Here is a 72,089-nt window from a genome sequence, read left to right as displayed (position 1 = left end):
AAAATGGTACAGTGTGTGTGTGGCAGTTTCTTCTGGGATCAGGGCGCAGTGCTGAGGTATGTTGTCTGCCATCTTCCAGGGATGTCCTGTCTTCATTCACTGGGGTGAGTTCCCAGTAAGAAGGCAGGAATAAGAAAGATGTGTAGTTAAATTTTCTTTCCAAACACGTCGCAGCCTAATTGGAAGAGAGAAAGCATGCAGGTCTATACTGTGAAAAGACAAAACAAATAGTCCCAACACAATTATTCCGCCAGTACTGAGTTGCCTTGAGTATCAGTGATACCAAATTAACCGACTTTGGGATTATACCAGTTGGAGAGTAAAGGGAAATTGCCCAGAGGGATGTTTACAGCACAGATAAAGTGTGCATGGAAAATTAATGGTACAGGATCAAGCATCATAAAGGGCCAAGGGCTCATGACAAATTCAAGGATTTTTCAGTGGCACTGGATGAGAGTGAAGGACCTTGAGCCCAGCATTATATTTCTGGCAAAAGCACTAAATTATAAATTGTAGAAGGCATCTTTGTCAATTTCAAGACTTCCTTTATTAATAACTATCTGAGTTAAAGCTGGTCCCTTAATAACTAATCTGTCTTCCACTCACATTATTTCTTTTAGTCTCTGCAAAGGGCATAGATAAAGATACTGACCTGACCTTCATGTTTTCCCTTTTGGACCAGCCATGGATATTTGCTTCTTGAAGATATATGGATATTCACCCATAGAGGATGGTGTATACTGTAAAATGTCTGAGAATGACCCACACCACACAGCTGAGCTCTAGTGACAGCAGTATGAAGCATTTAACAGCCAAAGTGCTTAGCTCTCAAAAATAAAGAGGAACATTGCCCAGAAATAAGTGAGTGGATCCCCCTAAAATACTCATAACAACACAATTTCACTTCCTTCCTAGAGAGAAAGGAGAGTAAATAAATGTGGCACATGGTTGTTTCATTTTATCAAGAGGAACTAAAATAATATCTGAGTATGTCAGATAAAAGAGGTCATTTAAATAGTTTAACAGAAGATTTCTTTTTTTAAAAGTCCTTCTGCTTATTAACTACTTTCCCACTTTTACATAAATCATTGCATTTAATTTCCTCAAACAAAACTCTAACATTGGTATTACATTTTATAGATGAGGGAACAAACTAGTTGAGAAAGACTGAGTATACCTCCCCAAACATTTCTCATCAGCAGCCATGTCAGATTCTGAGCCCAAATCTGATTCAGATAGCAAGCTCTTTCCATTAGGTCTTTGAGGGAATGTCATCAAAAAGATGAGACCACTAGTTGGCCTCTGAGCTCGACTTGGGCACTCAAAGGCTCCTGACTCCTCCCTTGCCCTTGGAATGTGGGCTCCACTCTCTCTTTCTCACTCCCCCAGCCTGCTTCAAGGACATATCTTTGAGACAGTGATGTGGTATTGGGAACACCTGCACAGTATATGTGACTGAGCCCAGCTTAGGCCTCTTTATAGATGGGCAGGTACAGGCATCCATTTGTCTTCTCACCACCCAAGACAAGCCTCACAGGTAAGTTTCCTTTGCCTATTACACTGGCCACCTACCAACCTGGAGTGGCCTGCCTCTCTCTCTCCTGTCTCTCTCTGCCCTCCAAGTAGAGGGGTTGGCTTCAAATTACAACTGGGAAGCTCCCAGGAGTGTTGCAAACCAACAATGTCCATTCGCCTACAAATGTTTCTTATGCAGGACCCTGAACTCGTTATTTAGAACAGCATGCCTGGAACCTTCTACTTCTCCTGTGGTGGAAAAGGCCCCAGACCAAAGGCCCCAGACCAACTCCTTCAACAGGAGACAAAAATCCCTTTCTTCACCGTGTTGTATAGATGTCAATCCCTCCCAAACTGACTGACAGATATAATGCATCATAATAAAAATCGGTAGCACTTTGATGAAAACTGATAAACCGATTCTAAAATTCATATGGAATCCCTCCCAAACTGACTGACAGATATAATGCATCATAATAAAAATCGGTAGCACTTTGATGAAAACTGATAAACCGATTCTAAAATTCATATGGAATGTAAAAGATGCAAAGCCATCTCCAAATTGGAGAAGATAGATGGAGGGGGGATAAGAGGAGAGGAACAAAACCAAAGGACTTACACAGCTACACATCCAGATATTACAAATCTTGAGTACAGAAGACATTGCGGCATTTCTGTGAGATAACCAAACAGACCCAAGGCTGACAACTGAGAGTCACATAACAAGCCCCAAACATACATCATCAATTGGTTTATGACAAACTGACAAGCTCCAGAGCAATGGGGGAAAGGAAGCTCCTTTTAGTGAAAGGTGCCATCTAGTTGGCTATCTGCATGGAATCAAAGGAATCTTGGTTCTCTGCTTCACACCATGACAATTTTGGGTGGTCATGGATATCACTGTGAACGTAAAACCATGAGTCTCCTCAAAGAAAAGATGGGCAAATATATTTGTGACCTTGGGGCGGGCATAGATTTCTTCTCTTTTTTTCCTCTCTATTTATTTATGTATTTTTGGCACAACAGGTTTATTCTCTAAAAGCTATGTAGGCAATAAAGCCAGCATTTACTCTGATCTTAGCTTCTGCCAAGTATTATCCATTCCAAAATTGTTTCGTGAAGATTTGGTCTCTAAACGTTGTAAATTCCATAATCATTATCCTCACCAGAGTCCCTCTTCTTCTGTTCAATTTAGCTCTTGTTTTTCAAGCATTTCTACAAAGTTCTGATCCCTGACCACCTTGTTGCCTATCTCTTGCCATCTGTATAAGGTGATTCTCTCTTGCTCTCCTTTTCGGGGGCTTTGCAAGTGCCAAATGGCTGGACTGGCTGGCTCAGCACTTGGTTTGCTTCTGATTCTGCTGCCTCACCAGGACTGAAAAAATGAAAAGCTGGGCTTCATGGAAATCAGTGGCATAGTTTCCACTTATTACCATGTTTTGATAAGTTTCTAAAGTCGTAATCTGATAGAATGTTTTCAAATATAAGCAGACATTAAGGAGGAGAATCTCTGTATTATGAAATCCCATTTTACGTGGTAAGGATGATCTCTGGAAAAAAAAAATATTGTTCGGTATGGGGGACACTGATAATTCCAGTGTCCCTTCCTTCCAGGCCATCCCACTCCATCCCTAACACAGGACTCTCCCTTTCTTTACAATAGAATCATTATTTGAGCATTTTATCTGTAAAATTAATGTTTAGTGTTTGGCTCCTGCCCTGGGCCTTGATGGCAACACAATTTCATTTCCTTCCCGGAGAGAAAGGAAAGTAAATAAATGCACCACATGGTTGCTTCGTTTTATCAAGAGGAACTAAAATAAAATCTGAGTTTGTGTCTATTCCCTGCTGTACTCTCAGCCCCTGGCACACAGCAGACCCTCAAAGAATGTTGATTACTGGGGTTGGAACAACTAAATTCTAGAAAATGATTTGGCTATAGCAGTAGTTCAAGCAGCCTAGAATGAGACCAAGGGGCTAAGCGTTCAGCTTTGGATAGCCTGCTTTCCTCTCTCTCTCTGCCTGCCTCTCTGCCTACTTGTGATCTCTTTCTGTCGAATAAACATTAAAAAAAAATATATATATATATATAGGGGCGCCTGGGTGGCTCAGTGGGTTAAAGCCTCTGCCTTCAGCTCAGGTCATGATCCCAGTGTCCTGGGATCGAGCCCCGCATCGGGCTCTCTGCTTGGCAGGGAGCCTGCTTCCTCCTCTCTCTCTCTCTCTGCCTGCCTCTCTCCCTACTTGTGATCTCTATCTGTCAAATAAATAAATAAACTCTTAAAAAAAATATATATATATATATAAATAAATGAAAAAATATCCAAATGGTCAACAAATTTTTGAAAAGTTATTTAACCTCAATAATCATGAGGGTAGTGCAAATTTTATTTTAATTTTTTATTTTTTTATAAACATATAATGTATTTTTACCCCCAGGGATACAGGTCTGTGAATTGACAGGTTTACACACTTCACAGCACTCACCATAGCACATACCCTCCCCAATGTCCATAACCCCACCTCCCTCTCCTGACCCCCCTCCTCGCAGAAACCCTCAGATTGTTTTGTGAGATTAAGAGTCATTTATGGTTTGTCTCCCTCCCAATCCCATCTTGTTTCATTTATTCTTCACCTACCCCCAAACCCCCCATGTTGCATCTCCACTTCCTCGTATCAGGGAGAGCATATGATAGTTGTCTTTCTCCCATTGACTTATTTCACTAAGCATGATACCCTCTAGGTCCATCCACGTCATTGCAAATGGCAAGATTTCATTTCTTTTGATGGCTGCATAGTATTCCATTGTGTATATATACCACTTCTTCTTTATCCATTCATCTGTTGATGGACATCTAGGTTCTTTCCATAGTTTGGCTATTGTAGGCATTGCTGCTATAAACATTCGGGTACACGTGCCCCTTTGGATCACTATGTTTGTATCTTTAGGGTAAATACCCAGTAGTGCAAGGCTCGGTCATAGGGTAGCTCTATTTTCAACTTTTTGAGGAACCTCCATGCTGTTTTCCAGAGTGGCTGCACCAGCTTGCATTCCCACCAACAGTGTAGGAGAGTTCCCCTTTCTCCGCATCCTTCGCCAGCATCTGTCATTTCCTAACTTGTTAATTTTAGCTATTCTGACTGGTGTGAGGTGATATCTCATTGTGGTTTTGATTTGTATTTCCCTGATGCCGAGTGACGTGGAGCACTTTTTCACGCGTCTGTTGGCCATCTGGATGTCTTCTGCCCATGTCTTGATTGGATTATTTGTTCTTTGGGTGTTGAGTTTGCTAAGTTCTTTATAGATTTTGGATACAAGCCCTTTATCTGATATGTCATTTGCAAATATCTTCTCCCATTCTGTCAGTTGTCTTTTGGTTTTGTTAACTGTTTCCTTTGCTGTGCAAAAGCTTTTGATCTTGATGAAATCCCAATAGTTCATTTTTCCCTTGCTTCGCTTACCTTTGGCGATGATCCTAGGAAGAGGTTGCTGCGGCTGAGGTCGCAGAGGTTGCTGCCTGTGTTTTCCTCAAGGATTTTGATGGATTCCTTTCTCACACTGAGGTCCTTCATCCACTTTGAGTCTATTTTCATGTGTGGTGTAAGGAAATGGTCCAATTTCATTTTTCTGCATGTGGCTGTCCAATTTTCCCAACACCATTTGTTGAAAAAACTGTCTTTTTTCCATTGGACATTCTTTCCTGCTTTGTCGAAGATTAGTTGACCATAGAGTTGAGGGTCGATTTCTGGGCTCTCTATTCTGTTCCACTGATCTATGTGTCTGTTTTTGTGCCAGTACCATGCTGTCTTGATGATGACGGCTTTATAATAGAGCTTGAAGTCCGGAATTGTGATGCCACCAACTTTGGCTTTCTTTTTCAATATTCCTTTGGCTATTCGAGGTCTTTTCTGGTTCCATATAAATTTTAGGATTATTTGTTCCATTTCTTTGAAAAAAATGGGTGGGATTTTGATAGGGATTGCATTAAATGTGTAGATTGCTTTAGGTAGCATTGACATTTTCACAATATTTGTTCTTCCAATCCAGGAGCATGGAACTTTTTTCCATTTCTTTGTGTCTTCCACAATTTCTTTCATGAGTAATTTATAATTTTCTGAATATAGATTCTTAGCCTCTTTGGCGAGGTTTGTTCCTAGGTATCTTATAGTTTTGGGTGCAATTATAAATGGGATTGACTCCTTAATTTCTCTTTCTTCTGTCTTATTCTTGGTGTAGAGAAATGCACCTGATTTCTGTGCATTGATTTTATATCCTGACACTTTACTAAATTCCTGTATAAGTTCTAGCAGTTTTAGAATGGAGTCTTTTGGGTTTTCCACATATAGTATCATATCATCTGCAAAGAGTGATAGTTTGACTTCTTCTTTGCCTATTTGGATGCGGCTAATTTCTTTTTGTTGTCTGATTGCTGAGGCTAGGACTTCTAGTACTATGTTGAATAGCAGTGGTGATAATGGACATTCTTGCCATGTTCCTGACCTTACTGGAAAAACTTTCAGTTTTTCTCCATTGCGAATGATATTTGCGGTGGGTTTTTCATAGATGGCTTTGATAATATTGAGGTATGTGCCCTCTATCCCTACACTTTGAAGAGTTTTGATCAGGAAGGGATGCTGTACTTTGTCAAATGCTTTTTCAGCATCTATTGAGAGTATCATATGGTTCTTGTTCTTTCTTTTATTAATGTGTTGTATCACATTGATTGATTTGCGGATATTGAGCCAAACTTGCAGCCCTGGAATAAATCCCACTTGGTCGTGGTGAGTAATTCTTTTAATGTACTGTTGAATCCTATTGGCTAGTATTTTGGTGAGAATTTTTGCATCTGTGTTCATCAAGTATATTGGTCGGTAATTCTCTTTTTTGATGGTATCCTTGTCTGGTTTTGGGATCAAGGTGATGCTGGCCTCATAAAATGAGTTTGGATGTTTTCCTTCCATTTCTATTTTTTGGAACAATTTCAGGAGAATAGGCATTAGTTCTTTAAATGTTTGGTAGAATTCCCCCGGGATGCCATCTGGTCTTGGGCTTTTGTTTGTTTGGAGATTTTTAATGACTGTTTCAATCTCCTTACTGGTTATGGACCTGTTCAGGTTTTCTATTTCTTCCTGTTTCAGTTTTGGTAGTTTATATGATTCTAGGAATGCATCCAGATTGTCCAATTAGTTGGCGTAGAGTTGCTCATAGTATGTTCTAATTGTCTGTATTTCTTTGTTGTTAGTTGTGATCTCTCCTCTTTTATTCATCATTTTATTTATTTTGGGTCCTTTCTCTTTTCTTTTTGATAAGTCTGGCCAGGGGTTTGTCAATCTTATTAATTCTTTCAAAGAACCAGCTCCTAGATTCCTTGATTTGTTCTATTGTTTTTTTTTTGGTTTCTATTTCATTGATTTCTACTCTGATCTTTATGATTTCTCTCTCCTGCTGGGTTTAGGGTTTCTTTCTTGTACTTTCTCCAGCTCCTTTAGGTGTAGGGTTAGGTTGTGTATTTGAGACTTTTCTTGTTTCTTGAGAAAGGCTTGTACCACTATATATTTTCTTCTCAGGACTGCCTTTGCTGTGTCCCACAGATTTTGAACCGTTGTGTTTTCATTATCACTTGTTTCCATGAATTTTTTTCAATTCTTCTTTAATTTCCTGGTTGATGAATTCATTCCTTAGAAGGATGCTGTTTAGTCTTCATGTATTTGTGTTCTTTCCAAAATTCCTCTTGTGACTGAGTTCTAGCTTCAGAGCATTGTGGCCTGAAATATGCAGGGAATGATCCCAATCTTTTGATACCAGTTGAGACCTGATTTAGGACCCAAGATGTGATCTATTCTGGAGAATGTTCCATGTGCACTAGAGAAGAATGTGTATTCTGTTGCTTTGGGATGAAATGTTCTGAATATATCTGTGATGTCCATCTGGTCCAGTGTGTCATTTAAGGCCTTTATTTCCTTGTTGATCTTTTGCTTGGATGATCTGGCCATTTCAGTGAGGGGAGTGTTCAAGTCCCCTACTATTATTGTATTATTATTGATGTGTTTCTTTGATTTTGTTATTAATTGATTTATATAGTTGGCTGCTCCCAGGTTAGGGGCATAGATATTTAAAATTGTTAGATCTTCTTGTTGGACAGACCCTTTGAGTATGATACAGTGTCCTTCCTCATCTCTTATTATAGTCTTTGGCTAAAAATCTAATTAATCTGATGTAAGGATTGCCACCCCAGCTTTCTTCTGATGTTCATTAGCATGGTAAATTGTTTTCCACCCCCTCACTTTAAATCTGGAGGTGTCTTCGGGTCTAAAATGAGTTTCTTGTAGGCAACATATAGATGGGTTTTGTTTTTTTATCCATTCTGATACCCTGTGTCTTTTGATTGGGGCATTTAGCCCATTACGTTCAGGGTAACTATTGAGAGATATGAATTTAGTGCCATTATTAGTCTGTAAGGTGACTGTTACTGTATATTGTCTCTGTACCTTTCTGATCTACTACTTTTAGGCTCCCTCTTTGCTTAGAGGACCCCTTTCAATATTTCCTGTAGAGCTGGTTTGGTGTTTGCAAATTCTTTCAGTTTTTGTTTGTCCTGGAAGCTTTTTATCTCTCCTTCTATTTTCAATGATAGCCTAGCTGGATAGAGTATTCTTGGCTGCATGTTTTTCTCGTTTAGTGCTCTGAATATATCATGCCAGCTCTTCCTGGCCTGCCAGGTCTCTGTGGATAAGTCTGCTGCCAATCTAATATTTTTACCATTGTATGTTACAGACTTCTTTTCCTGGGCTGCTTTCAGGGTTTTCTCTTTGTCACTAAGACTTGTAAATTTTACTATTAGGTGATGGGGTGTGGGCCTCTTCTTGTTGATTTTGAGGGGGGTTCTCTGCACCTCCTGGATTTTGATGCTTGTTCCCTTTGCCATGTTGGGGAAATTCTCTCCAATAATTCTCTCCAATATACCTTCCGCTCCCCTCTCTCTTTCTTCTTCTTCTGGAATACCAATTATTCTAATGTTGCTTCCTCTTATGGTGTCACTTATCTCTCAAATTCTCCCTGCATGGTCCAGTAGCTGTTTGTCCCTCTTTTGCTCAGCTTCTTTATTCTCTGTCATTTGGTCTTCTATATCACTAATTCTTTCTTCTGCCTCATTTATCCTAGCAGTAAGAGCCTCCATTTTTTTATTGCACCTCATTAAAAGCTTTTTTTATTTCAACTTTGTTAGATTTTAGTTCTTTTATTTCTCCAGAAAGGGGTTTTAATCTTTCCAGAGAGGGTTTCTCTAATATCTTCCATGCCTTTTTTGAGCCCGGCTAGAAGCTTGAGAATCATCATTCTGAACTCTAGATCTGACATATTACCAATGTCTATATTGATTAGGTCCCTAGCCTTCAGTACTGACTCCTGTTCTTTTTTTTTTTTTTTGTGGTGAGTTTTTCAGCCTTGTAATTTTGTCCAGATAAGAGTATATGAAGGAGCAAGTAAAATACTAAAAGGGTGGCAAAGACCCCAGGAAAATGCGCTTTAACCAAATCAGAAGAGACCCCAAATTGTGGGGGGAAGAAAGGGGGTAAAAAGAAGTTCAGAAAAAAAAAATTAAAAAAAGAAAAAATATAAGAAAGATAAAATTATATGTATATTAAATAAACTAGTTAAAAAACGTTAAAAAAGAAAAGGGTAAAAGTAAAAAAATTGAACAGAAGAAAAAAAATTAAATTAAAAAAAATTAAATTAACCGCAAGACTAAAGAATCATGGGAAGAAAGCCATGAGTTCCGTGCTTTGTTTTCTCCTCCTCTGGAATTCTGCTGCTCTCCTTGGTAAGTCAACTTGGTCTTGGCTGAATTTTGTTATCTTCTGGGAGAGGGGCCTGTTGTAGTGATTCTCAAGTCTTTGCCGGAGGTGGAAATGCACCGCCCTTACCAGGGGCTGGGCAAAGTAATCCGCTCGGGTTCGCTTTTGGGAGCTTTTGTTCCCTGAACTCTTTCCGTAGAGTTCCGGAGGACGAGAGTGAAAATGGCAGCCTCCTAGTCTCCCGCCCGGAGGAGCCAAGAGCTCAGGACCCCACTCCTCAGTGCGCCCTCAGAGAAAAGAGCCCAGTCACTCCCATCTCCCTGGCCTCCTGCCGCACCCCGAGCTCACCCAGCCTGCGACTGGTTCAAGGTAACCCCGAGCTGAGAGCTCACTCCTCGGCTCTTTCTCTGTAGCCAGCTTCCCCATTCTAATACCTGTGAGCTCTGTGACACTCAGACACCCCCGATCCTTCTGTGACCCTGCGGGACCTGGGGCCACGCTGACCCCACATGGGCTTCACCCCGGTTTAGCCTTTGGAGCGATGTCGCTCAGTGGAACAGACTTTTAAAAGTCTTGATTTAGTGCTCCGTTGCTCCGCCGCTTGCCGGGAGCCGGCCCCTCCCCCCGCGGTCTATCTTCCCGTCGTTTTGGATTCACTTCTCCGCCAGTCCTACCTTTCAGAAAGTGGTTGATTTTCTGTTTCTAGAATTGCTGTTCTTCTTCTCTTCGATCTCCGGTTGGTTTGATAAGCTATCTGGCTGATCTCCTGCTACCTGCTCCTTCTCTGCCATCTTGACTCCCAGCAAGGGTAGTGCAAATTAAAAGCATGATGTGAGGGGCACCTGGGTGGCTCAGTAGGCTAAGTGTCTGCCTTCAGCTCAGATCATGATCCTGAGGTCCTGGGATGGAGCCCCACATCAGGCTCCCTGCTCTGTGGGGAGTCTACATCTCCCTCTTTCTTTGCCTTTCCCCCTGTGCCAGGGTCCGGCCTCGCCAGGTCCAGGGGTCCCCAAAGGATGGATGGTGTCATGAGAGGAATGAGAGAGCCGCTCAACAGTTTGACTTTAGCAATCAGGCATCTCCCGTTTATTTGATAAGTACGCTTCTTACATAGGCAGTGTCTAGGGTTACATCAGTACAGAAGGTTTTTTACAGTGATTAATGGAATAAAAGGGAATAAACCCAGATGAGTAATGAGTAGTTATATATAGAGGAAGGGTAACGCTAATCATTGTTCTTAACCTTTAGTAGTACAATAGGAAAAATTTATATGTAAGGCACACTACATTCCGATGTGGCCATAAAACAGACAAGGACTTTGTGATCTGATTACAAGATATGAGTAGGTCCTTGGGGTCCTGAGAAGGCAGGAACACGATGTTTTTCTTTGAAGTTATCTAGTCTTTGTTGCATGGAGTCTGGAGATAACTGATGATTTTCCAGGCTTGTTCATGTGGAGTCATTGCCCTGCAGTTTTTATGCCCCCAAGTCTCTAGCCCAGGAGAGTGGGATGGGGTATCTAGTCTAAGGGAAAGATATCAGGTCAGCAGAGATGGCAGGAGCTGTGCAAACCAGGCAATAACCCTGAGAGGCTTGGCTATCTATCAGGGCCACAGCGGCCCCCAACACCCCTGCTCATGCTCTTTCTCTCTCTCAAATAAATAAATAAAATTTTAAAAAAATTATTTTAAAAAGCATGTGATACCACTGTATACCCAACAGAATTTCTCAAATAAATAAATAATAGCAAGTACTGTAAAGAACTTGCATGTTATGCACAGTTAGGATGGGAGGATATCCTCCAGCACAACCACAGTGGAAGATTGCTGAACAGACTCAAATATCCCTCTTATGATCCAGAAATTCTATTCTTAGGTTTTTGTTCATCAAACGAGATGTGCTCAGGGGTATCTGGCTGGCTCAGTCTGTAGAGCATGCAACTCTTGATCCCAGGGTTGTGAATTCAAGCCCCACATTGGATGTAGAGATTACTTAACAATAAAATCATTTAAAAAAATAGACATGCTTAGCAAAAGACATGTGCAAAAATGTTCATAGCGAGGGGCGCCTGGGTGGCTCAGTGGGTTAAAGCCTCTGCCTTCGGCTCAGGTCATGATCCCAGGGTCCTGGGATTGAGCCCCACATCAGGCTCTCTGCTCTGCAGGAAGCCTGTTTCCTCCTCTCTCTCTGCTTGCCTCTCTGCCTACTTGTGATCTCTGCCTGTCAAATAAATAAATAAAATCTTAAAAAAAAATTAAAAAAAATGTTCATAGCCAAAAACAAATAGAAAATAACACGATGTTCTTTAACAGTAGAGTGGGTGAGTGAATTGTGGTAGATTCGTACAATGGTGCAGTACTTAGAAATTGAAATGAATGAATGTCAACTGTAGACAACGTGAACAAATTGCACAAATATTATGGTTAGCAAAAAAAAAATTAAAAGACATGGAAGTAAGAATGCATAATGTATGATTCCATTTCTGTAAAGTCAAATAACTTAAAACCAATCCATGTTGTTAAAAGTGAGGATAGTGGAATTCTTCACAGTGGGGAGAGCGGTAATTTAGTAACTAACTGGGAGGGGACAGCCAAGGGCTTTTGCAAATTTGACAATGTTCTTTCCCCACGCACCACCATCTAGTTTCTAGTTACAGAAGTATGCTTACTTTAACAATTTGATGACTTTTGTGCCCTCTTTTGTAGAGAAAAGGTAGGAGGTTTTAGATATGTTGGAATGTGGAGTAAAGTCATCCAGGCAAAGATAACAGTATAAACACATTTTGAATTTCCTGACCTATGCTCTTTTGAGGTACAAAAAACAAACAAACAAACAAAAAACCAAGGAAGTTAATTGCAGGCATTCGCATACCTTTTTACATCATTTTTATTTTTGAAGCATATGAGTGCATTAATCAACATAAAAATTGAAAAGAAGAATAGTATTCTTCTGGGTTGCCTTATACTTACCCCTCTGAACACTTGAATTCTATAGTTGAACCAGGAGGAAAATCTGCCTTTCACTTCCAGTTTCCCATTGATTATGTCTCCTGGATTTCTGGATTTCTCTAGGAGGAAAATTAAAATGATGACTAGTGATTAAAATTACTTGTAAAATATAACATGAGAAGGAAAATCTGGTGGAGAGTTTGAATTACTACTTCTAGGTGAACCCAGAGATTTTTTTTCAATGCTTATTTCTGATCCTGACTTCCTCAATTTTACTATGAGGAAAAATAAGTGCAAACATTTATCCCATTTGTCTGATACATTTTAAGACGAGAGAAAAAAGAATGTGCTTAATTTCTTCGTGCAGTTAGATCGCTGTGATAATAAAGGGTGTGATACACGGACCAGTTATTCATACCAATGTAAATTCTCAAAAATGTATGCCCTTGCTCACAGGGAAACAAGAAAAGGGGAAATATATTCAATATCCTTACTGTTAGAAAAATATCTCAGTGTGAATTCCTAATTGCCTTCTTCTAAAGAGTATAGGTGATAATGATTTTGAAGACTATTTTGATCACAGATTTTCTTTGGAATTGAAGGATTCATTAAGTTCCTACGAGAACATCCCCAAATACCACAAAAGTACAAGTGAGAAAAATAAATGTTGATCCTGACACAAAAAAACAGTATGGTCCTATGAGCCTCTGGCATTACAAGTATCAACTAGAACTGATTCTACTAAAACCAGCATGGCTGACAGGGCACTTCCAGATTTGAAGTCTGTCTCATACACCTTGTTTATTGGAGAAGCAAATGGTAAATCAGGTGGAGGACCACAATCGCTTGGACACTAAAATGACAACGAGCATCAAGTTGTAGAGCTTGGGACACAATGATAGCGGTGCTTTAGTGTAAGGTTTTTAGAACAGAGACAGACCATGATTTTCCTTTTTCATCAAAACTCTTTTATTCCACTGTTCAATGAACCCAGTGAGGAATCTTGATAATGCATGTTTGTTGATTGATGACAATAACAACAACAATGATAAAAAGGCAGAACATTTTCATCTGCTCTTTCTTGTTTATGTGATAATTAGGAATCCTGGTAATCAGTGAATGGGTTATCTATAAACTTACTATACCCGCAGGCACCACACACAGTCACACAGAAGGCGTCACAGAATGGGAGCACCTGAGAAGGTATCAGTCTCCTTCTATCTGGCTTCCTCTTTCTCTCCCCTTCCTTCTGTATCTTCAATCCCCTCTGTCACAGGACACATGCAGGTAGTTGTTTAAAGAAGTTGTTGCAAGAAGTGTTAAACAGTGATGGTAAAGCAAATCAGAGTTGTAGGAAAATGTTGAACCAGTCGCGTTCAAACAAGCTAGTAATTAAAGAACTTCCGGTTCAAAGGGCCAAATAGTCTGCGTTCCTGAGAAATCTCCATCAGTTTCTCATTCTGGTGAGTATTTTCGCATTGTATTTTGCAGCCGCAAACTACGTGGCTGTGCATTTTTGAGTGTGGATTTATCACTTACAGCTCTGAATTAGGGGACTGTAAGGAAACATGTTGTATTTTGTCTTTTTTTAAAAGTCCGTCCATGAAAAAGGAGCCAGGTGTTGGTTTCCATTTGGGGGAACATTCTCATGGAGGTACCGGAAGGCTAAGTCTGTCCATTTCATTTCTTGTTCTTTACCAGGTTCTGTGGTGCCACCATCATCCTGTTCCAGTTCAGGAAGCTCATTCCGTGATATTGCAACAGCCTCATTTGGCAGCTTGTCTTCTCACTGAGCACTGTCAATCAAATCTAAGATTCTTCCCTTTCTCTGAGCCTCACTGTCCATTCTCCTGCAGCTCTGACCTTGTCATTTCCCTACTGGACCCAGCGTGGCACCCACTTCCCCCTTTAACATTATATATTTTAATAAAAGCAAATGAGGTCCTTTCTCAGAACTATATTTCTTTTCTCAACCAATAAAAATACATAGTCATCATATTTTCTATTTTTTTCCTTGACTGAAAGTAAACTCAAACAAAATTATATCTGAATCTAAGTTTTAATGTATTGGCTGCTACTCTCTGGCATTTTCCCTCCCATAGGTCTAATTCTGAGCAATCCTTGAGTGGTTCTGAGTTTGCATTTTTAGTTTAGCAACTGTAAGTTGTCACGCTGTGCCGTTATCGATACATGGCCTTCTAGCTCCAAATTCACCATTTATTACAGCTCTGAGGTAGTGGAATCAAGAGGAATGCCATTAAGCATTTCTCCTTTACAGTAAGCATGATGTTAAGCTTTCTCGACAGAGGGGGCTAGAGGGACACTGTAGGAAGAAAGAACTCTCCCTACCTCTGCCCTCTCCTGAGAGGTAGGATGGCCCAGTGACGATAAGGTTGCCCAGTGACGATAAGGTTATCCAGTGGCGCTCTGCCCCAGTCACATGCCCATAATGCATGGGCCCATGGCAGCCTTGTAGCCCTTAAGTGGTCTGGTCATCCCTTCCTGTGGTTCTCCTGACAGGGGCGCTCTTTCAGGCCTCTTACCATACCAGCACTCCATCTGCATGCCTGTACACTGTTCACCGGCTGCCACTTGCCCATATCCCAGCTCTGCCTTGCAGGATGGCTAGTGGGCTCCCTATTGCTCAGCACACCTGTGCCCCTGGCCATCATCTGCCATTTGCATCACAGACACCCAGTGCCCTGGTGCCCCTTTACCAGCTGCAGGTGTCCATGTGCTGTCAGCAGCCCCAGCAGCTCACTCCCCCTCTGTCTGAATTTCCGAGGGTTGGTTTCCGCAGACCAGCTCCACTGCACACCACTTGTGAGTTTCTCTGGCATCTCATGGGTTGCAGATAGAACACTGGGAAGGGGTACTCTTTTGAAGGTGATTCTTCCTTCAGTGCCCTCCCACAGCCCTACAGTACCACATAAAGGTTTTTTCATATATGTATATATATATACGTATATATATGTGTATATATATATATATCTCCTATAGTTAACCTCTTATCAAAGTTTAATAATTCTTTATTTTAAGAAGTCATTGTGTGGTTTCTAGCTCCTGATTGGATCCATTGATACATTTATATTTTGGTGTACCTTAAAAATAAATACAATTTAAAACTTACAACTGTAAAGCTTCTACGAGGTGTTGAGCTACATAACATCTAAAGTTTCAAGTAAAAAAATTACATTTTAGAAATAAAACTTTCAAAGGTACATAAATCCATTTAGAGTACTTAAATTTTTAAAAGATTCTTAATAAAGAGAATTCATCATATCTTTTTTAGATTTGCAAATGGGTTCATTATCAGTGTGACAGGACTGGGAAGCGTAGCTCCTGGATAAAAGGAATTTTAGCAAAAAATGCATCCCCTTTTTTAGCTCTCATTATTGCAAAATGGCAAGATGATCATTACAGTCTCTAGTTAAGTTTTTTTTGTGGTAGAGCCTCTAGCTTACGAATTTCTTTCTCCCCGTGGTTATTAAAACTAGGATAGAAATAAATCAGTTAATTTAATTTATGTTCCTGTAGTCAGAAAATATGTGGCAGCCGGGGTTTTGTAGCTGACTTTTCTGAGGGTAAATTAAATTCCAGCACCAAATTAACATTTCACATAACTTCATACAGTTTTCACTCCTGGTGGAATTATTCAGCACCTCTGTGGGCAAACCTCTGAGGAAAGACAAATCAGTCATAATGGAAGGTAAAAATTTCACCTAAAACAAGGAGACAAGTGCACATGATCTACCTTTCGGGTTTGGGTAATTATTTCAGGAAAGAATCAGTCTCTGGTGTCCCTGGGGCACAAGTAACGGGGTTGTGGAAATAGCCTATGAACAGAGGGAGAAATGAGAATTCGCAGAGAACGTAGAAGGAACAGTCTCCTCATCTGACATGGTAGAAATTCAAGTTGTAAATAAGCGAGCAGAAGACCAGAGGATCTTTCTCTAGACAAACTAGACAGCAACAAAGAGGACCCTGATTCCCACCCCATGCTTGTCAGGAGACAGGACTCCTAAAACCTTAGTGACTCCAACCAGGTAGAACTTGACTCTTCTTTCATGAAAGAAGAGGCATAAGAGCATTCAGGATGGTCAGCAGCTCTGCCCAGTACCAGGGACCAGGTCCCTTCCTGCTTATTGTTGTCTACATCCCTTGGGGCGCTGTCCTCCTCAACATGACGGAGGTTGCTCACCAGCACCCTGTCAGCATTCAACCCTGAGGAAACAAGAAGCAGAGAGCAAACAGGAAAGTGACTAGGAAGTTACACCCATCAGGAGGTCACTCCAAGGGAGGCTCTAGATGAGGAGTTATGTGCCTGCTGATATTTAAAATGGTAGAAGTGATAGAGGGGGGTTAATATAGGTAGGAAAACAATTAACAGCTGCTGTTATAACCACAGTTTAAATCCCTAACTGTACCATCACACTGCTAGTAAACCACTGTCAGCAAACTTTATTCATATATATAGAACTTTAGAGAATTTGGGCTTCGCTCCGAAAAAAAGAACAACTGACTGCGATGATCATTAACTAAGTTGCAAAAGAACACTTTGTATTACAAATAGCTCCATGGAGAAAAGAATGAATCTAGGTAGAAAGAATTGCGTACATTTTTTTTTTTTTTGGAAAAGAGAAAAAAATAAAAATCTTTCAGAAAGCATCACAAAATGGTCTTAAAAGAAATTGAAAAATTCAACAAAAGGGTTGGAATGTAAAGCCAGAGAAATTTTCCAGAAAATGTGTGTAGGGTTGAAGGTAGGAATGAAGACAAAATGCATAACAAAGATACATAATCAACAAGGAGATATGATATCAGGTTAATTTGATTTCCGTGAAGAAACATTATTAAAGAAATTACATAAGAAAATTTCTCAGAACAGAAGAACGGTGAGTTTATAGATTGAAAGGGCTCATGAAGGGGCGCCTGGGTGGCTCAGTGGGTTAAAGCCTCTGCCTTTGGCTCAGGTCATGATCCCAGCATCCTGGAATCAAGCCCTGAGTGGCGGCGGGCTCTCTGCTCCACAGGGAGCCTGCTTCTCCCCCCCCCCCCACTCCCCGCCTCCCTCTCTGCCTACTTGTGATCTCTGTCTGTCAAATAAATAAATAAAATCTTAAAAAAAAGGGGGGCTCATGAAGAACTGACAAAATAAATGAAAAAATAAAAGATAGGAAAGTGCAGTGACATATTTTAGAACACCATGGGTAACGAGTATATCCTAAAAGTTTCCAGAATAGGGGGAAAAATCAGAAGTTTGGATGACCTCTCACTTCTCAGTACTGGTACTGGAATTAATAAGACGATCTAGAAATTCTTTTAAAATGAGAGAGAAAATTATTTTTACCCAGTTTTTATACCCAGCTGAATTCTCAGTTGAGTGTGAAAATAAAGATAGTTTCAAATATGTCAGGACTCAAATTTTTACTTCTTATGTATCCTTTCTTGGGTAGCTCCTAAAGAATGGGCTTCAAACCAAGGGAGAGGAAAGCATGAACCCAAGAACCAGAGAAAGTAACAAAAGCGAGCCTGCAGAAGGCAGAACATCCCCTGTGGGATGCAGTGTGTAGCAGACACTGTCATATGTCCTGTCCATATCACTCAGACTGTAACACCTCAGCACAATCTGGACAGCTTCCAGGTTCTGCCACCCTTTGCCCAGACTTCTTCTAGAACCATTTAAAGCTACTCTGATTTTTACTTGTAAGGATAAAAGGGAGATAATCAATACCTTTCAGAAGCATATCTTAATTAACGACTGGTGGAAACTAGTGTATCAATACCCCAACTCCCGCCTTAGGGTGATTACTTTCTCTGAGTGAGATGTGAGTACAACATCTTTACCAGTTTCCCTGGGATTAGGCTCTGGTCATCCTAATTGCCTTAATCACATACCCCTTACTGTTGCCTTCCTTTCCCTACCTCACTGCTGTACTGATCTCCCGGTGTTTCCTGCCATTCCTAAACAAATCTTTTAACTTTAGTTCTTGTTTCAGGCTGTGCTTCTGGTAGAACCCAAACTAAAACCAAGTGAGAGAATGAACTTTGGGAGAATGATCCATGGGGACAAAAAAGTGAGCTGATAAGGTTCTATTGTCCCTGAACATTCAGGCAATATTGGTGGACAGAAAAATCTCTTGGAGCACTTAGGAGGAATTGGAAATAGAAACAAGATTAACTAAGCAGGCAAACAACATCACTAAAAAGAACACCATCAACAGCAGAGTAATATAAGGCAGTTATAAGGAAAAGAAACGCGCTCACAGAACACTACTTGGTCCAGTGCAGTGATCATTCCATGCAAACATTATACTACTGATTTAACTAAAGTTGGGCAATAACCATATTGGAAAAAAGAATGAAAAAAAACAGATGATTGAATCTTTGGCTATAATCAATAGATTAGTGGATAATTTATTTAAAAAGTGGAAAAATACAATTTCTAAAAACATAGTGATAAATACCAGGAAAAAAAATGTTTTAAGAAGTAATCGTGGTTCTCTGGGACTGGGGAAAAGGAACTATGTGGGTCTGGTTAGTACATGATTTCGTTAAATGTACATATATTTAAAATTCATTTTAAAAGATAAGTGGAGTTGATAGGTCAAGAAACAGTGGCACTTCTAATTTGGTTTATAATTTATAGAATTATACACAAAAATCAAGATTTTAAAGATAAAACTTAAGTATAAAATGTGACAGGAAATAGGAAAAAAATGTCTTGGAGTTATTTATGCCCACCTTTACTGTTTCAATATTTGTTCCCATATATATCCATTTATTTTAGATCATTTTAAAGGGATTTAAATAAAAGAATATATTAAAAAATAAAGAAATAATTCATATCTGTATGATAATAAGTCTCTGCCCTGCTCTGATGTGCTCAGGGAAAATGTTAAGGAAGGAACCATGAAGGATTGACATTTAAAAGCTTCCGCCACGTCTTCTGTACAGATAAAGAATGAAGCCTGAGGTAGATAATTCTTCATCTGAACACATTAGTAATATGAAAATAGAAGCATACTTAGTTAGCAATTCAATTATAATCCACTAATAACATGATGTAGAACGTGACTTTTCAGATAACACAGATACTAATTTCCCTTATGAAACTGGGAAAAACTGGGGCACCTGGCTGGCTCAGTCATTAAGCATCTGCCTTTGGCTCAGGTCATGATCCCAGAGTCCTGGGATTGAGCTCCACATTGGGCTCCCTGCTCTGCAAGAAGCCTGCTTCTGCCTCTCCCACTCCCCCTGCTTGTGCTCCTTCTCTTGCTGTCTTGCTCTGTCAAATGAATAAATAAATAAATAAATAAATAAATAAATAAATAAATAAATGTTTAAAAAAAAGAAATGGGGAGAAGTTTTTCTTTCCCAGTCCACCCCAATATCCAAACCAAGCCGTTAGTATTGGTTAAACATGATTAAACACAGATACAAAAGCATATACCAAGGATTTGAATATATATAATGCATTTAAAGCATCAACTACCTAATTATATAAGATTCAGTGGACTCAGTAGTGAGGATAATTGTATGCAGTATGCAGGGATACCCTATGGAACCAGATACAAATTCGGTTTTATTGTATGTCTGAGAAAACGTGTACTACAGTAAAGAAGTCAAGTCAAGTCATGTGATGTAAATAATAATGAACTAGAAAATGAATTCAAACAACTTTAACAGAATATAAGCAAGCAAAGTCATGTTTGTAAAATTATTACTTAATGAAGGAAAATTTTCCTGAGTCGGTTTGGTGGCAAAGGAGAGGGATGGAGGCAGAGACACATTTGCTGGTGAAGAAAGGAGAGCCCGTGTCTGAAAGAGCAATTGTCAAATATTCATCCCCATTTCACCCCAGGGAAACGGTCAGCATCACCTCGTCCAGGCCCGCTGATGTTAGAAGAACCGAAGCAGAGGCCTTGCGGCGAAACGGGGACGTGAACTCTTTGGGTTTTCTCTGCCTGCGGTTATAAAGCTCCTGGGAACACCAGACCACACTGACAGCTCAACTTCTTTGAAATGATCCATCAGCTCCTGTCTCAGAAGGCAACGCAGTTGTGTTTCCATATGTTTAGGTTTTTGGTATAAAATATCCAGGCTCCCTTCCTTCCTCTACTCAAACCCCCTAATGAGCAACAGATCGAGCAAGTTCTTCTGCCATAAAATCTTCTGATAAAGTCTTTTTCAGCCATTTCCGCCCTTGGACGTGGCTAGCAATAGCTTCCACTTTCATAGATCATATTTTTGGTACATCCTGTGGAAACAATAGTTATAATACACAGATAGTTAAATGGCACGAGCAGATCATGTGGCAATTCTATCTGCAGAGCGTCTGGGGGACCTCTGGGGCTCCTGCCACATCCTCACGCCCCAAACCAAAAGCGAGGAACCCGCGTTTGCGATAGTAGCTTGTGGACTTCTTGGTGGTTTATACCTGTTTTGTAGGCAGAGCAGGCAAATATTCGATATGTGAGAATTCAGATAAAAAGTGAAACCTCAATGGCAGATAAAGAAATGAACACCTCACGCTAAAAAAAAAAAAAAAATCTGTTTGGGAGGACAAAAGCAAATGTTATAGGGGTCTGATAAAGAGAAATGAGAGTTTTAAGTAGTGAGAGAAAAGAGAGAGAGAGATACAGGTCAGAACAGATGTCCAAAGAGAGCCACAGAGAAAAGGGAAGTGTGGCCCAGGCCAGCTGTGCTCTGCCCTATCCCTACATAGGAGGCTGCTGCGGGCCCCCGATAGTGCCGTCCTCTACCAGCCTCTCTGCATCTGACCTTGAGCCCTGCCTCCAGAGCCTGTTCAGTGGGCCCACAGGGTTGGCCGCCAAAGCTGCTGGGGCCAGTCTTCACCCATGAGAGGAGGGAATTGGTGGAAAGATGCCCCAGGTCCTCACCCCTGGAAAGACTACTTAGGATTGTGTCCTCCACATTTTCATAGCAGAGTCAGCCTCCCTGAGCCCCCGTCACCAACCACAATAATCACCGCAGTCAAGCTCCTTCCTCAGTGGTCCTCCCTTTCTCATCTGGTCATCTCACTATCCCCTCACTGAACACTGCTTTCTGGGACCATCCTCCAAGGAAACCAGTGACCCACAAATCCTCGTCGAAGAGGAAATCCCAATTAAAGTCTACAGATTTCCTAGAAGCAAGAGCAGGCAAATGGTTTTCAGGACTGTCGGCAGACACCCTCTATGTTGGGCCAGATTCTCTAAGTTTCTGTTGCCTCTAAAGTTCAGTGAAAGCCTCTGAGCCCCCACGGCCTGTGCAGAGTATATTTGGGGAAATAAGAACAAAAGAGGCCCGTGCTCCCCCACAGAGGCCTGTGAACAAAGAGAGAAGAGACAAGCAAAAGGGCTGGGACACGAATGAGAGATTTCAGAGGAGGCAACCATTGGACAACGTGGCGAGTAGAAGGAGTGGCAGTGTCCAGGGGACTCCAAGATGTACGGGTGATGGATGGGGGTTTCTCCTCATGTGTGGGACACCTGCTCAGGCCATTTCACTTTTCTTGCTAATGACAAGAGAGGACTTGGGACACACAGGTGGCCTTCATGTGGGCCTCGTGCATCAGTCTGTCAGAGTTTGTTTTCTCAAAATGGAAGAAGGAGGTCCAGACACAAACACGTATACCTTTCATGTCAGGCAGAAGTCGTAGCATTAGTGAGGCAGAGGGTGAGGGCACAGGGTTTCGTAAAGGGCAGGACCCCCTTCAAATGGGGAGAATGGCCTAGGAACTTGGGGTGTGTTGACACTGAATCTAAATACTGAGGAGCTGAGGGATTAGCGTGTGTGCAAGTGTGCAGTGAGGCAACCCGGGAAATGCTTGGCTGTGAGCCCACATCCATGTCCAGACCTTACACTCAGGAAATGTATTAACTTTCTGGAATGGGTGTGTTTAGGGGCCTCATTAAGGACAGAGTCCTAATGACCACAAAGGCAAAATCATTTCTGATACATAAATTCTTTACTTGAAACAAAGTGTGCACTTTGTGTCCAGAAAAGGAAAACCATCAGCTACAAGATCATCAATAATTCTACAGTCACAAAGCACTAAATGTGAACAAATTATCCTTTCTAGACATTTACTACCATAAATGATGGTGCAAAGGGGACAGTAGAGCTGGTAACCTGAAGGGATCTGTATTGTATTGAAGGTGGTACATTTTTCTCCCTCCTTTGGGGGAAATTACACTGGTGACTCCATAGTATATTTCTCTGCCTTGTCTCTCTGTAGTTCCAGTAGTTCAATCTCCAGAGACAACTTATACAGCTCCATGGCCATTTTCACATCCGCTGGGTTGGGGAGACACTGCATGATCTTTTTGCCTTTGCGGACATGTTCACAGTCTTTGGGGATCACCTGCAAGAGAAGTAGAAGATGGGTGTGGTTGAGCAGCTTCTCTCCAAGTCAAGAAGGAGCAGGGTTGAGGGGGGACTCTTGGCAATGACAGGACTATAGCTCAGAGCCAAGGCCAAGCCCAGAACTGCCTGGTGAGCAGGAAAACCAGGAAACATCTTGGGTCCCAACATGGTCCTTCCCAGAGGGTTAGGGATCTGTGCTGAGACAGCTTCGTAGGGGGCTTCTGTGAGGACAGAGATGTCCAGATGTCTCTGAGACCATCCAGAAATGGAACACAGTATATTATATGGTCTAGAAAAAGTCCCAGGCTCTTGAGACCCTCTTCTCCCTAAGAGGCTTGGTTTTTCCTTCTCCAGTAAGAGAGGAAAGCTTGTCACTCCTACCCAACCACAGTGTTCACAAAAGAAGAAAGTTCCTCTGAAGGACTCAGAACTGACTCCTGACTAGTCAGATCTCACCACCATTACTGACTGGGACAGTGTTTGGGGGGAGGCCCCTATTTTAGGATTGGCTCACAAGGAGATTTTCTTGAATCATGTCACTTACCCACTCACACTTGGGCAACTCAGGGTGCCAGGTTCTGCTCTCTGAGCATGTGACACTTTGGGGACCAACCAGTTCATAGCCAGAGTCACACTGGATGGTGACATTTGAAGACTGAAGATATTGATACTTCACCACAGACAGCTTTGCATGGGCTATTTCTGGTTTTGGACACAGAGCTACAATGGAAACATGGTTTTAAGCAATATGTAAATCTAAGCAAAAAGACATGACAACAGGCTAGGACTATAAGAATTAACTATCACAGGTGCTGAGAATTGTTTTATCTTTGGTTTTGGTAACAGTAATATTTGTTAGCATTTTGGTTGAGTATTGGCTGTACTGATATATCAGACTTGAGCTGAACATTTTATGTGATTCAGCTCTGTGAGGTAAGGACTGTTATCACTTCCATTTTTCTGGGAGAAAGTTGAGATACAGACAGGTCAAGAAACTTGCCGAAGGTCCTCATACTTTTCAAGAACATGATAAGATATTAAAAAAGGCATGTGACCCCGGTCCTCAGCTATCAAAGCAAGTATCCCTCATCTCTCGATCCCAGTAAGACATGAGCTATGAAATGTTCCCTCCTGCCAATTGGCCTCTGGGTGTAATGGAGACTATGGTGGCCAATCATCCCCGGAGTTGCTGATGGCAACATGCTATAACCTGTGTGCCTGTAAAAGTCAGACCTGACCTTGACTGGTCCTGTCCCCACAACATAGTAGGAGCCCGCGGGGCCTTGCACGAGGCTATGATGGAAGTCTTTGCCACGTCGTGATGTTTGCAATTAGCCCATGAGAGCCCACATTCATGCTAGAGTAAGCGTGCATGAAAATATTGCCACAGGCTGTAGATGAAATGAGCCATGTACAGAATTTTTCTGGAAATAGACAGGAAAGTGGGCATAGGGGCTGAATTTTGTGACTGGGAGAAAGAGGAAGGGAGGTTGATGTTTATGTGTTCCCTTTGTACTCTTTGTGTCCTGAACACAGTCATGATTTCAAATAAATCAAATCAGATCAAATCAAATGCTTCCATGCTTTTGTGACCCTTCCACCCACCTGACTGAAAAGGGAGATGGAGTTACCTTTACACTGAGGGGCTTCAGGGGTCCAGTGTGAAGAACTGCAAGAGAGTTTTTCCTCTCCAACCAGAGTGTATCCTTTGTTACATCTATATATCACTTCATTGTCTATGAATACATGCAATCCTCTCGTTTTTTCGTAATATCCGTGGGCAACCTCAGGAGGGAAATCACAGTCTTGACAGTGAGAGATAAAAGTGAGAGAGCATGAGCTTGTCGAATGTAAAACATAACTCATCCCAGAATCTGTATGTTTTGTAGTAGGCTCCATTCTGTCCTGTCATCTTCTCTGCCCAGGGGACCACTTAGCCCAACCCAAGACCTGGGCTGCCCTCCTGTAAGCCTCAGGCTGACGAACCATCCTGGCCACTTGGTGGTCATCTCTAATATCTTCAAAAGGATAATGGGAGTGGTTAAAATTAATACTTTGTTCAACCCCTTCGTTGAGTTCTTGGCCTTTGCGGTAAAACTTGTCATATCCAAGTAGTCAAGTAGAAGCTATTGGTCTTGCTCATCTCCATCCCCCTTCCAGCGAAGGCAGCATATTAAAAAACATATCCTATACCAAGATGGCAGAGAAAATGGGGGAATTGATGCCACTCTTAAAGAACTGAAGCTGCCTCCCCATTCTATTGCCATTTCTTCCCCAGTCTATCTACAAGAGATGTTGTGATTCTGGGGAATTATAGTTGACTACTGAAAACTCAACAACATTCTCATTCTCATTTCAGATGTTTTATCTTTGCTAGAGTAGATTTTTGTATCTTCAGGGAAATGAGGACCACTGGTTTAGCAGATGCCTTCTTTTCATCCCTATCCAAAAAGAGGGTCAGAGACAGTTTGCATACACACAGAAGCATCAAATCATGTATTTGTAGTTTCAACCGTGAGGTATAATAACTCCCTTGCCTAGAGTCTGATGATACTATATTATCTGAACATCTACATTGATCCAGGATATCAATGGCATTATGTTAATTATACTGAATGAGCAAGAAGAAACTAGCATGTTGAGATAGATAGATAGATAGATAGATAGATAGATAGATAGATAGATAGATAATCCATCTGGTTCCTGGTGCAGACCTCCTAAACCCTTGTAAATTCCTAAATGCCTAGAACCCTAAGAACATCTTTTGTTCTATTGAGGCAGTTGCAGTGTAATTGTCCTGTTGTTTAACTTAAGATGCAGCAGAGCCTCGTACATTGAAAGTGGTTATAGTCAGAAAGCATGCAAATATCAATGGGACTATCATAGCATATACCCTTGAGATCCTGAAGCAAGGCCATGAAATGTGCTGTTTGAGATATAACTCTTGACATAGTGTTTGGTCCCAATACAAGCTGTGCCTGATATTTGGTCATGAAGTGAGCATGTGCCAAAATCATGATCTTGGTCAATCAGAACCAAGTTATAAGGCCAAGCAGACTACAAACAATTCATTATAAAATGGAAGTTGTCTTCTGCGATTGAGCATTTGCAAGGACCAGATGGCACAAGCAGCCCACCCAGATAGGAAGTCTACATCCTCCTTATGCCCATCCACTGTTGCACAAGTGCCTCTTGAGCTCACGCTCATGGCTATGTGGAGTGTCCATTATAACCAACTGACAGAAGAGAGAGAAGCCAAGCCTTACTCACAGATGTGTATTTTGAGTATGTATAAGCTAAATGGATGGAAGCTGCTTTAGAGGCTGATCGGGGAAAGACAGTAGTAAGGAAAAATCTTAGATGATCTGCTCATTCACATTGTTGGAAAAAGAAGTGGACTAAAGATAGATGAAATGAGCCTGGAATGGCCCAGAATGAATGGCTTGTTTGGCAGTGCCCTTAAGGGCAAAGATTGGAAGATTAGGCCCAGGGAGATCTGGGGTAGGTAGAAGTAGGTGACCTGATATATGGGAATGACAGGAAGTGCAAAGTTTTTATTTTGCATGTTGTGTAGGCATTAAACAATTAAACAATGTCTCAGCAAGTTAAAGTCAGCCATTTTCTGTCATTGGCCTTTCCAGTGCTGTCACAAGAGGAAGAGGAGCAAAGGGGTGGTATGGATGAAGAACAAGCATGGGCACAACAACATGGACTGCCACTTACCAAGGCTGTCACTGAATCTTCAACCTGCCAACCACAACGTTACGTCTTTAATATGATACCACCCCTTGAGATAACTACAAAGCCACTTGGTAGCAAGTTGACTATATTGCATCCCTTCTACCTAGAAGGGACAAGTATGTCTTTTGACAGAAATACATAAGTGTTCCAGGTATGAGTTTGCCTTTTCTGTTTGTGAGACTTCAGTCAACACTTTTATATGAAAGTTATATTGTTTAAATAATTAGAAATGGATTATACTATGTGCAACTAGAAAACCCATTCACAGCAAAAGAGGTGTGGTACTGAGACCGTGGCCATAGAATGTACTAGTCATATTACAGACTGCATCATCCCGAACCTGTAAATCTGTTTGGACACTGGAATGGCCTGATAAAGGCACAATTGAAGTGCCAGTTGAGAGATAATGTTTTATAGTGATGAGACTTCACAATATTACTTTATAAGATCTTCTGGAACACAGCAATCTGAACCACTTTAGGGCTCCTTCTCATACATAAGGCAGGAAGAAACATCACCATCCAGCAGGGATAATTGTTCTTGACATCAACAGGTAGGGTCATGGAAAAAACAATGGGAGATGTAGGATTTTGTTTAGCACCTAAATGCTCTTGGTGAGGGAGAGGTAGACATTTCACACTGGGGGAGAGTCTGAAGGAGAACTTAGAGACAGCAGAAGGAAGGAAGTAAGTTTGTGGAGGAAAGGAAGCAAGTTTAGAAAGATGGATTCAAACAGATTTGGGTGGTTCTTGAACTGCAGATTAAGGCATATGAACAGACAGAAGAGAAGAAAAGACAATAAACACCAAGAAACAGAAGGCAATAATTGAAAAGTTCAGCTGATCTATTAGATGTGGCCTATTTTTACTGATTCAGAAAAGAAAAGCAGGAAGGTCAAGAGAATAGGAATAAACAATGAGGAGGAAAAAGAAAGTTGGATTGGGAGGTGGGCAATGATTTTTAACAAATGTATCCACTCCAAAAATCATGCAGGGTATACAAATTCTTCCTAATTTGAAACCTTCCCTTAATAATCTCCATCACTTTGGTATGCAGAAACATGGAACAAACTGAGGGTTCCTGGAGGGGAGTGGTTTAGGGGGATGAGGTAATTGGGTGATGGGCACTGAGGAGGGCACTTGATATAACCAGGACTGGATGTTATATGCAAGTGATGAATCACTAAATTCTACCCCCAAACTAATAATACACTATGTGTAAACCAACCTGACAGAAGAATGAATGTAAATTTAAAAAAGGAAAAGAAAAAATAACATAAAATTCCATAAGCTCTTACGCTCATCACATGTTGGTGTTTTGGGGTACCACGTGCCATCTTCTTGGCATCTAGCTTCAAACCGCTGTTTCTTATAGCACTTATAATAAACTGCATCTCTATAGAAATAAGTACAGCTATTCACAGAACTAATGCGTTGTGAAATGATTTCGCCATTCTCCAGCTCTGGTATTGGGCAACACACCTCTAAAAAATAAAAAGTGAGACAAATGGTTAGTAAAATCACTGCAATGAGACTCCCATAGATAATAAATTCATTTCTGCTTTTCAAGATTTCACCACTGAAGAGAGATTGGGGGAACAGAAAAGGGTACCTGAGGGCCTCTGGGTCTGCTCTCCCTGTCCCTGATTGCTAAAGTACTCCAACCTAGCAATTTCCCTTAATTAAAAAATTTCATTAGGAGCCTCCAAAATGAGACACTGGATGAAACCTGCACATAAATGCAAATTTTCAGAACTATTCAAAAGCAATGACAAGTAACATTCATTGCTTATGATTTCATTAGGGTTACATCTTATTAACTTCTCTAATACCTTACAGTTCCTCAGTCACAGGAGGAAAAATGTCCTTAAAAGTTTATATCCACCTGACAGTTAATGCACAGAAATAAATTTAAATTACTGCATATGGTCAGGATTTTTCTTTTTTGATGCCAAATTTAAGAGAAATAGCTACTCAAATTCTTCCATTTTTAATGCAATAAGAGCTAATAAAGGTATATATTTTTTAATTCATTAGTAGGAATGCTTTCAGATAGAACTTGATATTGCTTGATGTAAGAGAAAATATCAGAGCAGGTTAAAATGCCCTATTCTTCACATCAGGAGCTTGACTAGCACTACAATGGTCTTTTGGGTATACTCAAACGCTCTCACCACTCATTTATTTATGAATTACAATAAAAATACCCAACATTCATGTCTTCTAAATTATAATATTACTATTTATGTAGTACCATAGAAAATACTTTTAAATATTTAAGTCATAAGTCCAAACCCACACTGAATCAGATTTTCTGAAAAGTAGGATAAATATCATTTCACTTCTGCTTTTTAAATGGTAAAATATATCCCTTATTAAGTAATTAAATAAAAAAAACTATAGTGAGTAACATAAATATAATTTAAAGTAAAATTTTAAATTCCCAACAAACAAAATCCAGGGACAAATGGTTTCACTATTCACAGGTGAATTCTACCAAACATTTAAAGAAGAGTTAATACCTCTTCCTCTCAAACTGTTCCAAAAGTAGAAGAGGAAAGAAAACCTCCAAATTCATTCCTCAAAGTCAGTACTACCTTGATACCAAAACCAGACAAAGACACCACACAAAAGAAAACTGTGGGCAATATTCTTCATGAACAAAGATGCAAAAATCCTCAACCAAATATTAGCTAATCGAACACAACAATACATTAAAAGGACTATTCAAAAAATAAATAAATAAATAAATAAATAAATAAATTAAATAAAAGGACCATTCAATATGGTCAAGTGGGATACATACTAGGGTTGGAAGTATGGTTCAATATTTGCAAAGCAGATTAATAAGAGGAAAAATTTTTAAAAACATATGATCATTTCAAATGCAGAAAAAGCACTCGACAAAATACGACACTCATTCATGACAAAATGTCTCAACAAAGTGGGTGTAGAGGAAATATATCTTAACATGATAAAGGTCACATATGAAAAACCCATAGCTAACATCATACTCCATGGTGAAAAACTGAAATATCTTCCTCTAAGATCAGAAACAAGACAAAGATGTCCACTCTTGCCATTTTTATTCAACATAGTACTATAATTCCTAGCTGTAGCAATCAGACAAGAAAAAGAAATAAAAAGGATTCAAACTGGTAAGAAACAAGATGGGATTGGGAGGGAGACAAACCATAAGTGACTCTTAATCTCACAAAACAAACTGGCGGTTGCTGGGGGGAGGTGGGGTTGGGAGAGGGGGAGGGGGTTATGGACATTGGGGAGGGTATGTGCTATCGTGAGTGCTGTGAAGTGTGTAAACCTGGTGATTCACAGACCTGTACTCCTGGGGATAAAAATACATTATATGTTTATAAAAGAAAAAAAAAAAGAAAGAAAAAAAAAGAAAGGATGAATACCCAACTTTTGTAGCAACATGGACGGGACTGGAAGTGATTATGCTGAGTGAAATAAGTCAAGCAGAGAGAGTCAATATCATATGGTTTCACTTATTTGTGGAGCATAACAAATGACATGGAGGACATTGGGAGATGGAGAGGAGAAGGAAGTTGAGGGAAATTGGAAGGGGAGGAGAACCATGAGAGACTATGGACTCTGAAAAACAACCTGAGGGTTTTGAAGGGGCGGGGGTGGGAGGTTGGAGGAACCAGGTGGTGGGTAATAGGGAGGGCATATATTGCATGGAGCACTGGGTGTTGTGCAAAAACAATGAATACTGTTACACTGAAAAAATAAATCAATTAATTAAAAAAAAAGAAGTAAAACTGTCACTATTTGCAGATGACATGATACTATATATAGAAAACCCTAAAGACTCTACCAAAAAATCATTAGGACTAATAAATTCAGAACTGCTGCAAGGTATAAAATTAACATATAGAAATCTATTGTGTTTTTATATACTAACAATGAGGTAGCAGAAAAAGAAATTAAGAAAAGAACCCAATTTACAATTGTATCAAGAAGAATAAAATACCTAGGAATAAATTTAACCAAGGAAGTGAAAGACCTCTACTTTGAAAACTATAAGATATTGATGAAAGAAATTGAAGATCACACACACACACACACACACACACACACACACAAGGAAAGACATACAATGCTAATAGATTGGAAGGATTACCATTATTAAAATGTCTGTAGTACCCAAAATAATCTACACATTTAATGCAATCCCTAACAAAATACCAAAAGCATTTTTTCACAGAACTAGAATAAATAATCCTAAAATTTATATGGAACCACAAAGACCTCTCAACGCAAAAAAAAAAAAAAAAAAAAAAAAAAAAAAATCCTTAGAAAGAACAAAGCTGAAAGTATCAAAGCCCTGGATTTTAAGAAGTACTACAAAGCTATAGTAATTAAAACAGTATGGTACTAGCACAAAAATAGATACATAGATCAATAGAACAGAACAGTGAGCCCAAAAATAAAGCCATGCTCATATAGTCAAGTAATCTATGACAAAGGAAGCAAGACTATGCAATGGGGAAAACACAGTCTTTTCAATAAATGGTGTTGGGAAAACTAGATGGCTATGTGCAAAAGAATGAAACTGGACCGCTTTTTTACACCATACACAAAAAGAAACTCAAAATGGACTAAAAACCTAAATGTGAGACCCGAAACCATACAAATCCTAAAAGAAAACATAGGCAGTAATCTCCTGGACATTAAAATCAGCAACATTTTTATGGATCTGTTTCCTCAGGCAAGGGAAGCAAAAGCAAAAATAAACTATTAGGATTACACCAAACTAAAATACTTTTGCACAGTGAAGAAAACCATCAACAAAACAAAAAGGCAACCTACTGAATGGGAGGAGATATCTGTAAGGAGTGAATATCCAAAATATATAAAGAACTTATCACACTCAACACTGAAAAATTGAATAATTTAATAATCTGATTAAAGAACAGGCAGAGTACTTGAATAGACTTTTTTCTAAAGAAAACATACAGGTAGCCAACAGACACAGGAAAGGAGAATCCTCAAAGGTGCTTATTTATTTATTTATTTTTATGCATGTTTGTTTTTTTATTACATGAAAATCAAGTTTCCTTTTTTTATATTTTTAAATTTTTATATTATGTTAGTCACCATATTAATGTTATGTTAGTCACTAATGGTGACTAATGAACTAATGAACACTAATGTTCATCATTAGTTTTTGACATAGTGTTCCATGATTCATTGTTTGCGTAATCCATGCCCTCCTTAATACCCATCACCAGGCTCAGCCAACCTCCCATCACTCTCCATTCTAAAACCCTCAGTTTGTTTCTCAGAGTCCACTATCTCTCATGGTTCCTCTCCCACTCTGATTTCCTCCCCTTCATTTTTCCCTTCCTTCTCCTGAAGTCCTTCAAGCTGTTTCTTATATTCCACAAATACGTGAAACTATATCATAATTGACTTTCTCTGCTTGACTTATTTCGCTTAGCGTAATCTCCTCCAGTCCCATCCATGTTGATGCAAAAGTTGGGTATTCACCCTTTCTGATGGCTGATTAATATTCCACTGTGTATATGGACCACATCTTATTTATCCATTCGTCTGTTGAAGGGCATCTTGGCTCTTTCCACAGTTTGGTTATTGTGGACATTGCTGCTATGAACTTTGGGGTGCAGATGGCCCTTCTTTTCACTACGTCCATATCTTTGGGGTAAATACGCAGTAATGCAATTGCTGAGTCATAGGGTAGCTCTATTTTTAATTTTTGGAAGAATCTCTACACTGTTTTCCAAAGTGGCTGCACCAACTTGAATTCCCACCAACAGTGTAAGAGGGTTCCCCTTTCTCCACAACTTCTTCGACACGTTTTGTTTCTTGCCTTGTCAATTTTGCCATTCTAACTGGTGTAAGGTGGTATCTCAATGTAGTTTTGATTTGAGTTTCCTTGATGGCTAATGATGATGAACATTTTTTCATGTATCTGTTAGCCATTTGTATGTCTTCTTTGGAGAAGTGTCTGTTCATGTCTTCTGCCCATTTTTTGACTTGATTATTTGTTTTCTGGGTGTTGAGTTTGAGTTATTCACAGATCTTGGGTATCAGCCCTTTGTCTGTAGTTATCACTTGCAAATATCTTCTCCCAATATGTGGGTTGCCTCTTTGTTTTGTTCACTGTTTCCTTTGCTGTGCAGAAGCTTTTTATCTTGATGAAGTCCTCCAAATTTCATTTTTGCTTTTATTTCCCTTGCTTCTGGAGACGTGTCTTGAAAGAAGTTGCTGTGGCTGATGTTGAAGAGGTTAGTGCCTATGTTCTCCTCTAGGATTTTGATGTATTTCTGTCTCACATTGATATCTTTCATTTGTTTTGAGTTTATCTTTGTGTGTGGTGTAAGAGAATGGTCAAGTTTCATTCTTCTGTATATAGCTGTCCAATTTTCCTAGCACCATTTATTGAAGAGACTGTCTTTTTTCTGCTGGATATTTTTTCCTGCTTTTGGGGGCATTAGTTGACCATAGAGTTGAGGGTCCATATCTGGGGTCTCTATTCTCTTCCATTGATCTATGTGTCTGATTTTATTAAAATCTTGTATTTATTAATACTTTGTTACTAAGTGGTGGCAATCATTGTTAAATATATTTTAATTCAGTAATTTTGTTAAAACTTTTCATTTTATTTTTGCCCCCAAATGAGACTAAATAAGTAAAATTAAACTTAAAATCCTAATGTGAAATGATCTTTAGTGAGTTGATCTAAACTATCATTTTTCATTACTTGTTCATTTTACACATTTTTCAAATTCCAACCTGTAGAATAAAATTCCCTATATCCTGGGCCTCTGTGTTTTCACCTCTAAATTGGCAAGATTCTGATGTACAGAAGGAAGCATTGTGTCCCTCTGTTGTCAATGCCATTGAAATCCATAAAATTGCATCCACCTATCTTTCAGCTCCTCATGTTCTCTCAAAGAGGAAAGACATCTTGAGATGGCAAAAAGTTCTTTTTTTCCCCTCTGAGGGGCCAGAATACTGGGTCAGGGGTCAGGGGTCAGGATCTGTCTTCTAGGGGCAGGTCACAAGACCCAGCTCCTGCAGCCCACAGCCCCTCGGCTCAAAGACATAGAGACACAAGCCACTTTGCAGCTGGCTGACTTAATGACTGTCTCACAGACTTTCCTTCTACTAAGCACCCCAAAGTTGACACTGGGGAGGAAAGGGCTGTGATGAAGGTCTGACTCTGGTCAATGTTGAGCCCTATTCTCCATGCTACTTCACCAGTGGTGAAGCTAATGCTCAGTCTGCTCAATGCTTCACTTCCGCTTCCCCTCTGTGTCCATGTCTCATTTGATTTTGAAAAGGGGTAAGGAAAGTTATAGTTACAGTTTCTCAGCCCCTCCAAGACTTTCATGATCCCTTCTGACAATAATACTTCACTCTTCTGTTGAATTATTATAATCCTAAATGCATCTTGAAAGATAAAATTGCATTCATTTTAAGAAAAAAAAAGAAAGCCTAGCACATGGTGGGCATCTAACCTACAAAAAGACTTAAAAAGCAGAGACTCACCCTTACATCCTATGTGTGGGGTCCAAGTCAAATTTCTCTGACAAGTCACAGTTGTAGGCCCATCCAAAGCAGGTTTGTAGCCGGCAGAGCACGTGTACCTCAACACAGTTCCAATATTATACATTTGCTCTTTTGTTGGCACGTGGTTGTTATATCTTTCCCAGGAGGCATTTTGGATGTCTGGTAAGTCAGTACAACTATCTGTTTATAAAAGAAGAACAAGCAGGGAAAGTCATTGCTACTAGAGATGTAATGGTGATCATCAACAATCCTGTCCTATCAGAGGATCCCACGCGTTCATTCAGCCAGGGACTGTCTTGCCATGGCTGAGGCATCAGCCACGTCAGAAAACAAACTAGCACCAAGTTATCATTACTACTATTAGCAGAAGTTTTCATGATCCATGTGAGTTTATAGTTTCAGAGTGTCAGAATCATGGTTAGTTTATATAATTTTTTTGTGGAAATTGGAAAAAGGCATTTCTGACCCTCCCAACCCCCCAGGACACTTTACTATGAATCTTTCAATCAATTATCATAATGTAATGATTTTGTTAGAACAAAACAAGTTTCCTACTGTGAGAAAATTGTTGAAATAAATACACTAATCCACAATGTCTACAATGTTAATGTTTCCGCTTAGGGTTGAAGTATCCACAACCTGCACATATGTATATGGCAACCCTTTGTGATTATATAAGACCTTACCAGCATACTGTAATCTTTCTTTTTTCCAACAATTAGAAAAAATAAAGATAATTATTGATCTAAATTTAAATGTTTACTCTGGTTCTAGTAGGTTTAGGCATACAAATATACCTCCACCAACATTTCTGGGTAATTTAGATGCCAAACATTGAACTTCCTGCATGATCCATACTTACTGAGCTCACAGATGGGAGGAGGAGGATCCCAGTCACCATTTTCCCCACAATGGATTAAACTGCTTCCTTTGAGAATAAAACCTCTCTCACAGTCAAATACCATAGAGTTTTTATAAGAATAGGTGGTTCTAAATCCAGAGATCAGTATTCCATTTTTAACAGTTGGCTTAAAACAGACGATTTCTAAAGAATCACAAGAAAAGACAAGTGAGTCACAAAAGAGAAATGGCAACCAGGATATCACTATTGCTAATGCAGATTCAACTATGACACAAAAGCCTAATACAGTATATGTCCAGTAGATACAAGGAAAACACTTTATAAAGTGAATACAATTGTAACTTTTACAAGCCTCAGTAAAATGAGGTCTCATCCTATCAGTTCTGTTATGATATGATTGTGAATAACCCCAGCTTACTCAAGGAAAACCAGCCATCTATAACCCAAAAGAAACACATCCCTAAAGACTTCATAATCCTTCCCTTACAGTGACCTACTTTTCTGCATGATTTCAAGTGTGGGTCAGTGGCCAGTGGTGATGATATGGCGGCCATGAGGAAGAGGCAGTCAGGCATCAGAGATCTGTGTTCTCACAAACACAGAACAAACTGCCCTGGGCACCCCATCCCCACAGCAGTCAGTCGTCTTGCCCCCATGTCAGTCCTGCTACATTGATGACTCATGGCTATGGCTGAAGCTACCTTCACCACATGGCTGGATGGTTACAACAGGTGCCTATAGGTTGAGTTTTGTCCCCCTCCTTTTGCTGTCTCTTCTGTGGCCCGACTTGTCTCTCTGAAATGCAACATATTTATTTCTCTGGTTAAAGCCTTTCGAAGTTTCCCTTTCACCTTCACTCCGAACTTCTTAGAGGGACGCATGAGGCCCTTCGTAAACTGGCTCTGCTAAATTTCTGTCCTCAAACTCTGCTATTTCCACCTCTTGCTGTCTGGACTCCTGACATTTTGAATTGCTCGCTGGTCACACTTTATCACCCCCTGATTTGACTGTGTTCTGTGGTGAGTGAGAATATTAAATGATACTATGTAGACACTTAGGAAGGAAGTGGAAGGAAAGGAAGGAGCCTCAGATTAGCCAAGTAACAATACTCAGTAGATCTTCTGATTTTTTTGTTTGTTTGCTTTGTCCTGTAGGCACTTGCAGTGAACGTTGTAAATGCTAACCAATATTTCCACTTCCTCTCCCTAAACAAACAAAACACAATATTCCTCAGTTCCCTTAAGATAGAGTCCACACATTACTAGTTTGGGACAAAAGGCTGTAAACTAATATGTGGTCACTTTGGACCAAAGCTCTTTTAAAAAGCCAGGACATAATTTACTTTTCTCTCTTTACCTACTGAAGAGATTTTGAAAGCACATTTTGATGCAGAAGTATCACAAGAGCAAAGCAACCTGGGTTGCTAGACTTGTTGCTGAATTTACCCCTAGACTATAGCCAGGCTTGAGAGTCCCCTGGACATGGAGCCGACTCGGTATGAATGAAAATCAACTTTTACTTTGCAGAGTCCAATGAGATCTTGGTTGCTGTTTGTTATGGCGCGCTGGTACATCAAACATAAATACCAGTGGAGCACATAAGTGACTGCATTGTTGCAATGATTAGTCTCGGAAGCATTCCCTTTCCCCCCAGCAAAGTCACCTACCTTTTCTTTTAAACAAACCATTCAGGCCAAAATTCATCACTGTGACTTACTTTTACAAGTAGGAGGACTTGGGTTCCAGACACCTACTGTCTTATTTTCCACTGTGCAAGAAATGGAGGCTTTGCCTATCATTGAGAAGTTGGGGTCACATCTGTAGGTGACAGAAGAGCCGTATGTGTAGAAATCTTCATCTGCGCCATTATGCTTCCCATTGCTGATGTCTGGAGGAGGCTTACATTTAGCAACTGGGGTGGAGTGAAGAAGAAGAAATCATCAGGGAAGGTACCTTTGCAAATCTAGCATTCATGATGCAAATTCTAATGGAGGGTATGAGAAGCAGTGAAGATGCACAAGAGTTTTATTTTCTAACATGGTTTAGCTTTGCAGTCAAGCCAGAAGAAGTCTTTACTTACTTATACATTGTGGGAGAGGATCACTCCAACCAACTCCTTTATCTTGGATCTCACAATAACTAGTGGTTTTGCCAATTAAAATATATCTGAATGAGATAGGATCAAAGAGTTTAGTGAAATTCTTCTTACCTTAAATTAAGTTGGATAAAGGGATCTGAACAAATAAACTGTTACCCAATTGTAAAAATGAAGAAATGATGTTTTCCAAATAACACTTCCCAATGAGTAAAACTTCAGTCTCTAGACATACCCCAAACTCTCAGGCCCTCTGACATGCATCCCCCTTCTGACTTCTGGGTGCTTACCCTCTCCAATATACCACTAACTCCCCCATTCACAATCCCCATTTTTTATGGCTCTTGACAATTCAAAGCTTCCTTCAGTTTGTCTTACTCCCCTCAATGTATGATAGTAATGGAAAGAAAAAGCATTGTTAGTATGTCTTAAAATGGTACTATCATCAAGGAATAAATGTACACTGTGATTGAACACTAATGGAAATGTTACCTTTGGCAAACTAGAGCCCCTGGGACTTATTTAATACTAACTCAAAGAAAAATGAATCGTTTAATAAGATAAAAGACAGTGAGAATTAAGCATTTACTTATTTTGGGATTTCTTGAAAATATGTTTTCTAAGCTACCCAGGAAACCAAGGGAAAAATATGGTTTCCAGTTACTCCAGTAGGAACACTTTCAGCATTCCAACAGCACTTCCCTTCTGAATCTTCTCACTTCACATCTCACGAGTCATACACAGTAAGGGAATAACGAGGATTACATGTGCGAAAATCAAACAAAAGAAAACAACAGTACTAGGGGAAAATGTTAAACATGGGGACAAGCAAAGAGGAATCAACATATACTTAGTTGGCGAACCTGAAGAAGGAACACAAAACAGAACAAAATAGCTACTTTAAAATGTATTTCATAGGGGCGCCTGGATGGCTCAGCCGGTTAAAGCCTCTGCCTTCGGCTCAGGTCATGATCCCAGGGTCCTGGGATCGAGCCCCACGTCGGGCTCTCTGCTTGGCTGGGAGCCTGCTTCCTCCTCTCTCTCTCTCTGCCTACCTCTCTGCCTACTTGTAATCTCTATCTGTCAAATAAATAAATCTTTAAAAAAAAATGTATTTCATATAAGTATTGCATAAATAATACTTAATCTATATTTTGCTTTATTTTATTTTATTTAAAGATTTTATTTATTTATTTGACAGACAGATCACAAGTAGGCAGAGAGGCAGACAAAGAGATAGGAAGAAGTAGGCTCCCTACTGAGGAGAGAGCCCCATGCAGGTTTTTTTTTTTAATTTTTTTTAATTTTTATTTAAAAGATTTTATTTATTTATTTGACAGAGATCATAAGTAGGCAGAGAGAGTGAGAGGGAAGCAGGCTCCCTGCCGAGCAGAGACTCGATGTGGGACTCGATCCCAGGACCCTGAGATCATGACCTGAGCCAAAGGCAGTGGCTTAAACCACTGAGCCACCCAGGTGTCCACTTAAGCTACATTTTAAAAGAGCATCACGTAGCAACAAAATGGTGAAGTAAATGGTCTGTATCAAAACAACTAAGAGTAAAATTACCAAAGATTATTTTGAGTTAAAGCACTTGAAATAAACAAAGGAAGGCACTTTCTTCCTGAAAGCAGGAGGTAAAACACTTATGTGAAAGATGCTTTCCCCATAACAGGAGGAAAAGAACAAACTTATCATGAGAGATGGGGAGATGAGGCCAGGAGATATGTACAGACAGACCTTGTCAAACTGACCCGTATATACCTGCAACCTTCCATAGGTTACTTCCATAGGTTACTTTTCCACAGTTGCTACTTTTTCTTCAACCTAGTATATAAACACTGAGGCTTAACCACTTTTTGGGTCTTCATTTTCCTGTGAAGGCTCCCATGGACGTCTAAAACTAAAATATGTATGCTCTTCTCCTGCTAGTCTTATGTCAACTTAATTCTCAAACCCAGTCAGAGACCCTAAGAGGGTAAAAGAAAAGTTTTGGGAAAAGTTTCTTCAAAAGTTAAGTTAAACACTAATCCAGTACTGATTTTTAAATATGCCTAAATTTAAACTTTATATAGAAAAATAAACAAGTATTGTCAAGAAAAATAAAAAAAAATAATAAAGCAGGACTACTCATACAGGCTATTGAAATATATTATAAAGCCTTGGTACTACATTACTGTGAAATGTGTACATGACTATGTAGGCAAAACAATGGCATTAAGTAGAAACATATGCAGATACATACAAGACATATATGAGAATTTATACAGTGTTAAAAAGCACTCTCAAATCAGCAAACTAAAGGACGTTTGGAATAACAGGAAAGTCATATGGGAAAATATAGGCTAGGACATATATCTTGCACTGTATATTGTATATTGCCTCCAAATGGATCAAAGCTTTCAGCACCAAAAAAATATGAAAACATAAAAGTCAAAAGAAAAATAATATACTTGGAGGGAAAGTTGCAGCTCCTATCAGAAATAAGATCTAGCAAAGAAGAAGTCAAACTATCACTCTTTGCAGATGATATGATACTCTATGTGGAAAACCCAAAAGACTCCACTCTGAAACTGCTAGAACTTGTACAGGAATTCAGCAAAGTGTCAGATATAAAATCAATGCACAGAAATCAGGTGCATTTCTTTACACCAACAACAAGACAGAAGAAAGAGAAATTAAGGAGTCAATCCCATTTACAATTGCACCCAAAACTATAAGATAGATACCTAGGAATAAACCTCGCCAAAGAGGCTAAGAATCTATACACAGAAAATTATAAAGTACTCATGAAAGAAATTGAGGAAGACACAAAGAAATGGAAAAATGTTCCATGCTCCTGGATTGGAAGAACAAATATTGTGAAAATGTCAATGCTACCTAAAGCAATCTACACATTTAATGCAATCCCTATCAAAATCCCACCCATTTTTTTCAAAGAAATGGAACAAATAATCCTAAAATTTATATGGAACCAGAAAAGACTTCGAATAGCCAAAAGAATATTGAAAAAGAAAGCCAAAGTTGGTGGCATCACAATTCCGGACTTCAAGCTCTATTACAAAGCCGTCATCATCAAGACAGCATGGTACTGGCACAAAAACAGACACATGGATCAATGGAACAGAATAGAGAGCCCAGAAATAGACCATCAACTCTATGGTCAACTAATCTTCGACAAAGCAGGAAAGAATGTCCAATGGAAAAAAGACAACCTCTTCAATAAATGGTGCTGGGAAAATTGGACAGCCACATGCAGAAAAATGAAATTGGACCACTTCCTTACACCACACACGAAAATAGACTCAAAGTGGATGAAGGACCTCAATGTGAGAAAGGAATCCATCAAAATCCTTGAGGAGAACACAGGCAGCAACCTCTTTGACCTCAGCCGCAGCAACATCTTCCTAGGATCGTCGCCAAAGGTAAGGGAAGCAAGGGCAAAAATGAACTATTGGGATTTCATCAAGATCAAAAGCTTTTGCACAGCAAAGGAAACAGTTAACAAAACCAAAAGACAACTGACAGAATGGGAGAAGATATTTGCAAACGACATATCAGATAAAGGGCTTGTATCCAAAATCTATAAAGAACTTAGCAAACTCAACACCCAAAGAACAAATAATCCAATCAAGACATGGGCAGAAGACATGAAAAGACATTTCTGCAAAGAAGACATCCAGATGGCCAACAGACACATGAAAAAGTGCTCCACATCACTCGGCATCAGGGAAATACAAATCAAAACCACAATGAGATATCACCTCACACCAGTCAGAATGGCTAAAATTAACAAGTCAGGAAATGACAGATGCTGGCGAGGATGTGGAGAAAGGGGAACCCTCCTACACTGTTGGTGGGAATGCAAGCTGGTGCAGCCACTCTGGAAAACAGCATGGAGGTTCCTCAAAAAGTTGAAAATAGAGCTACCCTATGACCCAGCCATTGCACTACTGGGTGTTTACCCTAAAGATACACACATAGTGATCCAAAGGGGCACGTGCACCTGAATGTATATAGCAGCAATGCCTACAATAGCCAAACTATGGAAAGAACCTAGATGTCCATCAACAGATGAATGGATAAAGAAGAAGTGGTATATATACACAATGGAATACTATGCAGCCATCAAAAGAAATGAAATCTTGCCATTTGCGACGACGTGTATGGAACTAGAGGATATTATGCTTAGCGAAATAAGTCAATCAGAGAAAGACAACTATCATATGATCTTTCTGATATGAGGAAGTGGAGATGCAATGTGGGGGGTTTGACTGGTAGGAAAAGAATAAATGAAACAAGATAGGCTCGGGAGGGAGACAAACCATAAGAGACAAAACAAACTGAGGGTTGGTGGGGGGAGGGGAGGTTGGGAGAGGGGAGTGGGGTTATGGACATTGGGGAGGGTATGTGCTATGGTGAGTACTGCGAAGTGTGTAAACCTGGTGATTCACAGACCTGTACCCCTGGGGCTAAAAATACATTATATGTTTATAAAAAATTTTAAATAATTAATAGATAAAAAAGGAAACAAGATCTATATCCTAGTATGCATAGGCTCATGTGTATGTATCGTGTGTGTGTGTATATGTGTATATTCCTGTGTGTAGGTATCTATCCTAGAAATTAAGATTAGAAATTTCAAGAAATTAATTCTTAAAAACAGGCAAAGGATATGCCAAATAGTTCACAAATCAATATAAATATCTCTTGAACACATAAAAATAAGCTCAATCTCACTCATTATAAGAGAAATATACATTGAAATTACAGTAAGATTTCATTTTTACATCTTAATTTGGAAAATTTTCAAAAATTTCACATTTTCAAAAGATTGACAACACAGTTGGGAAGTCTATGAAGAGACAGACGTTTACATACTCTGCAAAACATTGTAACCTCTAAGGAAAGCAATTAGACAGTATCTTTCAAATTTTCAAATATGTATACTCTGACCCAGAAATCCCACTCTGGAAATTCACCCTACAGATATAATTGCATCTGTATGAAATTATATATGTACAAAGTGGTTGATCAAAGCACTCTTCAGAATGGCAAAACATTAGAAATACCTATGGATCCATCAAGAGACTGTTAATCTATGATACATGACACAATTATATTCTGTGACCTTGTGAAAACAAATCACTGAGGAACTTCTATGAACAAATGTGGAACTATGTTCTGTATATATTGACGAGTAAAAATAAAGCAAGACTCAAAGCTACATTTGTTATTGTAAAGGTGTAAAATAAAAATATATACTAATTTTTAGCTTGTGTTTATAAAAGTAAACACTAGAAAGACACATAAGAAACCCATTAATGTGGATCCCTATTTTTAAGGACACAAAAGAAATGGCGTGGATGGCAAGAGGGTAGAAGCGAAAATTCTCAGTGTATATGGTTGGTTTTACATCATTTTTACTTTTTAAATATATCAGCTATTTATTAAAAATTAATTTAAAACAACTGTTTATACATTGCTTCACACTCACCCTTCTGAACAAATGAATTTTAAGTGTGATCCAAGGACAAGCTCTGTCTCAGCTATCACCTTCCCATTTTCTAATTCTCCTGGGTGTCTGCATCGTTTCTCTGACAGAAAAATTAAAATGATAATGAGTGATTCCAAATACTCAGAGATAAGGCATTAGAAGACTGATTAGCTTTGACCTATGCTTCCAGAAGGATCCTGAGGTTGCGATCCAAATTTATTTCTGATCCTGACTCACTAAATTTTTTTTTAAGAGTTTATTCATTTACTTGACAGACAGAGATCACAAGTAGACAGAGAGGCAGGCAGAGAGAGAGGAAGGGAAGCAGGCTCCATGCTGAGCAGAGAGCCCGATGTGGGGCTTGATCCCAGGACCCCGAAATCATGACCCGAACTGAAGGCAGAGGCCTTAACCCACCGAGTCACCCAGGCGCCCCCTCACTAAATTTTTACTTTGGAGGATAAATGAATACAAAGTTTGATCTCATATTTTTCTGGTACATTTCACCCTTAGAGGAAAACACTCAGTTAAATCACTATGGTAATGGAGTCTATGGATAGTTATTGATCAGGGAGCTGTGCTCCATTCTGGATCTGTGGCACATACTTTGTATGTCAGCCACTTAAAAATGCATGTCCTTGGTCACCAAAGGGACAACACAAAGTGTAGATACCCTCACTATTGTAAGAACATTACAGAATTTACTCTCCACTATAAGTGAATCACAAAACCTTCTTCCAAACACAGCGGATACTTTGGTCGAGGTTTCTTTAGAAACCACATTACTTCTCTCTAGCCACCGAACTTTTTATAACTTTGTAAAGAATGGGTCTTGTTTTCAAAATATTAAAATTGAATTTGTAGTTCACTTTGGAAAGAAGTGTTAAGTGAATTACAGTGTAAAGGATAGCTTCTTTTTCACTGCAACTGGGCAGTTCATAATTTCTGTTTTATTTATTTCTTTATTTATGCTTTTCTAAAAGTAGCACACATATGTACATTGAAATCAGTGACTTGACAACTAGATTGTTTCTTAGTGACCAAAGATTCTCATTTGCACTGAGAAAATTTAATTCCTGAGGCATCTTTGTAAAGAAGTGAAAAGCGTAAATAAGAAAAATAAATGTTCATACTTACTGACACAGAATTCTTCATAGTCCCATTTGATATGCCGACAGGTAATAATCGGGCTTAGATAATTAACCCTGCCATAGCCAGGGCGGCAGGTGTACCTCAGGACAGTTCCACTTTTGAAGTGTGTCTCATTCACCACAGTTGTTAGAGAAGCAAAGTTTAAATTTGGTGGGAGATCACAATCTCCTGGACACAAAAATGACAAGGAGAGCCAGAAGTTAGAGCTCAAAACACAGCATCTTAATGTTTCAGTAGTATGATTTTAGATAAAGGACCATTCTTTTCTCTTCTAATCAAGAAAAGTAATAACTCTTATTGTCCCCATATTTCAACGAATCTAGTGAGTGATCAGTAATACACATTTGCTGATTAATGCTAATGATAAAAGGCAGAATTTTTCATCCCTTCTCTAGTGTTTATGAGATAATTTATCTAAAGGATGATAGATGTGATTTCATCCTTCTTTCAGAGTCCTCCTATCTGCTGACTCAGGGATATCTGAGCAAAGCCAACAATTCCTATAATTTTCCTCCAACAGAAATTGAATAATACCATTATGTAAGATTGCTTGTCTTAGGGAAGGGAAACTAGGTGGCTAAGAGGTGGGTAAGAAGCACATTCTTAATTTCCACCTTTTTGTACACGTTGGATTTTGAATGATGCAAAGGAAGAGGCATGGAGTCCTTGAAACAAAGATGTTAATCCTGCTTTCTTTGCAAAAATTAAATAGGGGACCAATAATTTACCTTCCAGGAGCCCTAGGAGAAGTTTTTACTTATTTCTCCTCTCTATTCTGGATAGATCCAGTGGCAGTGAAAATTGTTCAGTCGGGCTGATAAATCACACCAACTTGTTTCAAGTCATGCTTGGGAGACAAATTGTTTTGAAAAATTCCTGGAGAAGAAATGCTAGGGAGAGGTGGGTAGAAAACTGTCTCTTCTATTGATGAAACCAATTCCCCCTAAATCCCAAATAATTCCAAATCCCCTTTAATTCCAAATTCCAAATTCCTGATCAAATCAACTCTTGTTGCTGAAAGTGGCTTTCTGCTAAAAGTTGAATCATCTGTTGGTGTTAAGAGAGAATGAGTGGATGATCTTGAATGTCTGTCGCCAATCTGAACTTACTTCTCTAGTACTCACCAAGAACAGGAGCCATTAGAGCAGCGACCAAGATCATTTGGAACACAGTTGGATCAGAGGCTCTCCACAGCCTAAAGAAGGGCTGGGCTGCCACTTTCTCTTTTCTATGAAGGATCCCATTTAGAGCTCTGGGGAGCATGCCCTGGTGATTCTCCCACATTTTTTCCTGCAAAAGACTTCAATTTAATAAGCAATCATTAAATTCCTAGTCATCATAAAGCACTACTGCAAGTACTATGGGGTCCACATCTTCAAGGAAATTATGACCTATAGTAGAAGAAAGCACATGCACACAAATGTTAAAACATGACACAGGCGGTGTTAGCCTCCATTTAGAGGAGAGATGGGGAAGGGGTTGTTAAGAAGGGACAGCTTATAGAAGTGTCCAAATGGGAGATAAGGGTCAAGTTTAGGAATTTATAGACCCTGCTCTTTAGGGAATAAAGAACCACTGTTTTTCATTTTGGATTTTGTTTCCCCCTTTTTTACTTTAAAGCTAAGGAGTGGTTCATTATTGTGCTTTAATTTCTATTTATTTATATATTATTATTATTATTAATATTATATCCGGTTAGCCAACATATAGTAGTACATCATTAGTTTTTGAAGTAGTGTTCAAGGATTCATTAGTTGCATAGAACACCCAGTGCTTGTGCTTTTAAAAGATCACTGTGGCATGTGGTACATGAGAGACTGAAGTAAAAAAAGAGAAGAAACAGGAAGGTTGAAGAAGAAGATTACTGCAGTTGGCCAGGTGAGCCACAGAAATGGTCTGACCATGGAAATGGCAGAGGAGTTGGAGAAGAGGGAACAAATGGAAGACAAAATTATACCAAAAGGCAGGAAAATGATGAAATAGAGAAAAGGAGTCAGATCTGTGTCGTATTGAGAGTTCCTCATGACAATTGTCAACAGAGGCAATAAAACATGAAGCAATTTGCAATTTTCAATGAATAGTTTATGGAGAGATATGTATATCTGTATGTGTAGATATACATATAGCTATATAAAGAAAAAGAAAAATATATGTGACAAATTATACTTTCATATTTGATCAGACTATTTGAAGACTTTTTTTTAATTAATTAATTAATTTATTTTTTTTCCATTTTATTTATTTTTTCAGCGTAACAGTATTCATTCTTTTTGCACAATTGAAGACTTTTTTAAAGCAAAATCATGAAGGACACTTTTCTCTTCACCACCATCATTCCTGTTCCCTTTGGGAAAAACAATATATCTTAAACCTTAAATTTACATTAGAAATAGTCCTTGTCCTCAAAGGAATATATAAAAAGTTAACTCCCAAAGAAATACTGAGTTTTATCTTTTATTCTGATACCTGTTAGATCCAGATGATTCTATATGTCCCAGGTGTTCTTAATTCATACTATGCACATATCTGATAGTGCCCTCAATATTTACCTCAAAGATGTTTCTGTCCCACGTTACAGAAAGAGACAGGTTTATAATGTCCCTTCACACTACGTGGAGAGGCCTAACTTCCTAACTGAGTAATGACTCATTTGATCCTATCTTTCCAAAACTCAGTTCTGATGAAGCCATTCTTCCATCCGTCATCAGTTGTGGGCCATTCCACTTGACAGACATCTTGGCCCCTGAGTTCCAGACAGGGCCACTAGGACAATTCTGCCAAAAAAATAAATTCAACGAGATGATCCACTTACCAAATGTATTGGCTTACTAAAATATGTTTTCAGAATTTGTACTGAATACACTGAGGTGGTCTAAAGATGCGTGAAGGAGACCAGCACTGGGGCCCTTACACACCCTCTTTCCTTTTTGTTTGCCCTTCCCTCCACTCCAGATCTCTAGACTCTTCCTCTTGCCCAGCAGTCTGGATGAGACAGGAGACTAGTGGGAGTAAGTTGTTCCACATAGTGAAAACCAGTCCACTAAATCATCCATGAAATTTGCAAAATACGATAAATTTCTCCCTTCCAGTGAAAACTGTTATGACCTGTAAAAACTATGGAAATGAGTTTCTTTAATTTTTGATGAGTTCATAGCATTGGTTGAATTTCAGTGAAATTGAAGAAAAAGGCTAAAAAATCAATATGTATTTAAAAAATTTTTAAAAATAAGCTGGAAATTGTTTTTAATTTTTAAAAAATGAAATAAAGTAAAACAAAAATACCAATATATTGGCAAAATAGAATTTGACTACAAAAACTCAGGAGACTGATAGTATAGCATAAAGTGGAAATTCCCCATATGAATTGTTGCAGTTATTATGTTCACAATAAAAATAAGTACATTGGATATACTCCAGAAAATATTCCCGAGTATATATATAAAAACAGGGCCATAAGTTTAAATCTTGACTTTTTAAGAAATTGAATAGAAATACTTAAAATACTGCTACACAGAACATATTCATTAGCTGTGTTCAAAAAGAAGACATTTACAATCATTTAGTATATTCAAAATGAATATTTAAAAGTTGTTCAGTAATTGACCATTCAACAAACTTAGCAAATTGATTTCAGCAAACTGATCCTTTAGGAATTGGTATTCCCTCACTGACTTCTAGCCAGGAGCTTTTCTGTCATTTGATGCTTGGTTGACCCCATGCTTTGGTTGACCTGAACAATCTGGATCCCTGATGGTCCCAAACATTTTCCTATAATGCATCCCTACCCGTTTATCACTTGCCCTCTTATCCTTCTTCCCTCTTTGATTCCTATTTGTTCTGCCAGTCCTTTCTCCAATGTTCCCTCCTTGTCCCCAGGCCAGTCTTCATATTCTAATTACAGCTCGATGTTTCTAACTTTGATTCAGCTGTGGCTTATAACTGACATTTAACCTCTGTCTTCAACACTAGACCTCAAAGGCCTTGAAGTCAGAGATGGGCTCTTACTTGCCTCTGCCCCACCAGGTACCTGGTACCTGGTACCTGGCACTCACCTCACATAGTTAAAGCACTCAAGAAATGTTTGTTGACATTACATTCAAAAGCACCTAGTGATAAAATGTTTTAAAGAGGAATAATACTGCTCCACATCCGTATCTACTCTTGGAGGCTTTGTTTTGTCAAGGTCAGATTTTCACTGATTTTCAAGTTCTTAAGGAGAACAGAGCCTCGTGATTTTACTCTAGGCTCTTCCCCATCCTTAACCTGAAGTCGTCATATCCTCAACCATTCAACAGAAGACAGTGAGGAGGGAAGGAATGAACAAAAACTAGTCTCCTCCTTCCACAGGCTAGGACAGGAGATAAAGGTCACCGTATATACAGACCCTACACAGGGCTGAGGAATTCATATCACTCAGCTTTATGCTGGGGCCACAGACACAGTGCTAGGGAGCACAGGAGGACAGTATGTTGCCAGACCCTGGAGCATGGGCTCTGAAGTCAGATCCAGGCTATGTGGATTGAATCCTGTCTCCCTCAGATGGGAACTGTCTGTCCCTGGGGCAGGATACTCCACTCCTCTAAGCTTCAATTTCCTGTTTTAGAAAGAAGGAATGATAACTATACATGTGTCTCAGAATTTCTGAGAGGTAGCTTGGCTTGGTGCACAGTGGCGCATAGAAAACATTCAAGAGAAATGTTAGAGAAAAGAGGGATGGGATTGGGGTTGGCATGTGACCTTGACAAGACCAGAATTCCTGGAGCCAAAGCATCATCATAATAATGATGGGGACAGAAATGTCTGACTCTTGATTTTTGGCTCAGGTCAAGATCTCAGGGTCCTAGGATCAAGCCCCAAGTTGGGCTCTGTACTTAGTGCAGAGTCTGCTTATCCCTCTCCCTCTGCTCCTTCCCCTGCTTTCCCTCTTTTTCTCTCATAGATAAAAGTAAAATTAAAATGGTGATGTATAATTACAATGACATTTGACTGCAACACCAGGGTACTTCAATATAAAACCCAGGGCAGAGGAACACCCACTGGACTTGGACCAGAAACCATTGGTTGGGCCTTCACTGTGGACTTTGGTGATGGTGAGACCCAGTGCCACACCCAGAACAGAGACTCTCGTGCACACGAAGGCCTGTCCTGGGCATTCTTCTTCCCCTAGTTTTCCCTGTCTTCCAGAGAGGAACTTACCTACTCCCTTGACTTTGACCTTTATCCATTAATCACTCACATACCTTTGGGCCCAACTGTCTTCTTATAAAGTGTATAAAAACTTACACATTTCATAAACTCAGTTGCTAATAAAAATCTTATTCTGTCCTATTCAGTCCCATACACAAATTTTGAGTCTTTAAGCCGACCTCCTTGCTCTGGTCACTAACAAGTGGAATTCCAGTGCTGAGCCTTGAAACTGTGAATATTTCTAAAAGTCAGGGAAAGAAATATCAGCAAAATAAGGAGAAACTATTTTGTCTTCCCTTATAGCTGCACAAAGGCAGGTATCTGAACCCTAAAGGTGACCTTGCAAATGTTATTTCTGGACTATAGAGATCATTGCTCTGCCACTTGAACAAAACCTTCAACTCTGGAAAAATCTATAATTGCAATTGGTTATCTTCACAAATTATTTTTTGCCCAGGATAATACAAAAATTACATTTCTAATTTTGAGTGTGATAAATACCTGTGAGTTTTCTTTTCAAATCCATAAATGAATTCTTATACTTTTCATTTGTAATCTTGAAAGGAAACTCAAATTTTTCACTCTGTTGGATTTCTCTCTCTTTTTAAAAATACTTTATTATTTATTTATTTATTTATTTATTTATGGGGCAGAAGGAGAGGGAGAAAGAGAAACTCAAGCAGATTTGACTCAGGGCTCAATCCCATAACAGTGAGATCATGACCTGAGCAGAAATCAGGAATTGGATGCTTAACGAACTGAGCCACCCCTGTTAGATTTCTTTTTCGTGTTTTTTTTTTTAAGATTTTATTTTTGTATTTATTTGACAGAGAACAAGTGAGAGGGAGAGTACAAACGGGTAGGGCAGAGGAAGAGGGAGAAGCAGGCTCCCCGCTGAGCAGAGAGCCCAATGTGGGGCTCGATTCCAGGACCCTGGGATCGTGACCTGAGCCGAAGGCAGAGGCTTTAACCCACTGAGCTACCCAAGTGCCCCCAAATTTATATACTTTTACCAAGCTCTCCCTATTTCCCCTACCCTCAAGCCCCTGGCAACCGATTGTTAGATTTCTTATTTAAGCAAAAATCCTTTTTTTTTCAAGTGTAAGGTATAGTTCCCAAAGTTCAGATCAGTTTCCCACCTGCTTCCTTTGTATCTCCCACGCACCTTGAATCCAACATATCCCAAATGAAACCCACTATCTTCGCTCTAACACCCTTGACCTCGATGTTTTCTATCTCAGCTCAGGTAATCATCTCTATCCAGCCTTCCAGACTAGAAACTTCAGTCATCCTAGCCTCCTCTCTCTTGTTCCCTCCCATAGTCAGTCTCTGAGTCCCATCACATTGTCACAGCAACACAGGAATCTGTCACTCTCTCCTCCATCTCACTTCCATAGTCTGGGTTTATGTTCTCATAATTCCCTTCACCCACCCTAGAGTACTAAAACGCCTTTATACATCCATAAGCCAGCTTCTAAGATGACACTGTCATATTCCTAAAAAGCAATTTACTTAAAAATTCCAATGGTTCCAAATTTGCTAGATTTCCTTACCTCTCCCAACCCTCCCTCTGCTTCTACTCACTTAAAATACTGTAGTTCAACTTCATGGAGGTGCCTACCTTTTTCAAAATACATCCTGGGTTTTTTTTTTTTTTTTAGAGATTTATTTATTTGACAGAGAAAGAGAGAAAGAGAGAGTGTGCACAAGAGTGGTGGGGAGGGCCTGAGGAAGAGGGATAAGCAGACTCCCTGTAGAGCAGTGAGCCCAAGACCCAGGGATCATGACCTGAGCTGAAAGCAGACACAACCAACTGAGCCATCCAGGTGTCCCATTCTGGATTTTTACACACTTTTTAAACACTTGCAAGCATTTGCATATAATATCTCTTCTGACAGATGCTTTTACCTCCAACCTTCTCTTGATTCACTGTCCAGATTAAATATCACCTCTTTAATGAAGAATTGTCCAATTCCACTGAGAAATATCAGCCTCTTCTAAGCTCCCCTAGTATTTTGCTGAGGCCTTAATTGTAATGGTATTGTTTCTGCTCACGTTTGCCTCCTAAAACAGACTGTAGACCCTTGAAGACAAAGAAGATGTTTATTCAACTTCCTAGTGCTGACCTCATACTGTAACTGTTGTGTAACAGTTTCCCAATAAATATGAAATAAATAAAACGCAATATAGTTTTATCTTCAGAGTGCAAATGACTAACTGCCTTCCTGAGGACCAAATGGAATAATGTCTGTGAAGTGCCTCATTAATGTAGATGAGATAAATGATGCAGTGATCCCACTTCCCTCCCTAGTTCTCAAGCTATATGGTGGCTCAGTGAGACCTGGGGAGCATCTGGAGTTCACCATCACTACTCCCTGTGGTCCTCCAGCAGAACCTGCACAGGATTCAGAAGACTACAGAGGATGGGGATGGAGACTAGGACTTGTGGGTTAAGAAGACCCAAATTTGAGCCCCATTCACTACAGTCCAATTCTATGATCTTGAAGAGGCCATGTGAGCTCCTTGGGTCTCAGGTTCTCATCTCTCAAATGATGACAATAAATTTAGATCATCTTTCCATTCCTTATAAAATCTAGAATGCTATCAGCTTCCCACTAAAAAGCTAAGACTTCCCTAGTAAATGCCCTAATATTTCAATGACATTGTCACTGTTTAAATTCCTATAGAGGTGACACCAATTCAAGAGCTATGATCATCATGACAGGTCTCTGGAGATAAATACTGTTGACATGCACTGTGCAGTACAATTTGAGAGGTGCCGGGAGAATTCTCAGCCCCCAAATTTCTCCTTCCATTAGAGATTACTTTTTAAGTCCATGTATTTATTTTGTCTAAACTCTGATTGCATGCCTCTTGAAAGGATAATATTCTTCTCCAGTCTCAACTCCTTTCTTGCAGCTACACACTCAATCACATCAGTTTCAGATTCCAGAAAGAACTTCCTTCCACATTTGCACCTCCTTCCTAAAATCTCTGTATCTATCAGCGTCTTCCTTGTGTTCTCATATTATATCCAAATGTATCCCTACATTTAATTCAAACCTTCCCTGATGCTTCTGCTCATTCTGGATGCTCTGTCATTCTCTTTGTACTACTCCATTTTAGGGATAGAACAGGACTCAGCTAAGAGTGGCTGAGGAGTTGAAATAAGAACAAGAATAGTACTGTGTCCTGCCCCACCAAGGAAGAAGGAAATTTCCAGAAGGAAGGGTAATCAACGTTGTCAGATTCAGAAAAGTGGGGAAGAAAAAGGAGGTGAGAGCAGTCAAGGCTTCTAGCTTCAGAAAGTAACTGGAGGCTGACCAACATCCTTCTTATTATCAAAAGATCTTTGCTGTGGATGGTGGAGAAGATGGGGAGGGGTTAATAAAATCTTCAAAGGGCTCTGTATAAATTTTTAGAATGCAGACTATAAAAACCAGGTCCTCTGCAACCCTCTTTGGACATTCTGATTTACCTCCTGCCTCAACTCCACTGTGCGGAGAGATGGTAAGGAATCATTGAGCCAACACACCCGACTTTTAGATACAATAACAAGAGTGACATTCTACTTCCTTTCTGCTTCAGTTTATTTGTATGCATTATTATTCCGCCACTTATAACAAAAAATTGAGGCTTAGAAGGACTAAAAATACTTTTCAAATTATACAACACCCTAATGCAGGACTCCTGAAAAGATGTCTGCTGAAAATACCCCCAAGGTTTTGTCTCTCTTGCCCTCCTTAAAGGGCCAAACCACCAGCCTTTTCCCCAAGGCACCCCAAATAATCCACTGACCTGGCAGGTAGCTGAGGAAGAAATAGAAGACACTTTCGTGGTCCCTTGGGTCGTTTCTCAAGGGGAAAAAAAAAAACCTGTCTGGATCTGTAATAGTTTCAGCTCTTCCCCAGACGAACGTTTCCCAGAGTACCCTGAAGCTAGCTAGTCATTGCACCACTAAGAAGTCCCTGAATTCCAGCCATGTGGCTGGCTGGTCACAGAAGGCCAAGTTCTAATGGATGGGCAGAAACTTTTTATTGGCCCAGTGAATGATTAACAATGGAAATAAAGCACTGGTATTTACCTAATCCCCTTCCTGGGCACTAACCCTGCTTCCTGATAACATGTTGCAATCGTTTTTTCTCTTCTCTGCCAACCATTTCCCCTAAGTGGAATGGTAGAATGAATTTGATGCCAGAATTCGTTTTTTCTTTTCCTAAATTCAAAACAGACCTATACGATGCAATCCACCTAGCCTAGAAAACTTGGATACTGTAGGGCTGAGACTAGGCCCACCTTGATGCACTTTCTAGGATGTTTGGTCCAGCAGGCCTTCCTGGGGCTCTGTGACTGATGACTTTTCCCTGTGCTGGTCTTCATTCCACCCCAAGACAGTACAGTGGTGGGGAATTTAACAAGTTTACTGACTTCCTGCTGTGGGCCCAGTTGCCTGGAACATAATCCATACTCAATACATGTTAACTGATGGGACATAGCTATTAAAGTGCAATTTTTCCTGAAAATTTCACTTTTTCTGTCATAAACACCAGAAGTCTCATAAAGGTCTCAGAAAAGAGTGGTGTTGAAACACCACAGAGGCTTTGACAGAGAATTGGGATTTCATTTCCTCTGAATGAAAAGTGGAAAAATGAGTAGATGAAAATGAGAAGGCTATAAGAAGTAAAGAAAACATGAGCCAAATCAAAAGGTGAGACTAATTTGCCAACTTGACAAGAATGAATGTAGTGGAGGATTCTGAATTGTGCCAAGTCTTGAGAGCTAAGTTGAAGGAAACACCACCTTTAAAGTTTTGTCTTCAAAATACCATTTCCCCATCTACTGGAAGACTTTTCTTTACTTTCCATAGACTGTTGCAAATTTTTTTCTCTAGGTCACTGAATGGGCTTCTTCTCAGCAATTGACCTTGCCTCCTACTCCCACTAAACAATCATTCTGAAGCAGCTTCTACCCATCTCACATTTTCTCTCTTAGCCACTTTTTTTTTTAAGATTTTGAGAGAGAGAGAGAGCACATGCATGAGTGGGAGAAGGGGCAGCGGGAGAAGGAGAAGTAGATACCCCGCTGAGCAGGACCCTGGGATCATGACCTGAGCCCAAGGCAGACCCTTAACTTGTAACCATCCCTCAGAACAACGTACTGCTTAAAATATAACCCATGAGAAATTATACTGGTCACAAGGCATGCTTAAATATAGCCTTAAGAAAAACCTGTACTAATAGCAGGCCTCTGGGGGAGAGGGTGATATGGGTCCTTGAAGCTGAGCAGCTGGGAACGCCTGGCCGGCTCAGGGTGGAACACTTCCTGCTTCATTTCTCTGTCAACTCCCCTTCTCCAGAGATCACCTGCAGTTAATCAAACCATCCCTTTGAATGGGCTTGTTCAACTCTAAGTTATGTACTATGTGACCAGACATATTTGGCCTTTCTTCTCACGTATCTACAAGACTCATGGTCAATGTGTAACCTAGTTAGGTCGGCTTCTTCGTTGGTTGTTATCTACTTTCCAATAAATATGAGACTAAGGAGTTGTTTGGGTGACAGTCTTCTCTACTGTTGATCTCTACTCCCTCTGTCTTACAGCGGACTTGTTGGTGCCGAATTCTTCTCCCCTGCACCCTCGGAAAGTGGCAGTAACTGATTGAACCCCTGGGGCACCTCTCTTCTAGTCACTCTTGCCTTCAGAAGGGATCTGTTTGTTTTCTTATTTTCAATGCATCATTCATCCTGAAGTGTTCCCCAAACCTTGCCAAAACCTCAAATTCCATTTTTGTTCTGTTATAAGATGTTTAACTTCTTAGGTTTCCTATGTTTCCTGCCTACTCTTTCTCATTAAACCCTCCCAGCCCCTCCCATCATGGCCTTCCAGTCTGGCTTCTTCCTCCATTAGGGACACACCTCTTTCTGGCTAGTCCTTATCTCCAAATCCAAGATTTCTTGAACTCATCACGTGATTTCTCGGCATCCCCAAACACTGCTGATAATCTCCTCTCTGAAACTCCTCTCCTTTGGCTTCCATTACCCTGAACTTTTCTGATTCCCCTCTTTCATGAAATGCTCTTAGTTCTTATCTCTTCTTATTCTTTCTCATCCCTTCCTATATATATGTCCCAGATTCTTCTTTTCAAAAATTTTTCTCTTCATTATCTTTAAAATTATTGTAACCACTCTCATGGCTTTAACTATTCCTTATAAGAAAACCGCTCCATAACTACCTCGTTATCTCTGATTTCTCTCTGAAATGCAGACTTAACGTTTTCTGTTGCCCATCAGACATCCTACAAGTACATTACATGCCACACATGGAACTTCTCATTTTCTGCCCAGAAGCTTCACCTTCTGACCCCCACAATAATCCAGGCTTCCAGGAATGGAATTTCAAATTCACCTTGAAACCCTTCCTCTCCCTCATCCTCCAATGTTCGAGTTGATAAATTGTTTTTATTTGATTTTCCCAAGTCTCTTGTGTCTGATATTCTCTCTCTTTCTCTGTTTCTGCTGCCATCATCCAATTCCAGTCATCATTGTCTCCTACAGGGACTACTGCAATAGATCTTAAATGGTTTCTTTCTCTCTATTCTTTCCTACTTCTACCCATACTACATACTGTTGCGAGCAAAATCTGTGTTCTGTCCTTTTCACTTCTTTTCTTGATCTTCACTCACTGTTTACCAAATAAAGTTTAAATTCTCTAATATGCCCTTTAAAAGGCTCTACCAACTGGCTTTAATGTATCTGTCTAGGCGTCTCTCTCCTCACTTCCCATGCTTTATCCAGGCCAAACCAGGCCATCTGCCATTCCCTAAGCAGGCTCCATCTTTCCTGCCTCTCTGCACAACACGTTTTTTAAAACTTACTATTAAAAACTCAATTTAAAACATTTAAGGACTTGGGGAAACTGGGTGGCTCAGTTGGTTAAGTATCTGCCTTCCATTCAGGTCATGATCCCCAGGCCCTGGGATCGAGCCCCACATCAGGTTCCCTGCTCAGCAGAGGAGTCGACTTCTCCCTCTCCTCTGCCCCTGCTCATATGCTCTCTTTCTCTCTCTCTCTCAAATAAATAAGTAAAATCTTAAAAAAATTTTTTTAAAGATCTTTAAGAGAATAAACACTTGGAGTTTCACCATCCTAAGATACCTGTTTTCCTCTGTGCCTGTTACTGCCTTGTCCTCCTCTACAAGAAGAAAGGTTTTATAGAAATGCGATCATAAGTTCTTATTATTCTGTATTCTACTTGTACTTAGGATTATATTTTTAAGATTTTCTTTTGATAATTACAATAAGAGGTTGCATTACATTTGATGGGCCATATTTTACTAAAAATATTCCTAAGATTGGACATTTCAAATGTTCACAAGGTCTCCCCAGTATAGACAATATATACAGTAGTAGAATGAATAGCTTCAAATTAGAAATCATTTTGCTCAAGTTAGATGAAGCTGAGGAGTGGATTTACTTGGTTCAAAAGCTTATGGCTCTTTATGGTGCTCTTACTACATTTCTCAAATCTTTCCACTTGCAATATCCTCTTCTCTAATCTTTGTCTCTTAATCCTACTCACTTTTAAAGGCCCAAGAACTGTGACTCTTCTTAACGATTCTCCTGCCTCCTCCTCTTCCAGACAGAAGGCCTCCTCCTTGAAGCTGAACTCCCCTAGCCCATTGCTCTGTGAAAGTTGTTTATTTCGTTCTAATCGCTCTGAATTAATGATGTACATATACCTGTCTTGTGTCTATTAATAGAATGTGGGTTACTTGAGAGTTTCTTACTCCTATTTCTATTCTCCTTAATAATTTCATCTATGGACATTCCATTATTTCAAGTTCTCTTTTGTATTTTGTTTGTATTTCATCCAGATTTCCTATGTCTTTTGGTAGAGGTCAGAACAAGCGATAGAAGTTTGTCATATCGTCTCAGTATGACATCATGATAGGAAAACCTATCCTACCTCAAGATTCTAGCTTCTTCTGCCCTCTACAAAGACAAAAAGAAAATATATTCACTTATATATTTTGCCATCTCAAATTTACCAGGCAGGAATAGGTTTCATCCAAAGGTGGTAAGCAATATGACTGCGGAAGGTTTAGAAATTGGTGTTTCATAAACAAGATGTAGGGGAAACTCAAAGAGGGTTTAACTCCTAATTCTATTTTTGTCTCAACAGGTCATTTCAAGGATGTAACTGTTGTGAACCTATTTTCTCAAAATGAGAGGTTAATTTTTGCTTCATAGGTCTTGATTAATTTGAGGTTATGTTTTGCCTCACCATTCATCTCTCATTAAAATGTGAGGCATACCCTTAGCTGAGATCTGAGCTTCCCATTCTCCTTACAGACAGGAAATTAGACCCTCCACTCCCCATTGATGTGCTAATTCTGGTCTTAAACAGACAATGGCCACACTTGGTGTTTCCACATTCTGAGAAACACACACACACACACACACACACACACACACACAGAGAGAGACAGTGGTTTATACAACTACAGTTGATTTCTATGAAGTTGAGTTTCAGTCTAATGAGAAAAAAGTCCAAAACTAGTTTTAGAACCAAGAGAAAATTTATTCCTAGGTGCGTTTCTATTACCCAGATTACCCAGTCTGCTCAGTTACAACGTCAGGACAACATTTTTGCCTCTAACTCAGCTTTCTTTTTTTCCAGAGAGTATTTCAGTTCTTCCATTGTTAAGTCATTTTCCTTCAGTCTTTGCACAAAGTTCTGTATGGCTTTGCAAAGTTCTTTATTCTCCTGAAAGGCAAACTAAAGAAAAGAAAAAAAATTAAGTTATAACCTAAGAACTGAGATCCAGCTATATAGTCAGAAGCTAATGAGTAGTGCTTAGGTCCTGACTGGGGGCTGAGAACCTGGCCAGCTTAAATACAAATCTGGGTCTTCAATATGATAGATCCTTTAAATCTTCTGGCTTTTATATAGTTATTATCTCAGCAATAAATATAAACGAAAAGAGGGACCTCAATGAAAATGACCTGATCGGTGGTTTTTGGAATCTAGAAGAATTTCAGAGACTTTTCACAGCAATATGTGTAAGTCTAAGACACGAGCTTAGAAAGCTTGCTCTATAAAGTCCACGAGTCTGTAACTTCTACCAACAAGCCCTCATGAGGTGTTGGTGATGATGGTGGTGAATGAGAACTCATGTATGTAAAAATGTGAGTTAACAGTTTATGAGCCCCTTGTAACAACCCTTCAGATATCTACTGAGCATGCACCAGGAGTGATACCAGGCCCTGGAGAGACCACTGTGAACAAGACAGACGACAGCCTACTACTTACAAGTGCCTTCTCAAATGCAGTCTGTGGAATTGGCTTGAGAGCTTCCTGGATCAATTCACAGATGGGAAGTGCACTGCTCCATTCCCCGTCAACGCACTGTTGGTCCCGCATGCCCACTAAGTGGTACCTGAACAGAAGTCAGAATGGCAACAATAGGGGTGCCTGGGTGGCTCAGTGGGTTAAGGCCTCTGCCTTTGGCTCAGTTCATGATTCCGGGGTCTTGGGATAGATCCCTACATCAGGCTCTCTGCTCGGCAGGGAGCCCGTATTTCCTATTGTGATAGAATCCACTTCCTTGAGCCTCAATGCATGCTAAGTGATTTCAGTATTACCAAACAGTAATCAACTAAAACCATTCTCCTTGTGGGTAGAGAGGACCCAAGCGGCAGTGCAACCCATAAAACATGGAGAAGTGAGAAATTCTGAATATGTGTGTTTACACAGTTGTTGGGTGGGGAGGGAGAGGGAGGAAGCACGTCATCATTCAATAATTTAAAAAAGCATCTGCCATCCACCCTCTAAAAAGAAGTGGAAAGCTAGAGATAACCCTCAAATAAATCTTACAAAGGAGCTACAGCTTTTACTCAGAAAAACACAAGAGTTGACTGCAAAGTCCACTAGAAGTATATAATGAGACTGAAATGCTAATGTGGAGACATGACCTTGAGGTAGGAAGACTGAATGAAGCCAAGGAAAGAGTAGGAGATCTGTAAGGTGGGTGATTAGGTAGTCTAAATTAAGGTTAGACTTCAATTAGGATGTATTAAGTCATTCTCCTTCTTTTTCTTTCTTTCTTTCTTTTTTTTTTTAGGAATATATATACTCAAATAACTGCAAATAGGAAACCAGATTTGTTGGGGGGCAGTCTGGAATAATAAATCATTCTCTTTCTGCAGTTCCATATGGTCTATATTTCTTTGAGCTTTTATTCTAAGATTCTTTAGAAAACCATACATTTTAAATATCTTCTCTAGGGTAAATAAGGGGATCAGTCTATCTTCTAGAGCTTGGGGAGAGCTGGTGTGAGCTAAAGCAGCTCTGAAATCAGAATGAGCTCAGATTGCTGAGGCACTAGGACATAGGGGCATTAGGTGAGGTGGACTGGGTCATTCCCCAAAACAATGTTATGGGTCAATGCACAAGTTCTTGCATTTGAACGGCTGCTGCATATACTTACTTGTCTTCACAGTGATAAGTAATGGTAGATCCTGAGTTGAAATCTCTTCCTTCAAAATAGCCATGAGCTGGATTCCCAGGAGGGCCACAGTCTCCTGAGAAACAGGAGTACAAGAGTGACAGTCATGAGTTGTACTCAATTAACAGCATCCCCTAAGTGTAACCATCCATGTGGGATCTGGGGACACTTTCTCCGTTCATTTTCTTCTGGTCAAATCGTATTTATACATGGGAAAGACCCCCTCCCCCTGCTTATCCTCTGAGTCATTAACGGTTTGAGGGAGCTTTCTGATTGGCATGAGCTTGAGGAAAGGAAGTTTACGTTACCGAGACTGTCAGGGGACAAGAATCAAGAAATTAAACCAGAGGTAGAGGTGGGAGAAGTAACTCCCTGAGACAGGAGATAAATGGTCTGAGTTCAAAAGGACACTGACATTCTCGTGGGACAGAATTGTGTAATATGAGAGCTTCAGAAACAGGGAGAACACAGCGGGGAGCAAACAAGAGGAGTCTACAGAGCTGGACAAAGTAGTAGATGTTGTGAATTTCAGTTCTGGCTCTTCCACTAACCATTATTTTGTCCTTCTTGGCTTTCTTCTAAGCTATAAGATGAGCAGTTTAAATAATATTATCTCCAAAGTTGCTTTGAGCTCTGACATTATGAGTCTAAACACGGGGATCAGGATTAAAGGGTAAATTAAGAATGATTATGTAGGTGAACACTTATGGAAACATAAATACCTTCAAAACAAATAGTTGAGCAAAACCAGCAAGCATAAAAGAACATGTATTAGTATAGTATGTAGTATATAATACTATGCATTATAATAATACATACTAATGGAAATGTAATTATAATAGCAGCATATAATACTACTTTTGTAAAACACACTCATGCATAATCATATATGAAGAGAAAAAAAGCCTGAAGATTACATATCAAAGTATTCTGTTATTTCTGAGTAGTAGGTTTGTAGGTAATTAAATGTTTTCTTTGTATTTTTCTACAACACAGGTGTTTTCTTCAAGCAGTTAATAACTTTTTAAAGAACCATGATGTCCATCGACAGATGAATGGATAATGAAGATGTGGTATATATATATACAATGGAATATTACACAGTCATCTGAGAAAATGAAATCTTGCCATTTGCAACTACAGGGATGGAACTAGAGGGTATTACGCTAAGTGAAATAAGTCAATCAGAGAAAGATAATTTTCATATGATCTCACTGATATGTAGAATTTAAGAAACATAATAGGATCATAGGGGAAGAGAGAAAAAATAGAACAAGACAAAACCAGAGAGGGAGACAAACCATAAGAGACTCTTAATCATAGGAAACAAACTGAGGGTTCCTGGACGGAAGGGGGTTGGGGGAATGGGGTAAATGGGGTAAATGGGTGATGGACATTGGGGAGAGTATGTGTTGTAATGAGTACTGGGTATTATATAAAACTGACGCATCACAGACCTGTACCCCGAAACAATACATTATATGTTAATTAACTGAATTAAAGAAAAAGATCAAAAACTGAGTTCAGGAAAGGAAAAAGAATTTTAATGAATTGATTAAGGATCTCCAGTTTATACAGCTTTTCTGGTGACTTTTAAGCATACAGTTTTGAACTGAAGGAGATGATATAGATCTTGCATCTAAACAGAAAAAAATGTTTTAATCAGGGACCTCAGGAGCATCCCTAAAATTGGGCAATGAACTGACACAAAAAGACAGAGATTCTGCATTTCCGAGCGAGGATAGGAAGTATTGAATTTAAAGAGTAAAACAGAAAAGGCAGGTGGAAATAAATACTTTAAACTTGTTCAAGTTAATGTTGATGGTATGTGCTTGTAATTTAACTGTGTGTCCTATATATGCATGTTTTAAGTAACCACAAACTCCCTAAAAGAGGCTAAGTATAGTTCCTGTTTTTAAACTGCCTATTCTATATCCTTCACAAAAATTAACTCAAAATGGATCAGAGGATCGAATGTAAAATACAAAACTATGAAACACCTAGAAGATAATGTAGGAAAAAACCTAGACAACCTTGGGTATGGGGAGGGACAACTTTTTAGATACAGCTGTAAAGACACCATCCATGAAACAGTTAATCAACTGGAATTCATTAAAATTTAAAACTTCTGTGCTATGAAGGACATATGAAGAGAATGAGAGGACCAGCCATGGGCTGGGAAAATATTTGCAGAAGACAAATCTTATAAAGGACCAAAGTATACAAAGAACTCTTAAAACTCAACAAGAAGAAAACCACCTGATTAAAAAACGGGCAAAAGACCTTAACAGACACCTCACCAAAGATGATATATACAGATGGAAAATGAGTGTACATCATCAAGAAATGTAAATTAAAACAACAATGAGATACCACTACACAACTATGAGAATGGCCAAAATCTGGAACACTGATGACACCAAATGCAGATGAGGATGTGGAGCAACAAGACCTCTCCTCTATAGCTGGTGGGAAAGCACAATGATATAACCACTCTGGAAGGCGGTATGACGGTTTCTCACAAAGCTAAATATCTTAAGATCCAACAACTGCACTCTTTGGGATTTATCCAAAGGTGTTGAAAACATGTCCCCACAAAAAACAGCACCTGATATGTATAGCAGCTTTATCCATAATTGCCAAACTTTGGAAGCAGCCAAGATGTCCTTCAGAACTAACCGGGTGATGGATATTGAGGGCACATGGGATGATGAGCACTGGGTTTCATACACAACTAATGAACCGTTGAACCCTACGTCAAAAACTAATGATATACCAAATGCTGGCTAATTGAACATTATTATAATTAAAAAGGTCAGTGGTTGAGAGGTAGGGAAGGTAGAGAGATGAATAAACGGAGCACAAAGGATTTTTAGGGCCCCCAAAATACTCTGTATGATATTATAATGGTAGCTGTATGTCATTAGGCATATGTCCAAACCGTCTGTACAACACCAAGAGTGAATACTTAGGTAACTATGGATTTGGGGTGATCATGATATGTCAATATTAGTTCATCCTTGGGAAAAAAAAAAGGGTACTACTTTTCCAAATGGTGTTGATAATGTGCATGTGTGGGGGTGGGGAGTATATGGGAAATCTCTGTGCCTTTCCTTCACTTTTATTATAAAACTAGAAGTGCTCTAAAAAATTAAGTCTTTCACTAAATTAATCTGTAATGTTAGATATGTGCCTTTCCAAATAAACTTAATTTTTTGTTTTATATTTTTAAATTTAAAATTCTGCTCAGAGTTACATTGTAATTCCAGTCCATCCATCCAGGATCATGGCATATCTTTTCTTTTATCTAAGTCTTATTTTATGTCCTTCAGTAAATTTTCATATAGGTCTCATGAATGAAATTATTTTACATTTCAGTATTCATCTCATACTTATTAGAAAGTAATACTATTGATTTTTCAATATTATTTAGTGTCCAAGAATAAAATTTTTAGTAGAATTTCTTGAATCTTCTAAGTATATTTGACCAATAAATATATCCTGTGACCCACCAATCATTCTAGGAATCCAGACTAAAGAAATAATAACATAGACATAAAAATATATGTATATGTATACATATATATAACATTCATTGCAGCATTATAATAGCAAAAATACAGAAATAGAATAAATGTTCATCAACACAGAGATGTGGAATAAATTATGGCACATCCACATTATTATTTAAAAGCAGGAGATAGAAAAAAAATAAAAGCAGGAGATAGAGTCACATATACTGATCTGAACTAGATTTCCATGTGTAATGATACACCAAAAGTAATCAATTATATATATAGATAAATAAACAATTAAAAATACATAAATTCCCATTTTTGTACATATATATGTGTGTCGATATGTGTTTATGCTTTTGTTTATTTAAATGTCTGCATAAATGTAAAAGTCATGAAACAAACAACAAACACATCCAACTAAGTCCCTCTGAGAGTCATGAATTACTGTGTTAGAAGGAGGTACTTTCTTTCAACTCTTATTTTGTGTAATTTGGCAGTGGATAAGTTACTGTCCTTGCCCCCTGTTTTTGCGTGTTCTTCAAATAAGAACTTTAAGTCATTATCATGAAATTTTTTTAAAAAATGTCAGATGCTCCAAACTATCCCATGTTGGACTTAGTAGGACAGGAATCCTAATTTAAAGTGGGGAAGGGGTTATTGTTTGGATGTTGTTCATTTCACTGGAACACATCATTCGAGGTGAGGCTTGGCTCTGTGAGCCCCACTTGTTTCTGGGCTGCTTCCTAGCTCCCAAAGCTTCTTTGGAAGTGTCTTTGGATTTACACTTATTTCTCTCCTACTTACTGCTTTTGCAGACGGGCAAGGGAGGCATCCAGGTGTGGTTGTCCAGGCACTGACTCCAATTGCTGCCCTTAAGGATGTAGTTCTCATTGCACTTAAAAGTGATTTTGTCACTCACATGGACAGGACCCAGGGAACTAGGTTCGCCATTCATCAGCACAGGGTCAGGACAGTGACCCACTGAAGAAGAAAACAGGAAGTGATCTGAAAGGACACCTGCAAAGGCAAGAATTTCTCAGGCTTTGCTGAGAAATCAGAACTAAAGCAGAGCTTTTTAATAGGGACTGCAAACTGCACTAGTACATAGTATCAAACCCTATCGATGCTGGATGTGAAAAGAGCAGGCTTGCCTGGGAGTGGCAGGAAAGGTCTTGGTCATGCACAAGGGTGACAGTTGGCACTTGAACTTACAAGAAGTAATTAAGCATAGAACTGGAAATGATCAATAGTGTGTTTATCCTCCTGTCAAGCCCTGCTGAAAATTCTTCACTCTATGTTTGAGGCGAGGGTTCCCTTCCTTCCATCCAGCCAGAGGTACATGTCACTCATCATGTTTTACTTTGTTTCATTTTGCTTTTCTCAGGTTAAAACAAAAACAAAAACAAACAAACAAAAACCCAGGAGAAAATGCAGAGAGAGATGACTTTGGTCATATAAATAAAGGACAAACATATTGGTCTGGAGAACAAACTGAGCTAGTCCTAAAAATAGTAGTAATTATGAGGATATTGACTAGTGATTCTATGTCTCTACGGACACCACAAATGAGTGTTCTGAACTTGAGCAAGTCACTTGGATCTCAGTTACCACATTTGTAAGTTGAGAACATAAATTTTTCCCAGGTCAAAAGTTATATAATGGATAAAATACAACATGACATATTTACTTCAAAATAATAATAATGCAAAGCAGAATTGTAGAAGAGAGAAGATGAGTTATATGTGGGTAATTGTGCAAGATAAGTGATAAGGATGTATGAGTTGATTTTACTCTTCCGTCTTTTGTATATGTTTAGACTTTTTTATAACATAAAAATTTTAAAGGAGTATAGTATTAAGCAAATTGTAGCCCCAAAAAGGTAATTTTAATATATGGAAGAAATTCTTTTCTTCCTGCAGGGCTGATTGTGTCTACTAATTCAATCAATTAATCAATTAATGGAATCAGTACTGAGCAAGAGCTGATCCTGTAGCTTCTAAGAGAAGTTCCGCCCAAGTACTTTAAAAATGAATTCCTAGGGGCACCTGGGTGGCTCAGTGGGTTAAGCCTCTGCCTTCGGCTCAGGTCGTGATCCCAGGGTCCTGGGATCGAGCCCCACATCAGGCTCTCTGCTCGGCGGGGAGCCTGCTTCTTCCTCTCTCTGCCTACCTGTGATCTCTCTCTCTCTCTGTCAAATAAATTTTAAAAAATGAATAAATAAAAATAAAAATGAATTCCTAGAAATTGAGAATTTTCTCTTTTTTTAAAAAAGATTTTATTTATTTGTTTGACACAGAGAGAGAGAGAGAGAAAGCACAAGCAGGGAGAGTTGCAGAGGGAAAGGGACTGAGCAAAGAGTGCCAGCACCCTGGGATCACGACCTGAGCCAAAGGCAGAGTCTTTAACCCACTGAGCCACCCAGGCACCCCAAGAATTCTTTTCTTATACAGTTTGAACATGGCCTACTGGAAGTAGGATGTGAAAGAATCCAGTAGGATGACAAGATATACAAAGAAACAGGAAAATCAAACTTACGGCGACATGTGGGAACAGGAGCATTCCACTCCACAGAGGCATTGCAAAATAGTTTTCTCTCCTACCAGGTGGTAGCCCTTGATACAAAGGCAAGTCCCCAGAATTTGTCCTTCTACCTCCTTTATAACAATTATGCCATTTTCCACTGAAGGAAGTTCTGGACAGCTCTCTGTTGGAAGGAAGAAGATTCACCTGACATGCCATGTGCCATGAAGAAGCCTTGTTAGACCACCACCCAAGTGTCTTTTTGCTGGATTATGGATACGCTTCCATGTCTATGTCCATCCACTTCCCTCCCCGCCCAATAATTCCCAAAGTTTTGTTTTCTAAAGGGTAACTGGATTCACTCAAATTCAGCCAAAAGTGGGGCGCCTGGGTGGCTCAGTTAGTTAAGGAACTGCCTTCGCCTCAGGTCATAATCCCAGGATCCTGGGATGGATCCCCACATCAGGCTTTCCTCTCAGCGGTGAGTCTGTTTCCCCCTCTCCCTCTGTGATCTCTCTTGCTTTCACTCTCTCTCAAATTAATAAATAAAATCTTTAAATTTAAAAAAAAAAACTCAGCCATAAATAAATAAAATCTTTTAAATAAAAAAAAATTTCAACCATAAGTTATCTACCTCTAAAGAAACAATCCCCTTTCCAAAGAATATTCCTGGAGTGTATAACAGATAAGACCTCTCAATATTTTGAAACGGGTACTTTTTGCTCCCAGAACAGAAAAGGAAAGTTAACCATTAACCACCCATGTCATAAAGCAGAATCATCATTAAATCATCATTAAATATTTACTAAGCCCTTGTGGCACCTGGGTAGCTCAGCCGATTAAGCCCCTGCCTTCAGCTCAGGTCATGATCCTGGGGTCCTGGGATCGAGCCCCATATCGAGCTCCCTGCTCAGTGGGGAGCCTGCTTTTCCCTCTCCCTCTGCTACGCCCCCGCCCCACTTTCTCTCCTACTCCTTGTCAAATAAATAAATTTTGTTAAAAAAAAAATAAACATTTTACTAAGCCCCTCTGAGTACATTGCATTAGGCCAAGCAATTTGAGATTTTCCAATAAAGGAAATGCATTTCATTGATTAAACTTTCATTAAAACCTTAAACCTGATATCAAGTGCCTTATAAACCAGTCTTAAGTATACGCACCATCTGAGGCAGAAATCAGCCACACAACCACAAGATAGCACACAAACCAAAAAAACATCTTGTGATCAGTTCCTTGGCCCAGGCTGGAATGAACACAAACCAGACAACACCTGGTTTGGATCAAAGCAGATCTTCTCACACAGCTTAGGATACCAACCACCTCCCTCCTAGAGAAGAGGTTGTCCTGATTTCTCTCTCTTGGAAGAATTTAAAAAAAAAAAAAAAAAAAATCCTACAGCAGGAAATCCAAACAGCTATGAGGAAATTAGAGCGGGGAGGGATTCTGCAAAAACATGAAGCGGGGGAGAGGCTGACAAGCTGCCAGTTTTAAAACTTGGTTTTAGAAATTGCTAGGGTTCCGTTATGCAAATCTAGTTGACCAGTTCCTGTGAAGTACACTCTTATCCTGCTACAACAGACTTGGACCAGAGGGTTTAGCCATGACCCTCAGTTCTGTCAATATTTGCTAGTGTTTACAGTCCAGCTTCTGCAACGCCCTCCAGCTTTGCAGGCGGGGGTGGGTGGACCGATTGGTAGTGCTTTCCCAACTGAAACCCAGCTCTGAGGGCCATCTCCTTCATTTGTCACATACCAGGTGTCGTGGCAGCACCGAACTCTGAAAACTGGAAAGCTCAAGGAAGTGAACTAACCGCACCTTATCTCTGACCTCCCAGAACTACAGCTTCCCAGCAAGAGGCTGATCCTGATTATGTCCAAACCTGAGAAAAAAACTCCAAAGTCCTAGAGCAGCCCTGTGTCCATATCCACCAGGCCTGTGCCCAGGTTCCCATTCTACGGGTCTTTGGGGGCCAAGGTTTAGCCTGAGTCCAGAGTCAACCAAATGAACTAAGAGGGAGTTTAGGGAAAAGCTTTGGTCTCAGGAATTAAAACATGTGAAATTAATGGCTTTGGGGCTCCCACCTTCTTCTTCTTGACTATTATAGCAATTAGCTGGTTGTCCCTGCTCCAGTGATAAAATTGGGGGTAAAGTTCCTCCAAAATTTTAGGTTTTAATAAAATAATATAAAGCATCATAATACACATAAAGCATAAGGACCCAGTAAGGTCTTAACTGTTTTTCTCTTCTCCATCCATTATCGTTACTTTATGATAATTTGTTCATGTCTTTTTCCCACACAAGACTGTTAACAACTCGAGGACGAGGGTCCTGTCCCATGTGTATTTCCTTCGCAGGTACTCCATAATGCAAAGCAGAATTGTCTGCTAGGTAAATAAGAGCAATGCGGGACAAATAAAAGAGAACATAATCATACAGAAACTCTACTAGAGCTCCTCAAATCCATACCGATAATTTATCATTTACTGTATACTGCCTTTATGGTTTTTCCATAGCTTACCCTCACTCAACAAATATGTGAGTTCCTGTAGTGCAAGTGCCTTTTTTTTTTTTTTAAGATTTTTATTTATTTGTTTGTCAGAGAGAGAGAGAGCACAAGCAGGAGGAGCAGCAGGTGGAGAGAGAAACAGACTCTCCACTGAGCAAGGAACTCGATGTGGGACTCGATCCCAGGACCCTGGGATCATAACCTGAGCCGAAGGCAGACGCTTAACCAACCGAGCCACCCAGGCGCCTCTGCAAGCACCTTTTAAAGTGTGATTCTCGAAAGGGTAAATAACATGACACTCATAAAAATATACAATGAATGTGTCAAAGATTTTATTCAGCTCATTAATCAGAGAAACATTTAGATGCTACAACTAATTCAAAGAAGAATTTGAGGAACAGATTTAAATATTTAAGTGAAAGGCCTTCTGAAGTGACTTCTCTAACTGATGTAAAATTCTTTAATATCACACATGGCAACAAACTATAATATTTGGAATGAGCTTTTCCAACTGATAGAAATTTATTAAATCTCTACAGGACAAAATGCATTTGCCTTATCAGGAATGTTTGCATTGTTTTCAGAAAAGAATCATCTGCATTCCTATCCATTTTCTACAAATGAACCTCTAGTCTTATAGAGTTGTAAAAAAAACTAATTAATAGAAAGTCAATCAAAATTACACACTCCCATGAAATCAACAACCCCAGAGAGGGTCTACAATACTCAGTTACCAATGGAAAAATTTCTTCAGCGATTTCTTTTTTGTCTCTCTTGTCAGGTTTGGAGTAATTTTATTTAACATACCACATAGTCTATTTCCTGAAGCATATAAGTTCTCCAGCAGCTAATGTATATGTTTGTTCAATAAATGATTTTAAAAATAGTGAAAGAAAATTTTGCTTACTCTTAAAATCAAGAATTTGTTTATTCCTAAATGAGGAACTCCTAAATTCCTAATAAAATAAAGCATTACTACAGGAAATAATTGCAAATAATCCTTCCTCTCAATGGTTTATTTTAGATTCAGATGAGGGCTTTAGAAAGATACCATATAATGTATAGTATTGTCTTATTTCTCTATGAAATGTAAAAATATTTACACTAAGGGATATATATAGAGACTATAAATATCCTCACAAAGTTTAGGTCATATTTTCCTGTCAAATAAATTGGAACAATGTTTTCAAAGCTTTTTGGATTGGGGGATTACATATAAGGGATTTTAGGATTATACATTTTATTTCAAGTGTGCAGGTTTAGCAAAATTAATAAACGAGAATTCACAAACCCTTCTGGACCTTTGGACATGAAGGGCAATTTGATCAATCCAGATTTTCTGGAGAACTGAGGTAACAGGGAAAGTGTTGAAGTTGTACTGACTTGCTTGCTCAGCAAGCTTTGCTCAGCAAAAGAATGAGCAGACAGCAACTCCCGAAGAGATCAGGAAGTGACCCGGGAAGGCTGCTGGGCTTAGGCTGGCAGGAGGCATGGGGAGTTAAGCTTTGTGTGTGTGTGTGTGTTTGTAAGGTTTTAAGAGAATTGGAAAAAGATGACTTTAACTTCTCCAGTAGGTTATGATTAGATTCCCTTTGGTCTTTGTCAAGACAATTCAGAAAAAAATTTAAGATATTTTTCCAATGATTTTTTTTTTTTATGTATTAGTTGATGTTTCCTGAATGCTTCACCAAGAAAAACTTGGGCCAGGAAACTAGCCTTTACGCAGATTACATGAGACAAAAACTCATAGAAATTTTTTAAAGCCCTAATTGTTCATGAAACACTGTAGTATGAGCTTTGATGGTGAGTCAAGACGGACATGCACGACGGCGAGAAGTTAGTGTGGCCTTTGTGCTCTTTCCTGCTGACTGAAATGTAGACAGGATTCCTGGAGCTCGAATAGCCACATGGTACTAGCGGATAGACTAGGGTTGATGAGTTAACATGATAGAAGCACAGAAGGACTGCAGGGCAGAAGGTCTGGGATGACGGAGGAAGCACCATTCCTGCCCTAGGCCACCTTGCAGGGGAGAGTAACCTCCCGTCACATAAAAGGTGGGAACCAGGTGGTGGGTAATAGGGAGGGCACGTACTGCATGGAGCACTGGGTGTGATGCCAAAACAATGAACACTGTTATGCTGTAAATAAACAAATAAAAAAAAAAAAAAAAGGTGCTGCTGTTCTGTTCTGGGATAGCTGGCACCTTCACCCTCTAATCTGAGACACTGATCAATGCAAAAACAACAGCAACAACAACAAAAACTCTACCAGGGTTTGAGGAAAATGACCCAGGAATTTAAATTTGGAAAAGAATGGTTAATAGACTTTATTCAATTGTGCCCAGATATGATTTCCCTTTCCATCAAAATCTGAAAAGGCAAAGGCCAAAAGAGGAGACACTTTGGCGTGAAAATTGAATGTAAAATAAGGTAAGAAGTTCACTAAGGAAGAAAATCCAAATGACTTAAAAAGCTGTTCTCTGAAAGTAACCTGGATGCTCAGTGAAGGTACTACCCGTTTTGAGGCAAGACCCTATTAGCTCTGGAACACTGCTTCTCAGGGCGTCCTGTGCTTGTGAAATTATTTCCTTTAATCGTGAGAAGCTGGTCTCTGGAATCTGACCAAGTCTTCACAGGGAAGGTACAGCATACCACCAAAAAGGTATCTAGGTGCCCTTGGGAATTCAGAAGGGAGCTCGAAGAGAGGTGTTCTGCCTGTGGTGATGAGAATGGTGTGACAATGGCTTAATGAGCACCAAAGATGCACCAGGTGCCTTGAGGTACCTTGAGATTAAGAAAAAGGAATTATCACCCCCTATACCCCTGCCCCTCCTGCCCCAGAGGTTAATGAAGCTATCCTTGTTACAATCCATTCAAATTCCTAAATATTCTACAATGTCTGGTTTTAAAAAAGTAAGCATTTCAGAATCCCACAAACTCTTCCCCTCTGCTTAAAATAGTATCAAATGGATGGATTTTTTTTTTTTAATATCAAAGAAAAGAAAGGGAGATGGGATATGTGTGTACATTATCATCTAACTCCTGCTTTGCTACCCTGAGGTCCGGATGTATGCAAAAGTGACGTGTATCTACCTTTTGTCAGGGAAAGGGGCCTCAGCTTTTGTCAAATTCTCAGATGAGTTCAAGACAATGAATGTAGGTTGGATGGTGGGAATACTTCAAGACCACAAAGCATGGTGATGGGCCATTGCTGGACTGCCACGGGAAGTGCCAGTGGGCTTGTAACCGACCAGGGCAAGCTAGCAAGGCCGGCCTCCTCACAGAGAGTCCCCAGGAAAGATCCTGGAGAGGCTGAAGGCATGAGGGAATAATTAAGGCTACAGAAATAAGCCAACCAGGGACCATCACCCAACAATGGAGCACTCGCTAAGGAGTCATTCTAATTCTGCTATCTTTATGGAGTTTCTAGCTAGATTTAAAAATAGCATGTTATACGTTTGCTGGGCCCTCACTGTTACACTTCTTACCATTTACCTTGCTCTGCGGTATGGGCTTTGACAAGAACTCCATCTGGGTCAAGGCAAGTCACTTAATAAGGGTGTTCATTCACCTATTTGTGAAGTAAGAATGAGCCCAGATGTGCTTATCCTTCTACAAATGATGGCTTGATCGCTGGGGAAGACTAACACCTGCAAAAGTGCTTGGAGATCTTTTCTTTTCTTTTTTTTTTTTTTTTAAAGATTTTACTTATTTGACAGAGAGAAATCACAAGAGAGGCAGGCAGAAAGAGAGGAAGGGAAGCAGGCTCTCCGCTAAGCAGAGAGCCCGATGTGAGACTCGATCCCAGGACCCTGAGATCATGACCTGAGTAGAAGGCAGCAGCTTAACCCACTGAGCCACCCAGGCGCCCGGAGATCTTTTCTAAGGACAGGGAACAGGGATTGGGTTTTGCTCACCGCATAACAACCAACTGATGATCATTAAAGATTTAAATTAACAAATTCATTGTTAATTCATTTAATTAATAGTATACGGCAATAATGATCCCACTGATACCATTTTGAAATGCCAGTATAACTTGATAAAGGCAGGAGTCACCAATTCAAACACTAGCTGGAAATATACATACGATCTAAGATTTTGAGAATCATTGTCAAGAAGTTAGTTTCAAAGACATTTTGCACAATGTTAGTAACATTTTGCATATGTATAATGTACCAAATGTTATCCCATTTTGTGGTGATTTCAAAAATTAATTACATCTTTAAATTAAAAATAACTTATTATATTTCTTATTACAAAGAAATACAGATTACTGACATATTTTAGCATGATTTTATTTATCCAGGAGATA

At 39.5% G+C, this 72,089-nt stretch overlaps 3 protein-coding genes and 1 pseudogene across 7 annotated transcripts in view; all 4 read right to left on the bottom strand.

The window, feature by feature from the left end:
* Nucleotides 1-13,845: 13,845 nt before the first annotated feature.
* Nucleotides 13,846-14,103, bottom strand: LOC123927601 (annotated as a pseudogene).
* An 8,108-nt stretch (nt 14,104-22,211) lies between these two features.
* On the bottom strand, nt 22,212-52,731 carry C4BPA (complement component 4 binding protein alpha). 2 transcript variants are annotated; one of them, XM_045983260.1, is made up of 12 exons: nt 52,522-52,731; nt 44,661-44,836; nt 43,522-43,704; nt 42,385-42,484; nt 36,873-36,958; nt 36,510-36,704; nt 34,794-34,976; nt 33,911-34,111; nt 27,667-27,852; nt 24,260-24,433; nt 23,173-23,348; nt 22,212-22,626 (listed from the first exon to the last, which is right to left on the bottom strand). In XM_045983260.1, exons 2-12 carry the CDS (start codon nt 44,818-44,820, stop codon nt 22,453-22,455), a joined length of 1,818 nt encoding a protein of 605 aa, XP_045839216.1. In that variant the 5' UTR covers nt 44,821-44,836; nt 52,522-52,731; the 3' UTR covers nt 22,212-22,452. The 2 variants fall into 2 exon arrangements, with proteins under 2 accessions (XP_045839216.1, XP_045839217.1); XM_045983261.1 differs by having other exon boundaries at nt 44,661-44,826.
* Nucleotides 52,732-57,293: 4,562 nt separating this feature from the next.
* C4BPB (complement component 4 binding protein beta) lies at nt 57,294-66,893 on the bottom strand. The gene is given in 7 exon segments (XM_045982097.1): nt 57,294-57,501; nt 58,036-58,162; nt 59,213-59,306; nt 63,553-63,729; nt 65,284-65,333; nt 65,335-65,452; nt 66,429-66,893. Coding segments are annotated over 7 exon segments (768 nt in total). The 5' UTR covers nt 66,487-66,893; the 3' UTR covers nt 57,294-57,357.
* Nucleotides 66,894-72,056: 5,163 nt separating this feature from the next.
* The window catches only part of PFKFB2 (6-phosphofructo-2-kinase/fructose-2,6-biphosphatase 2), a 25,276-nt gene continuing 25,243 nt past the window's right edge, over nt 72,057-72,089 (bottom strand). For all 4 annotated transcript variants that reach the window (XR_006815511.1, XM_045982406.1, XM_045982402.1 and 1 more), the window contains one exon: nt 72,057-72,089. This exon is cut by the window's right edge and continues 1,957 nt beyond it. The gene's annotated coding sequence lies outside the window, so the exon portion shown is untranslated.

The sequence above is a fragment of the Meles meles genome, chromosome 17 (genome assembly GCF_922984935.1).
Source record: "Meles meles chromosome 17, mMelMel3.1 paternal haplotype, whole genome shotgun sequence".
NCBI classification, from domain to species: Eukaryota; Metazoa; Chordata; class Mammalia; order Carnivora; family Mustelidae; genus Meles; species Meles meles.
The sequence above is the reverse complement of the archived record's forward strand: the minus strand, read 5'-3'. Positions and strand labels throughout refer to the sequence as shown.

Coding starts and splice junctions, on each gene's coding strand:
- C4BPA (XM_045983260.1), bottom strand. CDS start 44,820: ATGTGGGAGAATCACCAGGGCATGCTCCCCAGAGCTCTAAATGGGATC. Junction 36,705..36,872: donor TCCTCTCCCACAATGTATAA/GTAAGTAAAGAC, acceptor ACTCCACCCCAG/TTGCTAAATGTAAGCCTCCT. Junction 34,112..34,793: donor TCCTCCCATCTGTGAGCTCA/GTAAGTATGGAT, acceptor TTTTATAAACAG/ATAGTTGTACTGACTTACCA.